The following is a 72,089-nucleotide window of genomic DNA, read 5'->3' as shown; positions in this document are numbered from 1 at the left end:
GTGACTTGCGAGGCTTTGTGGTGAGGTATTTACTTTTTATTTTAAACACTTATTCCTTTTAGCAAAAAAAAAAGTCTCGAGAAGAATTTTTCGAAATAGACTTCCAATATTTGATGCAAGAGATGCGTAGAATGGTGAAATCAAAATTTGATAAGTTGCATGATAGATTGGATCGAGTGGAGGAAAGATTCCGACGAAAGCCAAATTCACCGAATCAAGAGACAGAGACAAGATCATTTCGAAAGCACACATTCCATGATTATTCGAGAAGAGATGAACGAGTTTCTTATGCATCGAGATATTTTCCCACGGAGGGTTATTCACAAAGAGATGTTCGTGACTTGCACGATGAATCTGCCATTTCTTTCGAACGTGAAGCTTGTCGTTATGATTCTTATAAGTTATCATCTTCTTGTAATGGAAGAACAAGACAAAAAGAAAATAGAAGAAAAGAAAGACAAGAGATGTTGATGCAAGAAAATGAACGAATCTTGAATGAAATTGAGAGAAGAAAAAAAGAAAATGAGAGTGAGAAAAAGAAAAAAGAATTTGAGATTGAGATTGATATTGATATTGAGAATAAAATTGAAAAGGAAAAAGATGTTGAAAAAGAAATGAGAGAAAAGGAAGATGGTGAGCGAGAATAAGAAAAAGAGAGGAAAATTTTAACTAACCCCCGAGATGTTTGTTTTTGTTCTGCTCCTTCTTTTCGTGTTTCGACAAATCTCTATGACGAATATCAACTTCAATATCTTCCCGACGAGCGACGCTTTTGCTCGACGAAAAAGGTAAGGATGAAGTTGAAATTGAACCACATGAGCCCAAGGTAAGATAGGTAAGGAACACCTAGCACTTGAATTTCCATTATCTTCCTTGAATGTGGATAAACATAATGTCGACTTCATCTTTGTAAAAGCTCCATGCCAAAAAGTGGTTGATTTTCCTTCATTGATTAGTGTTTTAATCTCAAATGGTGGTGAGACGAGCTTTCCCAAAACAAATTTTTGCGTTGACAAGTTTGGTTTAATGAACTCTTTGCTACTCTTTGGCGTTAATAATCAAAATCAAATTTTAAACCCGTAACTGCTTTTAGTACATTTGTTGGGAAATTCAAGCATGACCAATTGTGTGCGAACAATTTCTATTGTTTTGATGCTTGGTTGTTCAATAAGGAAACGAGGTATGATAAATTTGATTTCAATTCAATCCTTAGTCTATTTCTGTGGTTATACCTGAAGTACGTATTTCATTTAGACAAGGTTAATTCCACCAAGGAGCTTCGATTGCATTACAAGTCCAAGGAGAGAAGATTTGTGATGATCGATTTAAGGTAAAAATGATCCTTGTTTTCCATTCTTCGAGGTGAACAAGGTATGACTCATGAGAACTTTAAAATCATTCTGCCCTATTCGGTTGGAAATAAACATCTCTTTGAAGAATTGGTTTTTGCAAAGTATTTCAATCGTGAAGTGTTTAATTGTTCATCTTTATTTGAAAGTGATTTATCTATTTTGATTGATGCTTAATGCTAATTTTGAAGAACCCATCGCTCAATTTCCATTGCCAAGTTTTATTGTGCGAGATTTCCATTCATTTGTTTGTGATGAAAGGATTATCTTGATGGTATCTTCATTTCGCTTTGAAATATGTTGGTAAGACTATTATTGTTGATAAATTTGTTGGTGAATCAATAGGCAAACGTCCACTACAAGTTTCAATCGAACAAAAGCATGAATCCAATGGTTTTTTTATGTACCTGATAATGTAGAAAATGTGTGGTCGTTGAATTGTTGTGAAAGCTTACTATGTTTGAACGAAGAAATTTGGAAAAGATTCAAGGCAAATGAACGTTTTAACATACCTGATTTTGTGAGCCTATCCATTCCATGCTATCGTAAAGGGTTGTATAAGGACAAACCTTTTATGAGGGACAAGAAGCTCGACTTGAGGACAAGTCGCTCAAGAAGGGGGATGATACGACCCTTGGAAACATTTTTGGTTCAACTCATTCGAGCTCAATTCACTCATTGAGCTCGTTATTAGCTCACTAGCTCATTTAATTTAATTTGTTGGAATAAATTAATTAGTTAAGTTAGTTATTTTAGCTTAAATAATTACTAAGTATTTAATTAAGAAATCGGACATTTTAAATATGTTTTATTGGTTTTAATGCATGCTTTAAATTTGTCTTAAGACTATTTAAATGTGTTCTATTTAGTACAACTTTTAATGTGTTTGGACGGATTTAATGTCGTTGTTTAATGTGTCTTTAGTGCTTTAAAGTGCGAATTTAATATGTCTAATTGTTGACTTAATTCACCAATTAATGAACCACTTTAAGGTGTCTTGTGGTCTTGAATTTAATGTTAACTTAATTCATGTCCAAATTAATTAATATGGCTAATTAATATGTCTTGGTTCAAGCATGAGATTAATTATGTTCAAATAGGGTCACAAAATTAATTGTAATGTGCATGAATTATTTGACCGAATTTATTTTGTGTCTGCAGTCATTGAATTCTGCTAAATGGCAAAGGAAACATGCATTTAAGGAGATGTTCCCATGCATGGAACGGCATTTAAGGGTGCATGGATATGGGGACTAATTTAAAGAACAATTTATTGTGCGTGTTTAATGCTAGTCTTGAATTTAATGTGTCTACAATAGACTTAATTTGTTTGAATCAATGGTTTAATAGCAAAGGAAATACATCCATTTTGTGCATAGCAAAGGACTCATTAAGGGTCTGCTGATTCCTATTTCCTATGAGCCTTTTCGTGAAGATCAATGGCTCTTGAATTTTGATGCATGCTTGGACGACATTAAATTGGTTGTCGATTCTTCTCCCTATGCATGGGACGGCATTAAAATCCCTCTTCCCCATGTGCTATTTCGGTCCCTTCAATAGAGCCATTAATGTGCCGTCTCAATTAAGAGAATGCATGAGCAAAAATTAAAACCCGCATTTAAGCTACGCTTGAGCTCACCTAGGAGCCTTTTTCGGGGAAACAAAGGAGCCTTAAAAGCACCATCCAAATTGAAGGGATGAATGGGCAGATTCTAGAAGTCAAATTTATTACCCATGATGAACAAACATTTGCTTCATGACTAAGGATGCATCTAGGGATGGCAAGGGGGGGACGAATGTGACTTAAATGTCATTCAATGGATGAACATATATCATTAAAATCGGTTCATGGGCTGATTCATGTTACTTATTAATGGCCAGAATTGGCTATTCATGTCCTAGTTTTAGTATAAATAGTTGGCTTGTAAACATGTAAAAGGTTAGACAATATACTTTTGAAACTTATATGAAATCTGATTACTTTGTGAGTTTGTTTTCAACTCTCATTGTTCTCCAAAGACTCGTCTGACTTATCAAGTAACCCTTGTGGCATCAACCCGTCTTTCTATCCGAACTTATCACTTTAATACCGAAAGTGTGGCATTCGATTCGTACTGAGGTTCCTATCATCATTGATAGCGGGTCGAAGTTTCTATCCACTTAACAAACCTTCCATCAACACCCTACCAACCTAAGCATTCTCCTAAGTTACGGGTTAACACACTCATATTGTGTTAGTTCGGCTTTGAATACTTAGCCCAAACTTCATCCATTGATTTATGTTTCATTTCCTAAACCAACAAAACTTTATTGAGCCTAAATAATTCCTTTTCTTCTAGCCTATTTTGTAAAGCTTTCAAATTACTCCAATTCACGATCGGGCACAACAACGACTCGGATTCATCAACGAGGCCGGGGTCGTATCATGGGGTGTATCTTGGGTGGTCGTTATTTAGAGACTCACTTAGGTGGCTAATGTAACGCTTCAAATTTGGGCTAATTCGTCTCGATCGGGTTTGGGGTGTCACAGTATGTCTCAAAAATTTTGGGAAAACAAAGAAGAACCATGACCCACTATCTTTAAATTAGATACGAACCAATGGTATAGGGGTGATCGCTGACGCGAAGCCGTGCTCAGAGCTGATTACGAGTTGCGAATGTTCCCAATCAAAAATTACAAAATATCGCAATTAAAGGCTAAAATCTTAAATGGTTTCAATATGGTTAGTTCTCAAAGGGATGTTTGAATGGATAATTTGGCTAAGTTGGGTTTAAAATAAGGTTGAAGAATGATCCAATATTATAGGTGAGTATTTACCGGATTCCTATGTCAGCACTTAGTGATGGAATGGGTGAAAATAACAAACCGTGACCCACTATCTAAAGAGATAGGAACCAAACGATATATGGGTGAATGCCACACTTGATGGAAGTGATAAGATCAAAATGATTTAGATTGATGCCACTATATTGAGCTAGATAAGTCAATTAAGTCACGAAAGAACAAAGGGAGTTGAATAACTCACAATTTGCTTAAAATTCGTAAAGGGTTCAAAGTTCTGATTACATGCTTTGAAGTAAATATTTATAAGCAATTACAAGGTCCAGCCGAATGGACATGAACTGAAGCAGCTTAATTGAGCTGGCTGCCAATTAAATTGACCAATAATTTTCTTGAATGTTTCTCAGCATGCAAGATGCCACCAGCCATGGTCTTTGCATTTCCCGAATAGTGAACTAGATGAACTTGGAAGTTAGCTGAATCATGCAAGTTTCTTATCAGCTAGGATGTATGAACATGAATTAATCTTCCTTGGGCAGCCGAACAAGCATCATGGATTTATTGCTGGTTGTGGCGCATGAACAACCAGCAAGTGTGAGCAGCCAAAATTGGGTGGACTCTTAGGTGCGAACTGAAATTATTCAGCTATTTAATCAAGTGAGGAAACTCTTGACTATTGGCTTCCACGAAGAGGTGCTTGGGAGAGAGCAAACAACAGCTTCTTGGTGCATGTACGTTCAGGTGCATGTCTTCCCTTAATATCGTCCAATGAATTTGTTGATGAGCAGCCAATGCATTCAGCCTACAAGACAAAATTAATACTTGGTTTAAATATTATGAAAAGACTTAATTTAGACACACTTTAATTTGTCCAAACAATAGACACAATTAAAGTGTCTAAACTAAGACAAATTTAAAACAAATAATAAAGCTGTACGAAATAAGACAAGATTAATGAACTTAAAACATATGTAAAATGTTCAGATTATGACACATTTAAAACTGAAATTATTAATGTTCAAGCCATGACATAATTATGAACCTTCGACTAATTTAATTAGCTAACTATAATAACTATAATCGAATTAATTTCTTTATTCCAGCAATTAAAATTTCAAGCTAAAAAAACTAGAATTGAGCTTGGAGTAGGTTGCATGGCACGCTCGAATTGCAAATCCATGATTAATCGATAAGACCTGGAATAGCCTCCTTGAACCTCTTAGCTCGAGCATGAGTACTCGGTCCCGTTGGTAGCTCCATGGGCTCTTCAACAGCCTTGGTGGAGTCTTGAGCCATGATTGTATCATCCTCTCCCCCTTTAAAGTGATTTGTCCCCAAATCGCCGCCTACATCATAAGGAGACAAGTCAGATACATTAAAACTAACAGTTATGTTGTACTCACCTGGAAGGTTGAGTTTATATGAAGTATCGTTGATCCTTTCCAATACTTGAAAAGGACCATCGCCCCTTGGAAGTAGCTTAGACCTTCATTGGGATGGAAACCTTTCTTTTCTCATATCCACCCATACCCAATCTCCAGGTTTAAAGATGACTCGTTTTCTTCCGCTATTGGCCTTGTGCGCATATTGTTCGGTTCTCTCTTCGATGTTCTTCCTCACCTATTGGTGTAATTGCTTCATGTACTCAGCGTTCCATTTAGCATCTGCATGTACAAGTTGTTCGTTAGGCAAAGGAATCAAATCAAGAGGTGTCAAAGGATGAAAGGCATAAACAATTTCAAAAGGAGAATGCTTGGTTGCCGAATGGATAGATCTATTATAGGCAAACTCAATGTGCGGCAAGCACTCTTCCCATGTTTTAAGATTCTTGCGTATGATGGCCCTCAACAAGGTTGACAAAACTCGATTCACTACTTCCGGTTGTCTGTCCATTTGTGGATGGCATGTCGTAGAAAATAGAAGTTTTATACAAAGCTTTCCCCATAATGCCCACCAAAACTGGCTGCAGAACTTTGCATCTCGATCTGACACTATAGTCCTCAGAATGCCATGTAAATGCATGACTTCTCTAAAAAACAAATTGGCAACAAGTAAAGCATTATCGGTTTTATTACAGGCAATGAAATGTGCCATTTTAGAAAATCAATTAGCCACTACAAATATCGAATTCTTTCCATTTTTAGTCTTAGGGGGACCTAAAACAAAGTGCATTGAAATGCCAATCCATTTTTAGTATTAGGGAGACCTAATACAATCCATGTGGTTTGATCCTCGATTTGGCTTTTGATCCTCGATTTGGCTTTCTTACAAGTGATGCATTGATTGCACACTCTCTCCATGTCTCGTTTCCTTCTTGGCAAAAAGAAATGTTCGTGCAACATGGCCAACATCTTTGTGACTCCAAAATATCAATGAGGCACCCGCTATATGCCTTGTTCACTAACACATCTCGAACAGAACCTTGAGGAATGCAAAGTTTAGCTTCTCGAAAAAGATAGTCATCTTCCATGTTCACAAGCATTATACAATTCAGCAAAATCAGAGTCATTTATATAGAGCTCTTTCAAATGTGCAAAACCAACTAGTTTTGAATCCAAATGGTTAAGAAGGGCATACCTCCTCGACAACGCATCTGCTACAATATTTTATTTACCTTTCTTATACTTGATTACATACGGAAATGATTCAAGGAATTCCATTCACCTGGCGTGTCTCTTGTTTAACTTGTTTTGGCCCTTAAGGTGTTCCAACGCTTCGTGGTTCGTATAGATGACAAATTCTTTAGGCCATAAGTAATGCTGCCACATCTCTAATGTCGGGATTAGTGAATACATTTCCTTCTCGCTGGTTGGATAGTTTAGAGTGTCACCATTCAACTCTTCGCTAAAATAGGCTATGTGACGCCCATCTTGAGTCAGCACAGCCTCAATACCTATACTTGAGGCATCACACTCAATCTCGAACGTTTTATTAAAATCAGGCAAGGAAAGTAATGAGCGTTAGTTAAAAAATCTTTAATTAAATTAAAATATCTCTCTTGTTCCTCACTCCAATGAAAAGTCAAAATTTTCTTCATAACACCCATCAATGGAGCAGCCAAAGTGCTGAAGTTGGGAACAAACCGTCCATAAAAACTCGCCAAGCCATGGAAACTTTGAACTTGGCTGATGCTCGTAGGTCGTGGCCACTCTCGAATCGCCTTTACTTTTTTTGATCAACTTCGAGTCCTTCCGAGCTGACCACAAATCCTAAGAAAACAACCTGATTAGTAAAAAATGTACATTTCTTAAAGTTTGCATACAATGTCTCCTTACGCAAAACTTCCAGAACAGATCTCAAATGAAGCACATGATCTTCTATAGACTTACTATAGACTAGTATGTCATCAAAATATACAACACAAAATTTATTGATATAAGCACGTAGCAATAGTTTATGAAACGCATAAAAGTGATGGGTGCGTTAGTTAAGTCGAAAGGCATAACCAACCACTCATACAAACCGTGCTTAGTCTTAAACGTCGTTTTCCACACGTTTCCTTCTCGCATTCGGATTTGGTGATATCCACTCTTAAGATCTATTTTGAAGAAGAGTTGGGCACTAGTTAGTTCGTCTAACATGTCATCAAGACACAGGATTGGATGCCTATACTTGATTGTAATCTTGTTAACTGCTCGGCAGTCCACACACATGCGCCAAGTTCTGTCCTTTTTGGGCACCAAGAGTACAGGTATGACCCAAGGACTTAAACTCTCTCTTATGTACCCCTTCTCCATCAACTTAGGTACTTGTCTTTGTAGTTCCTTAGTCTGTTCCCAGTTACTATAATATTCTGGACGATTTGGAATCGTAGCTTTGGGAATGAAATCAATTTGATGCTTGATCCCTCGAATAGGTGGTAAGCCACTAGGGATGTCCTCTCGATTTTACCTCTTGTTTTCCTTTTGTTTTTCCACTTTTCTTTTCTCTTTATTTTTCAATCTTTTCTTTTTGCTCTTTTGCTCTCACTTGTTCAATGTAGTCTTTCAATTTCAATTGGTCCTCGTACACTTGCTTAGGAGTCAATGGCGCCAATGTCACATTCTTTCCTAAGTGCTTGAAGGTGTACTGGTTGGTATAACCATCATGGATTGCTCTTCAGTTGAACTGCCAAGGCCTCCCCAAAAGCAGATGGCCATCATGCATCGGCACCACATCATATAGGTCTTCATCACTATATTTTTTGATTGAAAAGGCAAGAACAGCTTGCTTGGTGACTTTTAACTCACCTCTATCGTTAAGCCATTGCAACTTATACGGATACGGATGTTTGGTCGTTGGTAGACCAAGTTTCTCTACTAGCATGCTGCTAGCAACGTTGGTGCAGCTACCTCCATTGATGATCACACTACACACTTTGCCTTGAACATGGCATCGTGTGTGGAAAATATACTCGCGTTCCTGCTCATTTTCGCACTTTGAAGACTCAAACTCTGCTTGACAACAAGAATTTTGCCTTCAACAGCATACTCGAGATCTTTTTCTTCTTAGGTGAGTGATTCAGAATCATCTTCTTTCTCTTTTTCAGACTCGATCTCACCATCGGGTCTCACAACCATGACTTCAGTTTGGGCACTGACTAGTGATATGACCTCGTCCAAGGTAGTTGAAGCATTTGATGTCTCAGGTGTGATTACGCACAACTTCATTTTTGCCTTTACTACTCTCTCCACTCGGCTTGGTTGCCTTTGTGGATACAACAGGTTCTTTCACTCGATTAAAAGTATCCTTCTTGTTGGTTCCTTGGGCCCATTTTGTTGTAGTAGTGCAGTCTAGGTATTTTCGAGCAACACCTTTTCTTTTGAGCTGTTTCTCCACTTTAATAGCCATATGCACCATATCTACTACTTCGACGTAGTGTTGTAGTTCAACATGTTGGCAATGTCTCGGTTCAATCCGGTAAGAAATCTTACCATGGCTGCCTCCCGGTCCTCCTCAACATCAGCTTGGATCATGGCAATCTCCATTTCCTTGTAATAATCTTCAACGCTACGATTACCTTGTGTAAGGTTTTGTAGCTTTTGGAACAACTCACGGTGGTAATACGTAGGAATAAACATCTTTCGCATGATGGCTTTATCTCGGCCCATGTGGACACGGGTCGTTCACCGTTTCTTCTCCGGCTAACAACTAATTTGTCCCACCATATTATGGCATAATCTGAGAACTCGATGGCCACAAGTTTGACTTTCTTGCTCTCCGAGTAGGTGTGGCACTCGAAGACAAGCTCTATCTTTTTTCCCACTCTAGATACGCCTCTGGATGAGTCTTCCCTTGGAATAGGGGAATGGCCATTTTTAATATTCTTTAGGTCATCATCGATTCATTTGATGCTCTATCTATGGCCTCACTGCCTCTCGCTTTGGTTTGACGCTTGATCACTATCCACATCGTTAAGATTATAGGGATCGTCTTGATGGAATCTCGGCTCTCCACATTCTCGCCTCGGAGTTTGTGGAGTTAATTCACATTAGACTCATTCTTCCAATTATTCCAAATGCTCTTGTACGAGCTCTAGTCAATGTTGGAGCATCCGGTCCACCTCATAGATTAAAGCTTGGTATGTTAGATCGGGTACACCACCACCAACAGGTACATTTTGTAGGGGCCGTGCACCACCTCCTTCGGTCACGTTTCTTTCCGGACTACGAGATATAGTATTTTCCTCACAGCAAACCTCACATGTTCACTCAAAAGAAAAATAAACACTCTGCTTATGTTTCACTTCGATTTTGGCTTTTTTATCACTCTTAATGTCCTCACACACTCTTGCATATTTCCATTCAAATTCACCTCCTAAAGTTCGTAGGTGATTACCTTTGCCTTAACAGCAAATCTTACTCGACTCAGCTGTAAAAATGGATGTGAAGGTGGGAGAGATGTTGGGTAGTAAGGTGGGCTAGAAAGAACAAATTCGAAGTGTGGCTGAACAAGTTTTAGGTAAGAAATTTTGTTTTTGGGAAAAACAACGCTTTTCGAGCTAACTTTCTTTCTTCTCTCTTTTTTTTATACAAGTCAAGTCTCCCCTTTAGTATTTTCAAACTTTGTACTTGTAATCACTCTTTTTTTTAATCAAAATATTATTTTTTGATTTTTTTAATCGATCTAAGAGCTATAAAAACGTAAATACTTACTTAATTTGGCTACCTCTAATACCAAATGATGCGAACCCGCTCGAGTTGATTATTAGTTACGAATGTTCTCGATCGCAAATTAAGAAGTATCGTAATGAAGGCTAAAATCTGAAATGGTTTCAATATGGTCGGTTTTCCAAGGAATGTTAGAATGGATAATTTGGCTAATTTGGGTTTAAAATAAGGTTGAAGAATGAACCAATATTATAGGTGAATATTGACCCGATTCCTATGTCAACACTTAGTGATGGAATGGCTAAAAATAACAAACCGTGACCCACTATCTAAAGAGATAGGAACGAAACGGTATACGGGTGAACGCCACACTTGCTGGAAGTGATAAGTTTAAAATGATTCAGATTGATGCCACTAGATTGAGCTAGATAATTGAATTGAGTCACGAAAGAACAAAGGGAGTTGTATAACTCACAATTTGCTTAAAATTCATAAAGGGTTCAAAAGTTCTGATTACATGATTTGGAGCAAATATTTGTAAGGTCCAACCGAATGGACATGAACTGAATCAGCTTAATTGAGCTGACTGCCAATTAAATACAGCAATAATTTTCTTTAATGTTTCTCAGCATGGAAGATGCCACCGGCCATGGTCTTTGCATTTCTCGAACGGTCAGCTAGATGAACTTGGAAGTTAGCTAAATCATGCAAGGTTCTTATTAGCTAGGATGTATGATAATGAATTAATCTTCCCTAGGCAGCCGAACAAGCATTATCAATTTATTTCTTGTTGTGGTGCACAAACAGCCACCAAGTCTGAATAGCAGAAATTGGGTGGACTCTTAGGTGTGAACTGATATTATTTAACTGTTTAATCAAGTGAGGAAACTCTTGACCGTTGGCTTCTACGAAGAGGTGCTTGGGAGAGAGAAAATAGTAGCTTTTTGGTGCATGTACGTCCAGGTACATGTCCTCCCTTAATACCGTCCAATGAATCTGTTGATGAGCAGCCAATGTATTCAGCCTACAAGACAAAATTAATACTCGGTTTAAATACTATCAAAAGACTTAATTTACACACACTTTAATTTGTCCAAACAATAGACACAATTAAAGTGCCTGAACTAAGACCAATTTAAAACAAATAATAAAGCTGTACGAAATAAGACAAGATTAATGAATTTAAGACATATTTAAAATGTTCAGATTATGACACATTTAAAACTCAAATTATTAATGTTCAAGCCATGACATAATTATGAACCTTAGACTAATTTAATTAGCTTACTATAATAACTATTACCAAATTAATTTCTTTATTCCAGCAATTAAACTTTCAAGCTAAAGAAAACTAGAATTGAACTAGAATTGAACTTTGAGTAGGTTGCATGGCACACTCGAATTGCAAATCCATGATTGATCGATAAGTCCAGCAACGACTTCACCTTAAACTCGATCGATAAGACCCACAATAGCCTCCTTGAACCTCTTAGCTCGAGCACGAGTAATCGGTCCCGTTGGTAGCTCCATGGGTTCTTTGGCAGCCTTTGTGGAGTTTTGAGCCATGATCGTATCAATCGCCATACTTAAAAAATAAATGAGAAGGGAAGTAATAAGATTGGATAGGTTTGAATTCCAAAAGAAAACAATCTTGATAATTTTAGGTTTAAGTTCATTAAGACAAATAGATTTAACACTCAAAGATATATTAAAATGTTCATTTATCTCTTATACAACAAATGGACAAATATATATAGGACCCTAACAAACAAATGGTCATTTCAACCATTAATGTGAATACATGAACCTATGTTGTGCATGTATTTCCTCATTCAATGAATGATCGAATGGTCATATTCTTCTCCTCTAGATGTTTATGAGTATTGGGTATGTATGAAGGGTCAAATTCTTCTCCGTTGCAAGTGCATCATTTTCTGACGTGCATGTATCTTGAAGTGCATGTATGGTTATGGGCAACGTACAATTTTAAAGGTCACAAACGTCTCCCATTGGTAATGCATGAATTTGGATGTACATCCCCTTTTCCAATGTATCTACCAAATTTAAAGTACAACAATTAAATTTGTACATGAACATAGCAAGTTCATCCCCCCTTGTAGGTGCATGTGCTTGGATGTTCTTCCCTTTTGTATCATTAATGAAAAATCAAATGCATCGCCCCTTATTGTTCATGCATTATGTTGTCAAACCAAACAACCATATGAGTCTCCCTTGTTGCACCGTCCATTAATGCATGAACTCTTACGACTTAAGTTATATTCCATGCATTAATTTGAAGTACAAGCCGAATGGTTATGCAGACCCATGGTAGCTTAACATTATACCTGAAAATCACTATAACAAGACTGATTAGCAAACTACCAAAACACACAAACAAAGATAAAACATAAGCAATGAAAATTGGAGTAAAAGGCTATGATACTTAGTTAATGAAATGAAAGTAAACATGTTTTGGACACAAAATAAGCATGATAACAATATGAAACAAACAAAAATAAGTTATGAAACATGAAAAAAATATATAAAAAAATCCATAACTAATAACAATGCAACTTGAAGCTCAAATAGCTAAGTGGTTCAATATTATGGCCCAAATAGTAGTGTCTAAGGATGTTTCATCTTGCATTTGGTCCCCTCAATTTTGAGCCAATCTTCATGGTTGGACCCAACTTGTGTTACGGTGCTAAAATCCCAATTTGACCCTTTAATTTGTGGCCCATTACTGAAACTAGATTGGGTCTTGGCCCAATCAAAGGCCCACGTGGTTAGGTTCACATCATCCCCTCCCTCTTTAAGGTGATTCGTCCTCAAATCGTACCATTTTCTAAAAAAACACCTTTACAAGTAAAACTAGTATAAGCTCGTGCAATCTCTTCTTCTCTGAAAGGATCTTCCTTTACATCATTACCTCCACCGGCACAAAACAAATCAGAGATATTGCAAATGAAAACAATACATTTACCTTGATCCCTCTTTAAAACTGCGTATAAAAGAAAACTCCAAGGTCAAAGACATGATTTTCCTTCACCAAATGATCATGGATCAAAAACTTCTTTTTCAAAAACAAAGAATAAACATTGAGCTTAAGAAAATTCTTCACACAATTATTCAAAATGACTTTATGAGGCTTGAATCCCCTCAACAATGATATCGATAAACAATCCCCTAGATGAAACACAATTTTGATCCTCCACATCTTCATGAATCAAATATTTTTCTTCCAAAAACAAACACCCTTGCTAAACAAAGAAAAGTTAGGTATATGAATGTTCAAACAAACAAAACCCTCAAAGTTTATTTGAATAGGCATGTACATCAACAACAATTTCCCACAATGCTTAGTCATGAACTTACATAACCTTGACATGATCCTCGTACACGTTGAAATTATGAGTCACAATTTTTGTTGCTCGATTGTTTCTAAACATGTAAACTCTCAAAATGTGATAAATATGAAAGAAAATAAACAAAGGATTTTTGGATATAACTTACAAATACAAAAAACAATCTCAGAAACAAACCTAAGTTATAATTCAGCTAGACCTAGTTTTTAGAAAGATGTTTAACTCTCGAAAAGTTTGGGAAAACAAAGAAGAACTGTGACCCACTATCTATAAATGAGATAGGAACCAATGGTATAAGGTGATCGCTACTATCTATAAACAAGGTAGGAGCCAACGGTATAGGGGTGACCACCACACTTTTAAAATAAAGTGAGAAGGGAAGTGATGAGATCGAGATAGTATTCAATGCAACAAGAAAACAATCTTGATAATTTCAATTTTAGTTCTTGAAGAACAAAAGAGATTTAACTTAAATTATATAATTGATCATTCATCAGTCCTTACAAAGAAAATGACTAAACTATTTATAGGAAAACAAAATGGTTAAAGTAAATGAAGGGCCAAAACAGGCCATTAAGAATGTACATGCATCCAAAACCATTCATGTATCCAAGTTGGTTCATGTGTTGACCGAATGGTCACTTTCATCCCCTTTACCGAATGTACATTCTACCTTTTGTACAATGTACCCTTCGAATGGTCATTTACATCTCCCCTCACCATCCATACCTTGATATTCATTGAATCAGCTGAATAGTGACATACGTTTCCCCCCTCAATTCATGCATCTTAAGTATTTGTCTTCTTTAGTAATGCATGAATATGGATGTACATGAACATGGCAGGTTCATCCCCCTTGTAAGTGTATGTGCTTGGGCGTTATTCCCCTTTGCATCATTAATGAAAAACCAAATGCATAGCCCCTTGTTGTTCATGCATTATGTTGTCTACCGAACAACCATATGAATCTACCTTGTTGTATCGTCTATTATTGCATGAACCCTTATGACTTAAGTTATCTTCCAGGCATGAATTTGAAGTAGAAGTTAAAGGGTCACATGGTTCCATGATGGATGATTAATTTACCTGATATATCTATAAATAAGACTCATTAGTAAATTTCAAATACGCACTAATAAAGATAAATCATAAGACATATATGTACTAGAAGCTTAGACCAAATATGATACTTAGATATCGTAATGTAAGAACTTGTTGTAGAAACTAATGCAAAACAAACACAAACATATGCAATCACCTAAAATAAGCATGGAAATGATTCATAAGACCCAACGTTTAAAATGTAACATATGTAAAATAAAACATAAGATTGAAAATTAAATGTTTCATTTTAAACTTAGGTTTCCACATTGGGTCTTAATAATTGGATCCATCCAAGGTTGGCTCCTTAAGCCTAATGCTTTTAAAGAGGAATGACCCAATGTGCATGTTAATTTCATTAATTCTTGAACCATTAAAGAAGCGAGATTGGATTTAGGCCTAGTCAAAAGCCTACGTGGTTAGGATTACATTAAACCTTCACATTAAGTAGTTCAAGATTATTATGTGAAATTTCATTATCAATATAACTAAACGTGTAACATCCCAAAATTTAGCCTAATGAGAATGTACAATTATATAAAAAAAATAAGGAGTTAGCGAAGTGTTTAGTTGTTAAGTGTGAAAGCATGGAATTTAATTTGAGGTCCAAAGTTCAAATCCTTTCCTTGCAAAATAATTTAATTTTGCAAAATCCATTTTTAATGTCTATGTCGTCCATACCCTTGTAAATCTAGGTATAAATGTTCATTTTACACACAAAATTAGCCTTTAATTCTTTTCTTCTCCGCCTAGCAGTCCCTCTCTTTCTCTCCCTCTTCTTGATTTTTAATATTTTCTTTCTTCCTCTATTGTTATTGTCGCCTTAATATTTAATTTTATCATATTTTCTTTCTTTTTGCAACAATATTTTGCATCATATCCTCAACCATATTGCTTTCATTTTCTCTAACTAATAAGACCAAAATCTAAAATCTTGAACCTCCAAGATCGATTCCTAACGTTGCTAGGAAGTGCCATTGCACCATAGCATCTAGCTTGTGTAAGATCTCTTTCTATTCGATTTATTGTTAAATCTTGTTAATTAAAACCTAAATTTCTAGATAAAAATTTGGGGTATCCACATGAATTTAGGTTCTTAAACCCTATATAGTCACCTTTTATCAAATGGTAATTAGGGAAATTTGTTCTTGATAAATCAACAATTCGGATCGACAATTCGGAAGTGTAAGTGTAGGTAATCGTAAACTAGTTTGTTGTTTTGACATTAATTTTGGGAAAAGGTTATGGATTGATTAAATTAAGGATTTTAATCAAGATTATCTACTGATTTTACATTATTTAAATGTGTTTGCAAGTGATTATTTGTCATCCCATTTTTAATGATTTCTATGTTTTTGAAGTCGTAGCTTAATCTAGCTAGCTAGGGACTAATTTGCAAAACTGTTAAAAGTATAGGGTTTTACCATGAATGTATATTTGTTTTTATGTTTGATGGATGAAACTGAATATTTGATGATAGTTGAACAACTTTTGTAAAGGAATTTCGATGAATTTGTCATTTAAGTATTTAATTGAAAATTAAAACAATGTTCTTAGTAAAATGTGAAATAAATAAAATATGGGGATTACTAGGGACTAAATTAATATTCGACTAGCATGGGTGTGGATAAATTGCATGAATTTGCATTTTTCTGAGTTAGGGACTAAATTGAAAAAAAATTAAAATTTTAAGGGCAAAAGCATAATTTTGCCAAATTATGATTTTTGGATTTAATTGAATAGAGTGAAAATTGAATGAGCTAAATTTGATTATATAGCTCAAGAAAAGCAATGTACAGATTTAGATTGGGGAAAAAAAAAAGTATTGGATTAATCGATCTTATTTCTTCGTTCGTGTTTGAGGTAAGTTCGTTAATTTTAAATAGCATTGAATTATGTTCGAATTAAAATGCTTTTGTGTTATATATTTTGATATTATGACTCCAAAAATACCCAACAAAGTTACGGGGACTTTCGAATCCTGTTTGAACCTAAGGAATATATAGGATACAAATGTCATGTCATCAGGGGTTACCGTATTTCGGGTGCTAGTCTTGTACGTCCCTATCGGTGGTTGAGTTTCTAGCATGTGTTGTGGTTACTTGATGACTTTTGTGAGCAAAGACCGTGTAGCTACGTCCTAACTAACAGCTTGTGTGAATAGACACATTTATGGCTCAAAAGAGAGAATTGATACGAGATATGAGATAATAATGGTTTCGACCACATGTTGGCACATAGTGTGCTAGATTCCCGCATATCCGATATTATTTTAGTGGTTCAATGGGTATGAAAAAGGGAAGATTCGGTAAATGCTTCAATAAGTGATGTTATGAAAGTATGGAAATGTATGAGTTGATAATGTTTGAAATATGCTTATCCAAATACTTGAAATTATGAAAGTTTATAAGTAGTGCATATAAAAGCTATGATGTTATTGAGATGATTTGCTAAGCTATGAGATTATTTAACTTGTAAGGTTATTGCTGCTTAGGCTAATGCCAAATCATATTGGATTATGTCAAATTGTTTTTGTGCTTATAAACTGAAATGCTAAGCTTTGTTTATGAATTACAAACATACTAAGCATTTCATGCTTACTTTGTGTTAATTTCTTGTGTTTTTAGATAATCGAAAGCTCGTACAGGTTGGAAGTTGTTGAGAATTCCATCACACTATCCATCGGTTATATTGGTATATTTTAAAGATTTTGAGTCATGGTTATAATGACATGTATAGGTGTTTTGTTTAATGAATTTAGCCATTAAATGTGGCTTGTATATATGGTATTTAGTATGGTTGATAATTTAATGTTGTGTTGGTTAAGATGATGATAAGGAAATGTTGGTGGAAATAGAATGATAGCAATTAATGGTTGGTGTAGAATGAATGTAGCATGATGTTGATAAAGGCTAGTTTTGGTAGTTTGGAAGTGAATATATTCTGGTGAAATTGGTGTGGTACATGTTAGTTGTGAAAATGGTCATTTGGTATTGGTTGTGCATGAAATTTTATGTATATGAACATACGGATAAATGTGGCTTGAAATTGTTCAATTGGTACTTCAATTAGTGAATAAATTGGTTAGGTGTTTAGAAAAGTTTGGTTGTTCAAATTTCGGTGCCATTTTGGCAAATTGGTTGAATGGATAGTTTCTATGTTGTGTAAGCTTGAATATGCATATGTAAAGTGTGTCTTAAATGCTTGATTATAGGTTCAAATGGCTTGTGCATGAGGTGTGAGTTTGGGTGAGAAAAATGACTTGCAAATGGCCTATTTTTCATCCACACTAATGGCTACGCTTTGTGTGTCCGAGATTATCGAGATTGCATGGGGTGCCGCTTCTATTATTTCGATAAAGATCTACGATTTACATCACGATTTTGGAGTAACTGCAGAAGCTCTAGGTTCGCGATTACATTTTAATCTCAGATTTCATCCCTGCACAAACGGTTAGTCTGAGCGGGTAATTCAGATACTCGAAGATATGCTTCGTTGTTGTATATTAGAGTTCAAAGACAACTGGGAGGAATATTTACCATTGGTTGAATTCGAGGTACAATAATAGTTATCAGTAAATTATAAAGATGGCACCATATGAAGCTTTGTATGGCCGAAAATGCCGAACTCATTTGTATTTGACCGAGCTTAGTGAGAAAAAGATACACCGCGTTGATTTGATTCGTGAGACTGAAGAAAAAGTAAAAGTAATCTGTGATAGTTTGAAAGTAACTTCAGATCAACAAAAGTCGTATGCAGATTTGAAACGTAAAGATATTGTATTTCAAATTGACAATTGAGTATTTTTAAAAGTGTCACCTTAGAAGACAGTTCTTCGTTTCAGTCGCAGAGGGGAGCTTAGTCTATGATTTGTCGGGCCATATAAGATAATTGAAAGAATAGGACCAGTGGCGTATCGGCTAGCTTTATTGTCAGAGTTAGAAAAGATTCATAATGTGTTTCATGTATCCATGCTTCAACGGTACTGTTCAGACCCTTTGCATATCATTTCACCGATAGATGTTGAAATTCAACCTGATATGTCCTATAATGAAGAACCAATAAAAATTTTGGCACGAGAGCTTAAAAAGTTAAGACATAAAAGCATAGCTTTAGTAAAGGTTCTTTGGAAATGTCACGGGATAGAGGAAGCCACCTGGGAACCTGAAAAATCTATGAGAAAGCAATATCCTAATCTATTATCTGGTAAGATTTTCGGGGAGAAAAATTTCTTAGGGGGGAGAGTTGTAATAGCCCATTTTCAGTGAAATTGAAAAGTGGTTTTGGGACCACAAATCCAACGTTAAAAAAATTATTTTTATATTATTTTAATGTTTATAGCATGTTAGTAGTGTCGTGTAAAAATATCGTGAAGAAATTTTATAGCTTGCATGCTTAATTTGATAAAAGGACTAAATTGCGTAAAGTGCAAAACTTGTGTGCTATTAGTAAAAGGTGTTAAATTGCTATGGAATTTAAATATGAGTGGCCTTAAATGGTAATTAGACCATTGATTGTTTAAGTGGACAAATATGGGCATTAAATTAATTGATTTGAATGTTAATTAAAAAGGTTAAAAGTGTAAATTAATAAAATAATTTATAATAAACTAAAGTAAAGAAAGATATCATCTTTTTTCATCTTCTTTACCAGCCGAAACTAGGGCTTAAGGAAGCCATAACAATCCATCAACATTCAGCTAGCAATAAATCCCTTGCATGTGCGCATTTTTCACTTTGTTTTTAATGATTTCTATATTTTTGAAGTTGTTATAGCTTAATCTAGCTAGCCCGGGGACTAATTTACAAAACTATTAAAAGTTTAGGGTTTTAGCATGACTGTATATTGGTTGTTTATGTTTGATGGATGAAAATGAATATTTGATGATAGTTGAGCAACTTTTGTAAAGGAATTTCTAATGAATTTGTCATTTAAGTATTTAATTAAAAAATAGAAAAATGTTCTTGGTAAAAATGAGAAATAAATAGAATATGGGATTGCTAAGGACTAAATTAATATTCGGCTAGCATGGGTGCACACTAAATTGCATGAATTTTCATTTTTCTGAGTTAAGGACTAAATTGAAATGAATTCAAAATTTCAAGGGAAAAAGTGTAATTTATCCAAATTATGATTTTTGGACTTAATTGAATAGAGTGAAAATGGAATGAGCTAACTTTGATTATATAGATCATGAAAAGCAACATACGTATTTAGATCGGGGAAAAAAGTATTGGATTAATCGATCTTATTTCTCCGTTCGTGTTTGAGGTAAGTTCGTGAATTTTAAATAACATTGAATTATGTTCGAATTAAAATGGTTCTGTGTTATATATTTTGATATTATGACTCTAAGAAAATATCCAATGAAGTTTCGGCGAATTTCGGATCCCATTTGAACCTTAAGAGTATATAGGATACAAATGACATGTCATTAGGAGTTACCACTGGTCTTGTATGTCCTACCGATGGCTGAGGTTTCGGCATGTGTTACAGTAACTTGATAGCTTGTGTGAGCAGCACCATGTAGCTACGTCTTGACTAAAACTTGTGTGAGCAGGCCCATTTATGGCTTGAAAGAGAGCATTGATTCGAGATATGAGGTAGCAGTAGTTTCGACCACATATTGGCACATAGTGATATGAGCTCGCCCATGAAGATAGGTACAGAATCCATGGAGTTGTCTATGGGGCCAATTACTCGAGCACGTGCCAAGAAGTTCCAAGATGCCGTGGCAAGCTATATTGCTCGATTGTGGAGTGATGGGTTGATTGCACCTAGAACGCCCAACTCAACTAGCTTGATTCGCACCATCCTACAAGCTGATTTTAGCTCGTGTCAGCTTAATTCAGCTCAATTCGGCACTTAATTAGTTCAAGGAGCTGATTATATTTATTTTGAATAAATTTAATTAGTTGTGTTAGTTAGAATCACTCAAATCATTTAATTAAATAAATGTGTCTTAATCTGGACATTCTTAATTCAACTTATTAAATATGTTTTATATTAATACATGCCTTTAATATGTCCATATTAAGTCATAAATTAAATGTGTTTAGTTTAATTACAAAGTTTTAATGTGTCTTGACTTAGACAAATTTATTCTTGGGTCGCTAGTTAATTTGTCTTAGTTAAATTAATGTCTTGATTTTAATATGTCCGGTGATGATTTCATGAGTATTAAACTTGTCTTAACCACATTTATTTGATGTTTTCAGCTAGCTTAATGGCAAAGGAAGCTCATAAAGAAGGAGCATGTATTTGGGCACATGCATGGATGGCATTTAAAGTCAGACTACCTTGTGTTTCCATTGATTTTTTGTAGCTCAATGGACTTCAAGTGATATTTTGAGCTTCTCCAAAGGTCAATTTCGTGGAGAGCAATGGCCAAAAGGTGCTTCATAAATTCCAAGAACTAATTCACTTGGTGGCTACTCATATTCTACCAAAGAAGCATAAGTCTTGAAGCTGTCCATTTCTCTTCTCCATAGCGACAATTAAGCTATTTTAAAACATTAGTTGAATGTGAATTATCATCCTTAAAGGGCCAAATTAATCATCTCTTCTAGAAGGTTATTATTGATTTTTTTGTTGTTTATGAATGCATCTAGGAAATTGCTAGGAAGTTTCCTAAAGAAGCTTAAGGCTTAAGAATCTGATTAGACTATTCGGCTACCTTAGTCCATCCTATAAATAGGCCATGTAATTCACATTTTGAGGTTAATGAACAATTTTATAGCTTTGCTAAATTGTGAAGTTGTTTTCAACTCTCGTTATTCTCCAAAAACTTGTGAGACTTATCAAACTTCTTTGTGGCGTCAAATTTGTTTTTGTTTCTACCCGAACTTATCACTTTAATCCCAAAAGTGTGGCGTTCGATTCATACTGAGGTTCCTATCATATTTTGATAGTGGGTCGAAGTCTTTAATCCATTTCACAAACCTTCCATCAACACCTTACCATTCTAAGCATTCTCCTAAGTTACGGGTTAACACACTCCATTGTGTTAGTTCAGTTTTGAATCCTTAGCCACATTGCATTCTCTGACTTTTGTTTCATTTCCTAAATCAACCAAACTCATTTTAGCCTTAATCATCTTTTCTTTCTAGCCTACTTTGTAAAGCTTTGAAATTACTCTTAATTCACGATCGGGCAATTTCTACGACTCAAATCATTAACGAGGCGAGAGCGTATCAAGTTGGTATCAGAGCAAGCTAAATCGGAGTAAGAATCGTCGTATTCGGTATTACGAGATTGTAAAAAAAATCAAAAAAATTCGAAAAAAATATTCAAAAAAAAATTTGTATTCGATTTATTTTTTTTCCTTTGTGTATTCAGTATTGAAAAAAAATTCAGAACTAAAAAAAAGTGATTGAAATTCATTTTGAGCTTGTAAAAGCCTTGCTTCTTTGCCCAAGGACCACATCTATCTGACCACACTAATTTCCTTCTATTTTTTTGTTTGTTAGCCTACCGATCCTAAAATATTACCCTACCAAGCCACATCTATTTTGTAAGCCGACCCAAACGATTTTGATTTGTCAAACTTAGTTTGCGGAGAATTTTGAGAAGTGAAACCGAGTGGTAAAAGGCAAGAGAGATTAGTGAGACTATTAGAGAGTAGAAAAGCCAAAGTGAGTGATTATTCTTTGTGAGTGATTGGTGAGTTCTTGCTGTGAGTCTTTAAAGAATTTGAAAATGTCACGAAGTCCGGAAAGGAATCCAAATGAGGTAGGTGGATTTCGTCCCATAAGAAATGTTGGAGGAGGAGTGCCGGATCTCACTTTGCAAGCCATTATGCGAGAAATGGAGCGATTGTTTGATCGCAAGCTTTAACCAATCGAAGACCGCTTATATCGAGTTGAAATCGAGGACAACGCAGCGACTCCTAAGATGCAAGGCGAGAATGAGAGCAACCAATTGACAACTTTGATGAAGGAGAATCCGAAGGTGACCACTTGTCTGAACAAGAAAACCCTCAACGGTTCCAACGAAATCGAGTCCCAAGAAATCGAGACCGTCCGGATGACAATCTCAAAAATATTAAGATGTCTATTCCACCGTTTCAAGGGAAGAATGATCCCGAATCTTACTTGGAGTGGGAAAAGAAAATGGAACTCGTCTTTGAGTGCCATAACTACTCGGAAAATAAAAAGGTAAAGCTCGCTGCCATTGAATTCTCGGACTATGCGATCGTGTGGTGGGATCAATTGGTGACTAGCCGAAGGAGGAATGGGGAGAGGCCTATCTCTACGTGGGCCGAAATGAAGGCCGTTATGCGCAAGCGTTTTGTTCCCTCCTATTACCATCGGGAGTTGTACCAACGATTGCAAAATCTCACACAAGGCAACCGAAGTGTCGAGGACTACTATAAAGACATGGAAATTGCTATGATAAGAGCCGACGTGGAGGAGGATCGTGAAGCAACAATGGCGAGATTTTTAGCCGGCCTAAATCGGGATATTGCCAATATCGTCGAGCTTCAACACTATGTAGAAGTTATGGACATGGTGCATATGGCAATAAAAGTTGAAAAAGAATTGAAACGGAAAGGACCCACGTGGACATATCCAACGGCTTCTACCAACAAGTGGGCTCAAGGGACTAGCAAAGCCCCCAATCGGCCTAAGGAGCCTTTCGTTGCTGCCAAACCCAATCAAGTAAGTGCCGATGCTAGCAAAAATAAAAACGAGGCTGTCTCGAATCATTCTCGCGATATCAAGTGTTTCAAGTGTCAAGGAAGAGGCCACATTGCGAGTCAATGTCCTAATCGACGAGTGATGGTGGTTCGTTCAAATGGCGAGATTGAGTCCGAAGATGAACAAGAGGAGGAGCCTGAAATTCCCATGGAGGAAGGTGAAGAGCTCGAGCTACCCGTTGAAGGAGAATTACTTGTTGTCAAAAGGAGTTTGAATATCCAAGTAGCCGAGGAAGAACAACAACGAGACAACATCTTTCACACCCGTTACCATGTTCAAGGCAAGGTGTGTAGTTTGATTATTGACGGAGGGAGTTGCACTAATGTCGCAAGCTCTTTGCTTGTTGAAAAACTTGGTTTAGCCACCACAAAGCATCCAACTCCTTACAAGCTACAATGGCTAAATGATGGAGGCGAACTCAAGGTGACGAAGCAAGCAAGGGTGGCGTTTTCCATAGGCAAGTACCAAGATGAGGTGGTTTGTGATGTCGTACCAATGCACGGGGACATTTGCTATTAGGCGTCCTTGGCAATTTGACCATGAGTAGTCCACGACGGCTATACAAACCGATATTCATTTAAGCACCTTGGAAGGAATGTTACATTAGCTCCTCTCACACCGAAGCAAGTGCATGAAGACCAACTCAAAATGAAGCAATCTATTGAGCGAGAAAAAGAAAAAGAGAAAAACAAAAAGAGTGAAACGAAAAAGAAAGAAAAGAATGATGAGAGCGAGATAAAAACAAGAGTGACCAAAGAAAAAGAACAAGAGTGTGAAAATGAAAAAACAAGTGTTTTTGCTAGAAAAAGAGAGATTCGGAAATTGATGTTAGCGAGGCAACCCATCTTTGTACTTATGTACAAAGAGTGTTTATTTGAAACTAACGAACTTGAAAATACTTTGCCTATTCCTATCGTTTCTTTGTTGCAGGAATTTGGAGATATTTTTCCCGAAGAAGTGCCAAATGGCCTACCTCCCATTCGAGGAATCGAGCACCAAATCGACTTTGTGCCCGGTGCTGCAATTCCAAATAGGCCAGCATATAGAAGTAATCTTGAGGAAACGAAGGAATTGGAAAAGCAAGTAGCCGAATTAATGGAGAAGGGCTACATCTGTGAAAGCTTAAGTCCGTGCGCGGTTCCGGTATTGTTGGTTCCTAAAAAGGATGGATCCTGGCGGATGTGCGTTGACTGCCGCGCTATCAACAAAATCACAATAAAATATCGCCATCCTATTCCCCACCTCGACGACATGCTTGATGAACTTAGTGGAGCCCAATTGTTTTCGAAGATCGATTTAAAAAGTGGGTATCATTAAATCAGAATGCGGGAGGGAGACGAATGGAAAACTGCATTCAAAACGAAGTATGGTTTGTATGAATGGTTGGTAATGCCATTCAGACTTACCAACGCTCCTAGTACTTTCATGCGTATCATGAATTATGTTTTACGTTCGTTCATTGGGAGATTTTGTGTTGTGTATTTTGATGATATTTTAGTATATAGCAAAAGTTTAGAAGATCATATTCAACATCTACGTGCGGTGCTTGAAGTGTTGCGAAAAGAGATACTTTATGCCAATTTAAAAAAATGTTCTTTTTGCACTAATGAAGTTGTTTTCCTAGGTTTCGTTGTGAGTGCTCGTGGTTTAGAAGTTGACCAAGAAAAGGTCAAGGCGATCAACGAATGGCCGCGTCCAACAAACATCAGCCAAGTGAGGAGTTTTCACGGGTTGGCAAGCTTCTACCAAGGTTTGTGCCTAATTTTAGTTCTTCTTGCCCCCCTTGATAGGTATAATTAAGAAAAATTCTCCTTTTGTGTGGACTGATGAACAAGAAAATTCTTTTAATAAGCTTAAAGAATGTCTAACTAATGCACCATTGTTGTCTTTACCTGATTTTAACAAAACATTCGAGATAGAGTGTGACGCTTCAGGTATCGGCATTGGCACTGCTTTGATGCAAGATGGACGGCCTATTGCATACTTTAGTGAAAAGCTTAACGGAGCTACATTGAATTATCCAACGTATGATAAGGAACTATATGCGTTGGTCCGAGCTCTCGAAACATGGCAACACTATTTATGGCCGAAGGAATTCGTAATCCATTCGGACCACGAGGCTCTAAAGCATTTGAAGGGACAAACCAAGCTCAATAAACGTCATGCCAAGTGGGTGGAGTATTTGGAGTTGTTTCCGTACGTGATCAAGTATAAAAAGGGTAAGGAAAATGTTGTAGCCGACGCCCTATCACGAAGGTACGCACTTGTCAATTTAATGGATTCTAAATTGCTTGGTTTTGAATTTATCAAAGATCTTTATAAATCTGATGCTGACTTTGGTGAAATTTATGAGTCTTGTTCGCATGGTGCTTGTGAAAAGTACTTTCAGCATGAGGGTTATTTATTTCGTGAAGGCAAACTTTGTGTGCCTCAAAGTTCTGTGCGAAATGTGCTTGTTGAAGAAGCCCATAGTGGTGGACTTATGGGTCACTTTGGGGTTGCCAAAACTCTAGCAATTTTGCTCGAACATTTCTATTGGCCCAAAATGAAACGCGACGTTCAAAGGAAATGTGAACGTTGCATCACTTGTAAGAAGGCGAAGTCACGAATCCAACCGTATGGTTTATACACCCCGTTGCCTATCCCTGATGCTCCGTGGGTAGACATTTCAATGGACTTCGTTCTAGGCCTTCCGAGAACCAAAAGAGGAAAAGATTCAATATTTGTTGTTGTAGATCGTTTTTCGAAAATGGCCCATTTTATACCTTGTAATAAAACTGATGATGCTACTAACGTTGCTACTCTGTTTTTCAAGGAAGTTGTTAGGTTGCATGGAATCCCTCGAACCATTGTCTCCGATCGCGATACAAAGTTTCTAAGCCATTTTTGGAGGACGTTGTGGGGGAAATTGGGCACCAAACTTCTATTTTCGACGACATGCCACCCTCAAACGGATGGCCAAACCGAAGTAGTAAACCGTGTACTATCGACTTTGCTTCGAGCTATTTTGCAAAAGAATTTGAAAATATGGGAAGATTGCTTACCTCATGTGGAGTTCGCCTACAATCAAACCGTTCATTCTGCTACGAAATTTTCTCCTTTTGAGGTAGTATATGGTTTTAACCCCATTACCCCTCTTGATTTGGTTCCTATGCCTGCTAATGAGTTGGTGCATGTAGATGGTAAAAGAAAGGCCGATTTTGTCAAGCAATTGCACAAAAATGTCAAAGATAATATCGAGAGGAGAACTGAACAATATGTTCGAATTGCTAATAAGGGACGCAAACGAGTTGTATTCGAACCCGGTGATTGGGTTTGGATCCACTTGCGCAATGAATGATTTCCCGAGCAAAGGAAATCCAAATTGCAATCAAGGGGTGAAAGTCCATTTCAAGTGTTGGAGCGGATTAATGATAATGTTTACAAAATCGACCTACCGGGTGAGTATGGAGTAAGTGTAAGTTTTAACGTTGCTGATCTCTCTCCCTTTGATGTAGGTGACGATTCGAGGACGAATCGCTTCGAAGAGAGGGAGGATGATATGAGCTCGCCCATGAAGATAGGTGCAGAATCCATGGAGTTGTCTATGGGGCCAATTACTCGAGCACGTACCAAGAAGTTCCAAGATGCCGTGGCAAGCTATATTGCTCGATTGTGGAGTGATGGGTTGATTGCACTTAGAACGCCCAGCTCAACTAGCTTGATTCGCACCATCCTACAAGTCGATTTTAGCTCGTGTCGACAATTCACTCAATTCGACTTAATTAGTTCAAGGAGCTGATTATATTTATTTTGAATAAATTTAATTAGTTGTGTTAGTTAGAATCACTCAAATCATTTAATTAAATAAATGTGTCTTAATCGGACATTCTTAATTCACTTATTAAATATGTTTTATATTAATACATGCCTTTAATATGTCCATATTATGTCATAAATTAAATGTGTTTAGTTTAATTACAAAGTTTTAATGTGTCTTGACTTAGACAAATTTATTACGAGTCGCTAGTTAATTTGTCTTAGTTAAATTAATGTGCGATTTTAATATGTCCATTGATGATTTCATGAGTATTAAACTTGTCTTAACCACATTTATTTGATGTTTTTCAGCTAGCTTAATGGCAAAGGAAGCTCATAAAGAAGGAGCATGTATTTGGGCACATGCATGGACGGCATTTAAAGTCAGACTACCTTGTGTTTCCAGCTAATTTTTTGTAGCTCAATGGACTTCAAGTGATATTTTGAGCTTCTCCAAAGGTCAATTTCGTGGAGAGCAATGGCCAAAAGGTGCTTCATAAATTCCAGCAACTAATTCACTTGGTGGCTACTCATATTCGCCAAAGAAGCATAAGTCTTGAAGCTGTCCATTTCTCTTCTCCATAGCAACAATTAAGCTATTTTAAAACATTAGTTGAATGTGAATTATCATCCTTAAAGGGGCCACCGAATCATCTCTTCTAGAAGATTATTATTGATTTTTTTGTTGTTTATGAATGCATCTAGGAAATTGCTAGGAAGTTTCCTAAAGAAGCTTAAGGCTTAAGAATCTGATTAGACTATTCGGCTACCTTAGTCCATCCTATAAATAGGCCATGTAATTCACATTTTAAGGTTAATGAACAATTTTATAGCTTTGCTAAATTGTGAGGTTGTTTTCAACTCTCGTTATTCTCCAAAAACTTGTGAGACTTATCAAACTTCTTTGTGGCGTCAAACTTGTTTTTGTTTCTACCTGAACTTATCACTTTAATCCCAAAAGTGTGGCGTTCGATTCATACTGAGGTTCCTATCATATTTTGATAGTGGGTCGAAGTCTTTAATCCATTTCACAAACCTTCCATCAACACCTTACCATTCTAAGCATTCTCCTAAGTTACGGGTTAACACACTCCATTGTGTTAGTTCAGCTTTGAATCCTTAGCCACATTGCATTCTCTGACTTTTGTTTCATTTCCTAAATCAACCAAACTCATTTTAGCCTTAATCATCTTTTCTTTCTAGCCTACTTTGTAAAGCTTTCAAATTACTCTTAATTCACGATCGGGCAATTTCTACGACTCAAATCATTAACGAGGCGAGAGCGTATCACATAGTGTGTGAGATTCCTACGTATTCGATATTATTCTAATGGTTCAACGGGTATCAAAAAAGGAAGTTTCGGCAAATGCTTCAATAAGTGATGTTATGAAAGTATGGAAAGGTATGAGTTGGAGATGTTTGAAATATGTTTAGCGATATGCTTGAAAGTACGGAAGTTTATAAGTAGTGTATATCAAAGCTATGATGCTATTGAAATGATTTGCTAAGCTATGAGATTATCTAACTTGAAAGGTTGTTGTTGCTTAGGTTAATGCCAATTGATATTGGATTATCTCAAATTGTTTTTCTGCTTATAAACTGAAATGGTAAGCTTTGTTTATGAATTACGAACTTACTAAGCATTTCATGCTTACTTCATGTTAATTTCTTGTGTTTCTAGATAATCAGAAGCTTGTGCGAGTAGGAAGTTGTCGGGAATTCCATCACACTATCCATCAGTTATATCGGTATATTTTGAAATTTTGAGTCATGGTTATAATGGAATGTATAGGTGTTTTGTTTAATTAATTTAGCCATTATGTGTGGCTTGTATATATGGCATTTTGTGTGGTTGATAATTTAATGCTGTGTTGGTTAAGATGATGATAAGGAAATATTGATGGAAACAGTATGGTAGTAATTAATGGTTGGTGTGGAATGAATGTATCATGATGTTGATAATGGCTAGTTTTGGTAGTTTGGAAGTGAACATCTTTTGGTGAAATTGGTTTGGTACATGTTAGTTTTGAGAATGGTCATTCGGTATTGGTTGTGCATGAAATTTTGGGTATATGAACATAGAGATAAATGTGGCTTGAAATTGTTCAATTGGTAGTTTAATTAGTGAATGAATTGGTTAGGTGTTTAGATAATTTTGGTTGTTGAAATTTAGGTGTCATTTTGGCATATTGGTTGATTGGATAGTTCCTATGTTGTGTAAGCTTGAATATGCATTTGTAAAGTGTCTCTTAAATGCTTGATTATAGGTTTAAATGGCTTGTGCACGAGGTGTGAATTTGGATGAGGAAAATGGCTTGGAAATGGCCTATATTTCATCCACACGGGTAGAGACACAGTCGTGTGTCTTAGCCGTGTGTGACACACGGCCACGCAACATGGTAGTGTCTCCCCTTTGGCTTTCAAAGGGTTGAAAGTCAAGTTGTTACACGGCCTAGCACACGGCCTAGCACACGGGCGTTTCAGGTTATTTTGAAGGGTACACAGCCTGGTATTCGGGCGTGTGGCTTGGACGTGTTGCCCAAGTCAGTGAGTTACACGGGTACTGACACGGGCTGGGACATGGCCAATTTCGAATGCCTACATGGTCTGAAAAATTTCATATATTTTTTATTTAGTCCCGATTCATTTCTAATGTCTTTTTAGGGCCTTGAGGGCTTGTAAAAGGGACCGTATGTATGATCTAAGTTGATATTGCTATGATTTATGTGATGAATTGTTAATGTTAACTAAATGTTTATTGAATGATGTTATGTTCCAGTAACACTTTGTAGCCTTAATTTGGCGATGGATACAGGCTAGGGGTGTTACAGTGAAAGTCTCTTAATTGTTTGTGAGGATTCGCAATTTTGATTTCTTGACTCGATTGCTACCATCATGAGTGACCTCCAATTTGTCCCAAATTTCCTTGGCATTGGAACATGAAGAAAGTCTACTATATTCATCCAGACTAAGTGTAGAAGAAAGAGTGTGCTTGACTTTGGCGTTGAGTTGTATGTTTCTCCTACCTTCCTCATTCTATTTCTTCTTGCTCTTTGGAACTAGCTTCTCTCCTTCTTGCTTTTGAGGAATTGATGGACCATCCCTGATGACATCCCACACAACAAGATCGTTGGCTTGTATGAACAACTTTATTCTAGTCTTCCAATATGAATAATTTTCACCCTTGAAGTAACGAGGTTTATTATTGAATTATGACTCACCAACCATAATGGAGCTGGAAGAAGCTGTCATCTTGTGCAGTTTGAATTGAAGGAAGTTGAGCTACCTCGAGGATCTTCTCTTGGTTGTTAGACCATCTTTTAGAGACTAGCTCTGGTACCAATTGTTAGCTCGATTAATCAAACCAAAATTGCCAAGACAGGGTGAATTGGTCTTTTAAAAAATTAGTGGAAGTAAAGAGGGAAAATGAAACAATAAACACAAAGAATTAGTGTGGTTCGGCCCCAGTTGCCTACTCCACTACCTTAGCTTTCCACAACTAAGGATTTTCCTAAATTCACTAATTTTTTCAATCGTTCAGGACAAGGTTTAACCTTACAACTCTTTTAAGATTTCTACCCGAAATCTTAAGATAAACCCTCTCAAACAATTAAAATAAGAAAACTAATAAATAATCCTAACAAGATTAGAATGTTTGTAAATTAAGCACGAATAGGCAAGAATACACTTGATCAAGAGAAAGACAGTAAGAGCTCACAAGTTTGTTCAAGAGAATTTTGGAAGTATTGAGTACAAAGGTTGTTTGATTGATGATTTTGCTTGAATATGTTTTCTTATTGCTGTAAGAACTTTAGAAGCTGGTATTAATACCCCTAATCGATTTCCAACCGTTGAGGTTGTTGTGGTAGTTAATAGAGCCATTGGGAATGTGAAAGCCATAGCATTTAATACACCTGCAATAATGAGTATGGATACCAGATATAAAGGTATTGATACTTTTTGGCCTGGAACAATTTTGACTTGTTTGAAAGGTATTTGACTTGATAAAATAATAAAGGACTTTCTTACTTAGTCAAAATCATTTTAACTTGATTTTAAAATTGTTATAAAAATTTTCTAATAGTTCAAAATAGGTATTCAAAATTTTATCTCTCAAGCTTCAAATCAAAAATCATTATGTCAAATTTGTTCAATTTTAACTTTTATTCAAAAACACTTTAATATGTTATATTAAAATATTTTTTAAATAAATCTTGGTTTAACGAAAGGCCTTCTAATTAGGTTTAAATGAATCAAAAATCACTTTGAAAACACGAGTTTACTCAAGATAATGAGATTAGACTTTTTTGAATCCAAGCTTTCTTGAAACACATCAAATCTAAATATAATCGTTTAAAAGTCAAATTCAACTAACAACATCTTCATTTAATAATAAAAATTCAGAATATTGCCTTAATTTGATGAAAACGACGATCTACAACTCTAATTCTAGATTTGAACTCATGAAGAACAATGATGAAATTGGGGAAGAAAATGTTATTTTCATTTGAAATTGGGGGTTATTTTGGTGTTTGGAAGGTTAATAAATCTAAAGGAATGAATTGATTTTGAAAGAACTCTCAAATTTTAGATTTTGGAAAACTTGTGAATGATTCAGGGTTTTTGAGAATGGGAAAACGTGAATGGCTCTATGTAAGAGACCAATTTTCAAAAATTGGGCAATTTTCCCTTTAGGTTACTCTTAATTCATCCTTTATCCAAATAGGTCCTAAATTAATTAAAATCCAACTTTTTTCAAATTGACCTCAAAATTGAATTTTGTTTTGAGCTAGTTAATAAAATAAAAATTCAAATATGTAATTTTAATTCTTTAATAACCCACTTACGACCCTAATTTCTGAGACATGACTCAACCCCCAGTTTACTAGCTCAACTCTTCAAATTTGATTTTCAGGATGTGACACAGAGTCTTACCTTAAAGGAGTACCTCACCTTTCTTCTAGTCCTAATATCTCTAGAAAACGAAGAGAGAATATATTTTATTCTTAACCTATCTAAAACACTTAATTAAACCCAAGTCTTTATTGAAACTTGTTAAACGTCACATCAATCATTGGGTGGTCTTATCCATATCTACAATTTCTAAGAAAACTAATCGAGTTCCTGACCACCTCTAAACGTACCAACGACCAGAGTAGAAATCTTACACAAAAGATGTGGGAAAATGGTATCTATAAATATACGGGTCAGGTTGAATATAGTTTACTACAGAGTAGGTGAGTACTCTGAGGATCATACCCAAGGGACGCGAACACTAAATTAATCCTAACTTAAACATAAATAGATCTAATTAGTACTCTAATCAGTTTATAGTATGAAGAATTAAAAGAAGAGTTTTCAATAAACTCTACAAATAACAGGAAAGAACATAAATGAAAATTAAATAAATGAAAAACAAGAAATCAAATAAGGAAATATATCAAATCCGAGCATGGGTGATTAGATCACTTTGGTAATTCTAATCAACTGTTGTCTTGGGCTTTCTTATTCAATCAACTAGTTAATACCCCAGCAGGATCTTTTGATATGTCCACTAAAATATTGAGTCGACAAGGACTACTTATCTTCCGACCTTAAAATCAAAATTGGTTTAGGGTTAAGTTGTTCACAGATAAGTCATACCAATTTTGGGTTAATTCCCACCTTTATATCTTCCTAAAGTTGTCAGGCCTGGGTTTTAAGTTCTTTCTGTCCTGAACAACTAATCCATTAAGATATCCGTACAGAATAGTTAATTATTCATACCTCCACTCACTAATCCCCCACGAGAGGATTAGTTCCTCATGGATCTAATAAACAATAAAAACTTGAATAAAAGAATAAACATAACGAATGATTTTAAGAATAGAGTTTAGAATAAACCTGATTGTATTGAATTTTAACGCAAAATCCTCACAGAGTTTGAGACTAATTTCAATATCTGATTTCTTCCCAAAAGTGAATAACAAGAATGGAAATAAAGTATAAAACCTAAGAGAAAGGAAAAACTAAAGACTAAAACTAAAGAGAAAATTTTACAATAGCAAGAGGTGTCCATAAAATGTATTAGCTGAGCTTATTTGTAGTCTTAAAATGGTCATCGTCCTTAACCCTAGGTCAGCTAACATTCACGAGCTTTAAAGTTGGTTTGTGCAGACCCAGATGTCCCTGGCTCATATTAATTTCCTGTGCAGAGGCGATGTCGCAACACACCATGTCTTATGTCTCAACATCGAGGGCAGTATACTCAGTTTTAGGGTGTCTTCAGGGGTATGTTACGACATCTATAGGCTATGTCATGACATTGAAGGCAGTCTTGGCTTTTCTTATTATGCTCCCTCTGTTCAGACATTTCATGCTCTGTGTTGCAACCTAGAGACCAGTATTGATTTAATACGCTTTCTAATAGTCTCCTGCACACTCACAAAGTATATTAGCTCACCTTTAGGCTGAACCATAAAAGACCCGAATAGCAGATTTTATTACACTGAATTAAACCAGCTAAAATGTAATTAAAGCACAACTAAAATGCTTATATTGAAGCTCCTAAAGTGCGAAAACTAGTTTAATCTACTACACTGAATTACGGTAGATCAAACTCCCCCACACTTAAGTTATTGCTTGTTCTCAAGCAACATAAACAAAAACAATAAATGAAAAGACGACCCTTAAGCAAGCATGATACAAATGTTAGCCTTGGAGCACATGAATAGGTATTTCATACTCACATATAATCTTGGCAACATATAAACTGCCTTACCACTTCTGATATCAAACACGTAAGTTTAGGATATTACAAAGAATATAAGCATTAAGGGCCTTAAATGTAGGAATCCATCAATAAATTATATAAGTAATTTGATTATCCTAGCAGAATACAAATAGTCATAAATGTAATTGTTTAATATAATTTCAAATTGTGAACAAGTCTACCTATATGACATAGGGCTTTTTGGCTTGTAACGTACTGAGGCTTAGGAGAGGTATGGATTTCCAGAATAGTAAGCATCAAATAGAGTTAAGCACAAAAGTAGTTTGACACATCATATTGGTCCCTATTCTTTCCCTTAGTAACCCTTTCCCGCTTACCACCTTATGTCTCTTTCTCTTGCCTTCTTTATTTCTCCCTGTAGGAAGTCACAGCATAATATAACAATCACAGTTAGCTCACAAGTTTTTGTGCACTAATAAATGAGCTTTTCTAGTTTTGTGACTTTGTAACATTTTTTTTCAAAACAACTCACTTACATATGCTTTTACTTTTCAAATACTTTTTCTACTCGTTTTGATTTTCTTCTTGAATTTTCTTTTATTACACATAATGGCTAACCTATAATTACTATATGATACTGGTTCTTCCTATTTCACTCTATTTTTACAAAATCAAACATAATATATCTACTTAACCTTCAATACATATGTCATAAGTCCAAGGCCAACAAAAAAGGATAAGTACAAATTTATATTTTGGCTTGGATTTTGTATAAAGCTTCATCGAGAAGTGTTTTCTGGCTCAAAAATAGGTATTAAAGATAAATAGCAGGATTAGTTTTTTGGCTCGGGGTGTATTCCAAACAATGTCTTAGGTCATCCCTAAGTATATCAATATTCACAATTCTAATAAACCAAACAACAACAAATTCAACAATTTATCATTCATATTAGCATGCTTGTTTCCTTGTGTTCTCTATATCATTTGGTACATTCAATTGCTATAATGCGTATTTACAATGTAACATATAGAACTTAATAGTCTAATAGTCAAAATTTTAAAATCACTTATCCTCATGCCAAATTATTGTAAATACAAGCAACCTATGCAAAGGCTTTTAACCAATAACTTGTATTTTTATAAGCTCAAGCACACAAATGACACGAAAAATCAAAGAAAAGCATAAAATTTTAAAATAAATTTCTTATGTCACCCCCATACTTTAGATAACACATTGCCATCAATGTGTAACCCCTAAAGACATAAGAAAAGAAGTTATTTGATTGATCCTGATAGTTCCATAGGCTATTGGTGGTGCTTCCTCCATTGCTCATTGAAAGTTCATAATTGTTGTGCATTTACTTTGCAAGGGTATTTTATAAATAATTTAAGTCCATTAATTATAATGGATTACAATACCCTAAATTCAAAAAATAATTAAAACACTAAAAAAACTAATTTAATTCTTCTACTGCTATATATAAAAAAGAATACATTAGTTTGATCTATTCATCATCTTCTTGAAGTCCTCTCCTCCTTCTTTCCTCCTTTTGCTTTTTTGGCAATATGAAAAACTGTTTATATACTTCATCTCCGAGCAATTTCTTTGGTGGATTCATTGTTTTATCCATTTGCTCTATAGGTACTCCTACTCTCTTGCACATTTTTGTTATTAGATGGGGAAAAGAACATTCCCTTTTCTAGATTCCTTGTGCATTCAACCATATTCCTATGTACCCATGTGCCAATACATATTTACTTCTTTTGAAATATTTCGTATGTGATAATAGCATGGATTGGCTTCATGTCAGACATGTCAATTAAGGGCCAAATATTTTAACACACAAACTTCATCCAAATTTCTACACCACAAGAATTATTATGCGTTCTTTGTGCGGCAAACAAAACTTGGTCCACTCCTTTTCTATTGCGATTTCCCATATGCCTTTACAATTCCTCATTAAGAGATCAAATCCCTGCTCTTGAATAAAAGTATAGGGTTGTAATTGTTGTAGATATTTATCTATATCGCTCTCCTGGAATTCCATTGATGATTTGAAATGATTGCACAAAAACTTATCATTCTTCAGGTTTAATCTTTTGCTGCAATCTTTTGTTTTAAAAATTAATGAGTTTTTCACTTGTTACAGATGATAAATAATCTATTTAGAAATCAAATAATACATAATGAAGAGTTATAATTTAATCCTACTTAGTAGAGGGTTAAAAGTTATAAACCTAATAGAACTAAACTAAACAAACGCCAATGGGTAGTTTAAATTGAATAACAAAGTTATAAACCTAATAAAACTAACCTAATAGAAATTATATTTAATATTTCTACATTCAACGAGATTACTATGACCAAATGATTTATTTCCATTCTCAAACTTCATTTATTTTGAAAACCATAAATTCATTTCGTGTCATTTTCATTTTAAAAATTTATGAGTTTTTCACTTGTTACAGATGATAAATAATCTATTTAGAAATCAAATAATACATAATGAAGAGTTATAATTTAATCCTACTTAGTAGAGGGTTAAAAGTTATAAACCTAATAGAACTAAACGAAACAAACGCCAAGTGGTTAGTTTAAATTCGAATAAAAAGTTATAAACCTAATAAAACTAACCTAATAGAAATTATATTTAATATTTCTACATTCAACGAGTTTAATATGACCAAATGATTTATTTCCATTCTCAAACTTCATTTATTTTGAAAACCATAAATTCATTTCCGTGCCATTTTCATTTTTAAAATTAATGAGTTTTTCACTTGTTACAGATGATAAATAATCTATTTATAAATAAAATAATACATAATGAAGAGTTATAATTTAATCCTACTTAGTAGAGGGTTAAAAGTTATAAACCTAATAGAACTAAACTAAACAAGCGCCAAAGGTTAGTTTAAATTCGAATAACAAAGTTATAAACCTAATAGAACTAACCTAATAGAAATTATATTTCATATTTCTACACTCAACGAGTTTACTATGACCAAATGATTTATTTCCATCCTCAAACTTCATTTATTTTGAAAACCATAAATTCATTTCCAGGCCATTTTCATTTTTATTTTTGAGAAAACCACATTCATTTCCAAATGTCATTTCTCCATTTTTACCATTTCTATTCATTTGATTCAACATACAATTCATTTTTGGTGTTAGCAAGCTAACGAAGGGACCAATTGGACATGTGCGATTAGACCTTAAATGATTTATAATTAAGTTCCATCTTTTTGCTCATTAATTATATAAAATCATTTAGTCACGAATTCATTCCACTATAGTATCATGACTGAGCTCACCCCAACGACATATCATTATGAAAGCAACTCGATCAATGTTTATCTAATGACCTTGTGATAAGTGTGTTTTTAACATCCCGCCCGACGTAGTCTAGGGTATCTGAGTACTATTTATAGAGATAGGCTTATAGAATAAACTCTATGCAAATAAAATGTTAAGAACTCACTGAGTACTCGAGGACTATTGGAAACACAGAAATTTACACATTTTTACATTCCCTTTTTAACTTAAAATCATACAGTTTCGACAAAATTCTTGTCAAAAAAAAATTAATTTTTACAAAATAATTAAAGCGCACTTAAAATATAAACATGCTAAATTTTAGTTAATTTTATAATTAATTTTGATGAATTTTGCTTATTTTCGACAGATTTGTACAAAGGCCGAAAAATGGCTCGGTGATCACTACTAGAAGAGCAAAACTAAGAAGCAATTTAAAGTATCGAGGTGAACTAAATTTCAGCCTAAGACGGTCCAAAATTATATGTATTAATTCATAATATAATTAATTTTAATTTATATCAAATTTAATTTGGGTTAATAAATTATTATTAATTAATTATGAAAAAGCGGTCTAGTTGAACTAAACCGAGTGAACCGAACCGACCAAGAAATGGATAGCCCAAAAACCATCCCAAGATCTGATCCAAATCAGCTTATCAGATGATTATTTAAGATTGCAAAGAGGCCCTTGAAGACTTCTTCAAGTTGCATTCAAACCCTTCCACAATTGGTGGCTTTATAGATTTGCCTCAAGCCTAAATTGACAAAGTTGAAACTAGCAACCTTGCCACATGTGTGGCCGGCCAAGGGTGGGCTCTTTAGCTGATAATTTTAGCTGGTCATTTTAGAAACACAACTCAAGCATTCACATCTTTCCTCACTTCTGTTCACTTTCTTTCTTTTTTTCCATTCCAAAATTCCCTTGCTCTCTTGCCGATTTCTCTTCTTGGGAAAGGGGCATTCATCATCTATTTGGAGCAGTAATTAAGTGTTCATAGTAGCCTTAGTTGACGAGGACAACAGAGAAGGAAGAATGGAGCAACTAGTCAAGCCACAGAAAAACACCGGATTTGATTCTTGTTCCCTATCTTTTTAATTTTTGTTGTTGTTATGCTGAACATATCTATGAATATTTATGTTGTTGGAATGGTTAATTTAATCAATTTGGCTTCAATTTAATTCGTGTTAGGTTGATTGCGTTTCGTTTGTTAAAATTATTAAAATTGTGTTATGTTGTTATAGGCCTTGGTAAGATGCTTCATTAAGTAAAATCATGAAGTTATTCTTGCATTACAACTGTTCGGTAACTAATGAATTAATTATTTAAATGGACTGAAATTGTAATTAATGGACAGAGTATTTAATCAGTGCATGTTTAATCATCTAATGTAGCTGAGGGTTGATTAGCAATGGTATCTGACGATACATTTGCATTGCATAACTTGCAAGATTATTGCGATTAAACTATTTCAAGGTAAGGATACTTTGTTACCTCACATAGTCTTTTAGGTGCTTATTAAATCGAGTTAATTGTTTGAATTGACATAGGGATATTATAATTATTTCGATTTAATAAGTATGTATGTGCAATAACATATTTTCCTATTAAGATTTGTTTAATCGATTGAATTGACATGGGGATATAGTCAAGAGATAAATGGATTTTGGTAGGTGACTATGTTCATAAGTTTGCAAATTACCGAGTTACCGTGAACTTATTCGTAACAATATAAATATGAGTTTAATAATTCTAAGTTAAGAAATGTAATTAATCTAAGACAATTATGTCATCTTGATTAAAATCATATTTTGAAATCATGCATTTGAGTTTTATTTATTTAGTCCACTTAGTTTAAAATCTTAGTTTTTAATCACCCTCTTCAAACAAAATATTTTTCTTCACCAAAGTGTTTTAAATAGCATTCATAAATAATTCTTTTCACAGTCCCTATGGGTACGATAACTTGACATTTACTTGTCACTTTATTACTTGTTGTGATTTTGTACACTCACACATTTCCGTCGTTCCAAGTTTTTGGCACCGTTGCCGGGGACTGTGTTTTAAAAAAGTCATTATTTGTGAAGTTGTTAGTTTTGCATTTTGGTTTATCTTTCTGTTCAAATTTTAACTTAGTTAATTTTTTTGTGATTATTTAAGGTGTTTATGAGTATTGACCGAATCATTGATTTATTCCCTGTAGACCCTGAGATTGAACGAACTTTTCGATAGCGAAGAAGACAAGCTAGTCAGAAAAGGACTGAAGAGATGAACTTCGAAAATCTGAATCAAGGAAACAGAGCAAACCTTGCTCAAAATCCTATCCTTATTGCTGATGATAGGGATAGACCTTTGAAACTGTATGCCGTGCCAGTATTTCATGATCTTAATTCAGGTATTAGGAGACCCGAAATTGAGGCACAACAGTTCAAGTTGAAGCCAGTCATGTTCCAGATGCTTCAAACAGTGGGCCAATTTAGTGGAATGCCTACCGAATATCCTCACCTACACTTAAGACTGTTTATGGAGGTGAGCGATTCTTTCAGGTTAGTAGGAGTACCCAAATATGCATTACGATTGAAGTTGTTCCCATATTCACTAAGGGACAGAACTCGAGTTTGGTTGAACTCATTACAACCAAACTCAATTTCAACATGTCAAGAGTTAGCAGAAAAATTCCTTATGAAGTATTTCTCGCCTAGCAAGAATGCTAAGTTGAGGAGCGAGATCATTGCTTTCCAACAAATTGATGATGAGTCATTGTATGAGGCATGTGAAAGGTACAAAGAATTATTACGGAAGTGCCCCCATCATGGAATCCCACATTGCAAACAACTTGAGACATTTTATAATGGTCTCAATCCTCACACGAGGATGGTAGTGGATGCTTCTGTTATTGGTGCTCTCCTTTCTAAATCTTATAATGAGGCTAATGAAATCATTGAGAGGATTGCCAGTAACAATTATCAATGGCCAACCAATCGAGCAGCGTAAGAAAGACGAGTCACTGGAATACATGAAGTAGACGCTCTTACTTCACTCGCATCTCAAGTATCATCAATATCCTCAATGTTAAAAAATATTACTACTAATGGGTGTAATAGTTTTGCAGCACAGCCACTGAATCAATTTGAAAATGTAGCATGTGTTTATTGTGGGGAAGGACATTTGTTTGAAGAATGTCCATCGAACCCAGAATCTGTGTATTACATGAGTACCAAAACCAAAATCGAGGAAGGAAAGGGCTGCATTCCAATTTCTATAACCCATCATGGCGAAACCACCTGAATTTTTCCTGGAGTAACCAAGAGGCAGGAACTAGTAACAATTATGTCCAACCTAGATCGACCCAGCCACCTAGTTTTTCCCAACAAGCTTAGAAACCAACTCAAGCTGAACTATCCAATAGCCTAGAGAATCTATTGAAGGCATACATGGTGAAAAATAATGCCTCTCTAAGAAATTTGGAGAATCAAGTGGGCTAGCTTGCAACTTAACTCAGAAATCGACCACAAGGTGCTTTTCCTAGTGATACAGAGAATCCAAGGAATCTAGGGAAGGAGCATTGTAAAGCGTTAACATTGAGGAGCGAAAAGAATTTAGAGCCCAATTCCGTCGAAATTGAGAAGGAGGCAGCTGACGCTCAAGACTCAGAGGAAGTTCAACCGAGTGTTGAAATTCTAGTTTCACCAGAAATTGAATCTGCAAAATCTGACAAGGTAACTTCTGAACCAGCTAATTCTGATCAACTAATAACTCTGTTAGATGTAGATTTGCCACAAAAAATGAATCAACCAATTCTATTAAAGAAACCTCCACCACCCTACCATCAAAGACTTTAGAAGCAGAAGTAGGAAATTCAACTCAAGAAGTTCCTAGACGTACTCAAGCAACTTTATATCAACATCCTGTTTGTTGAAGCACTTGAACAAATGCCGAACTACGTCAAATTCATGAAGGATATCCTATCTAAAAAATGAAGGCTTGGAGAATTTGAGACGGTAGCCCTAACGAAGGAATACAGTGCATATCTTCAAGACAAACTACCCCAAAAATTGAAGGATCCTGGATGTTTTACCATACCTTGCAATATTGGATCAACATATTGTGGTAAGACACTATGTGCCTTGGGTGCGAGTATCAACATGATGCCCATGTCAATATTTCAATTAGCAGATCAATCCTTAGCACATCTAGAAGGAAAAATCAAGGACGTATTGGTACGTGTAGACAAATTTTTCTTTCCTGCTGACTTTGTGACTCTAGACTTTGAAGCAGACAAAGAGGTGCCAATCATCCTAGGAAGACCATTCTTAGCAACTGGAAGGACCCTTATTAATTTGCAGAAGGGCGAGTTTACTGTCTGTATTTAGGATGATCAGGTAACATTTAACATTTTTAAGTCCATACGATTTCTTGACACAATTGATGATTATTCTGCAATGTCCGATTTAGAGGATTTAATCGTAAAGAAGGAACTCAATTATGTCGAGGACCCATTAGAACAAAATTTGACATTAGATCCTCCAAATGATGAAAAGGAGGATGAATACTTAGCTTTGTTAGAAGCTAATCAAAGGGGATTTAATCCGCAATCCCGCTTTGAATCTTTAGAGTTAGAGAAAAAGGTTATGCCCAACCAAAACGTCAATCGAGGAGCCACCTAAATTAGAATTGAAGGTACTTCCCTCACATTTGAAATATGTTTATTTAGGTAACTCTTCTACTCTTCCTGTGATTGTTTCAGTAGAATTAACTACTAAGTAAGAAGAGAAACTGATCATGGTGTTGAAACAATTCAAGAAGGCTATCGGAGGGACCATAGCCGATATTTGCGGAATTAGCCCATCTGTATGCATGCACAACATTATCTTAGAAAATGGCAAAAGGGATGATTGATGGACAACGAAGACTGAAGCCCATCATGAAGGATGTAGTTAAGAAAGAAATCATCAAGTGGTTAGATGCGGGTATAATTTACCGCATCTTAGATAGTTCGTGGGTAAGTCCAGTCCAGTGCATGCCAAAGAAAGGAGGTATCACGGTCATTGAAAATGAGAATAACGAGTTGATACCTACTAGAACGGTTACGATATGGAAATTTACATCGATTACCGGAAGCTGAACATGGCAACTAGGAAAGATCACTTTTCTTTGTCGTTTTTCGACCAGATGCTTGATAGACTAGCAGGGCAAGACTAATACTGTTTTCTCGATGTATACTCGAGGTATAATCAGATTACAGTAGCACCGAAAGATCAACACAAGACAATATTCTCCTGCCTCTACAGTACATTTGCATTTAGGCGCATGCCATTTGGTTTATGTAATGCATCTACTACATTTCAAATATGTATGATGTCTATTTTTACTGACATGGTTGAGAAATATTTGGAAACTTTTCTAGATGATTTTTCAGTATTCAGAGATACATATGATGATTGCCTAGCCAATCTAGCCAATGTACTAAGGCGATGCGAAGAAACAAACCTTGTACTTAACTAGGAAAAGTGTCATTTCATGGTATGATAAGGTATTGTTCTAGGGCATCGAATAACAAGACATAGAATCGAGGTAGATAAAGCAAAGGTAGATGTTACTGAGAAACTCCCACCTCCAATATTTGTAAAAGGTGTTAGGAGCTTTCTGGGCCACGCCGATTTCTATCGAAGATTCATCAATGACTTCTCCAAAGTTGCTAAACCCTTATGCAAATTATTGGAGAATGACACGGCATTTAAATTTGATGAGGAGTGCTTAAGAGCTTTCAACAATTTGAAGAGTCAGTTAGTCTCGGCACCCAGAATAGTCACACTAGACTGGGATTTGCCATTTGAATTGATGTGTGATGCAAGTGACTTCACGATCGGAGCTGTCATGGGTCAACGAAGGAACAAAGTTTTTCATCCCATCTACTATGCGAGCCGGACTTTGACAGGAGCTCAACTAAATTACATGGTAACAAAAACAGAGTTACTTGATATTGTGTTTGCTTTTGACAAGTTTCGATCTTAACTTATAGGTACCAAAGTGACTGTTTGTACGAATCACTCAGCAATTAAGTATTTACTTCCCAAGAAAGATGCTATGCCGAGACTGATCTGATGGGTACTTCTACTTCAATAGTTCGATCTAGAAATTCAAGATCGAAAGGGAGTGGAAAACCAAGTAGCAGACCAGTTGTCCAAATTGGAGTCGCAAGAAGGGAACTCTCCTCTTATACCAATTCGAGAGACGTTTCCAGATGAACACATACTGAAGGTAAATCATGTCCATAATACCCCTTGGTTTGCTGATATTGCTAACTTTTTAGCTTGTGGTTGATGCCGATTGATAAGACGTATCATCAAAAGAAAAAGTTTCTTCACGATGTGAAGTACTATTTCTGGGAAGAACCGTATTTGTTTAAAAAGTGTGCAGATCAAATGATCAAGAGATGCGTGGCAGAAGATGAAGTACATAATATTTTATACCATTGTCACTCAGCTCCGAGTGGGGGACACTTCGGAGGTACACATACTGCAACCAAGGTATTGCAAGTTGGATTCTTTTGGCCAACACTATTCAGATATGCATATGCTTATGTAAAGAGTTGTGATTGATGTCAAAGGGTTGGAAATGTCACCAACAGAAATGAGATGCCTCAAACAAACATCATTAAGGTAGAATTATTCGATGTTTGGGGTATTGACTTTCTCGGTCCTTTCCCTCCCTTTTTTGGTCACAAGTACATATTAGTAGCAGTAGACTATGTGTCTAAGTGGGTTGAGGCAGAGGCATATCCGACAAATGAGGCTAAGGTTTGGAACCCCAAGAGCCATCATCAGTGATGAAGGGTCCCATTTTGTGAACAAGTGGTTGAAATGATTATTAGATAAACATGAAATCAAACACAAGGTCACTACAGCTTACCATCCGCAGACGAATGGGCAAGTTGAATTGGTAGACAAGGAGATCAAAGGCATACTTGAGAAGGTAGTTTGCCCGAACCGATGAGATTGGTCCAAAAGACTGGATGGTGCTTTATGGGATTGTAGGACAGCATACAACACACCTTTAGGGATGTCACCCTATAGGTTAGTATTTGGGAAAGCCTATCATCTACCCTTGGAGTTAGAACACAAAGCTTACTAGGCTCTCCAACGACTCAACTTGGATCTTAAAAGTGCCAAAGAGAAATGGATGCTTCAACTTAAGGAGTTAGAAGAATTCCGAATGTCTTCATACGAGAATGTCAAATTACTTAAGGAGAGACTCAAGAAATGGCATGACAAGCACATTCGAGTTTGAGAATTTGAAGCAGGTCAACAAGTCTTGTTATTCAATTCCAGATTAAGGTTCTTTCTAGGTAAGTTAAAATCAGGTTGGTCTGGTCCATTTATGATTCATCGAGTCTATCCATACGGAGTCGTTGAACTTTAAGGTAAGGGAGGTAATTTTCGAGTTAATGCTCAACGCTTGAAACATTACTGGGGAGATAAAATTGAACGGAATCAAATCTCGTTCATTTTGTCAAATATTTAATTTTTCTTGTTCTTTTCTTTGAATAAATGATTTAGGGTATATTTTCGAAATTACTATGTTTAAATAAATTCTGTCTAGGATATTGGAACTTAAGCAGGATCGCTTGTGACCTTTCCAATCTTTCTTGGGTATTGATTTTAATATAATTTCCCAATAAATTATTCCTAAATAACAAAATAAATTTTATTTTTCAAATAAAATGGTCAATGTTGATCCAAGTTTTATGTTGCAACTCAATTTTGAATTTTCATTAAGTCTAGGAACTTAATTGAATTATTTTAAAAATCTGTTGCTCTTTTGTAAATATTAAAATTAGATGCCTTTTTTGTAAATATTTTCAGGAAGCATCTAGAATAAATGTTTTAGTTCAATCAAAAAAGAAAAAAAAGATGATAATTATTAATATATAATTATATCCATTATAATATATATTAATTATTATCGACTTTATTTAGAGTTAGGATTAGTTTTAATTTAATCATATTTTATTCAATAAGTTTTTATCTTAATAAATTAATAGCAAATAATAATTTAATATGCATTATATTAATTATTAATTGTTATTTACTTTGAGTAGAATTAAAACTTACAATTTTTAAGAATTCTACTTTAGCTCCTACTCCTTTAACTATAAATTCCACCCATCTATTCTTTTTTTTTTTCATTCATACACCATTCCCTCCAAAAACACCAAAACCCTTAAGTGTCGAAACCTCCTAACAATTCCCTAGCCACAACATCGCCCAGCTAATCGGTCAGCAACACCTCGCGCGCGCTCACACTAGGCCTGCTCAACGATCCATACGTTGCTCACATCTATCCCCTGCTATGCGCTACTGCCTTGCATACCCGAGCGGCACACCACCCTTTCACCCATCCTTAGCCAAAAACCCCTCAACCTATTTTAATTTGTCATCTTTTGATTCAAAATTATTTTTCTTAAAAGCTCTTAATTTTTACTAAAAAAGGTGGTAATACCAATTTTTCTCTTAAATTTTAATTTAATTATCTAATTTTTTAATTTTTTAATTTATTAATATTTTATATTAATTAATTTTTTCAGAAAATAATTGTTACCATCTTATGATTAGGTTAATCATACCTCACAAGAGAACTCGGGCATCTGCACAAATTGACGAATCACAAAACAAGTTCCACTGTGAAGAAGTCAAAGCAAGATAAGAGAATATCTTCAAGAATCAATAGATGCAGCCAGAGAAAGGTTTCACATTGAAAGAAAGCAACTATATTAGTTTTATGGCGCGTATTCGCCAGGTTGCTGAAACTCTCAATTGGGAGTTGTTTTGTGAGAAGAGACCTAATGTGGATGAAGAGTTAGTACACGAAATCTATGCGAATTTAACCTCAAGAGAGTTGATGAAAGTTCCAGTTCACGGAATCAAGGTACCAATAACTTCAAACACTATTAATGAGTTCTTTGGATTACCTGATTTCGAAAATGACGAATATTCCTCCTTGATGAGCAATATAGAGTCTGAAAATTTGTAAGAAATTCTCGAGCAACTTACAGTTTCAGGTTCTAAGTGGACTGTGTCAAAGCAAGGAATCTACACTTGTCGAAGAGAATATTTGACACCACTCACAAAGGTATGGTTCTACTTCATCCAATTCAACCTTACGCCTAGCTCACATGGGACTACAATCTCATTAGAGCGAATGGTCTTATTATACTCAATTTTAACTGGGAAGACCATTGATGTGGGAAAAATCATCTTGAGGGAAATGTCAAAATTGTGCCGTTAGACATTCACGTTCTGGCCCAACTTACTTTCCCTTTACGATAACAATTTTATGCTTGAAAGCTAAAATTCTTGCAAACGTAAAGAAGACAAACTATAGCCAGGGCACATCATAGATTGGGACCTCTATCGAATAGTTGGAGACTCTGTTATACAGCAACAAGTTGAAGAAAGTGAGGATCCCGAAAAAGAAGAAGAAGATCATACAGAGATCGAGTCAGTGCAATCGGCTGAAGTCCCTGATAAGGTGGAACCAATGGAACCAGAAGCTGAACCTGATATCAAGACTTCAATGTTCAAAGCTCAACTGCCTCGTCCAGATCTTCGAGATGAGTTGACAAAGTTGATGGACATAATGAAACATATGTAGTGGTAGCAACAAGCTTACTAGAAATACTCAAAAATAAGGGATGACTCGATGAGAAGTGCTCTTACGAAAATTTACAATGACCCATTTATTTTTGTGCCTGAGTTTCCAGATTACATATTTGAACCATGGAGCCCATTATCGAAAACGGAGCGAAGCGATTCATGCAAAAACAATAATGATGGAGCAAAAGATGAGTCGAATTCGGAAGGATCTGCAAATAAATAAAGGGGGGATCTCGACTTTATTTTATTTATGTTCTTAGGTTATTTTAGGATAAAGTTAATTAGGAATTTTTGCATAATAAAACAAGAGATGGAAATCATTAATAAAATTGAACAAGTCGCGAAGTATAAAGTGTGGCAATAGATATATATATGTCTAGGATTGGATTTAGAAAGAGCTTGGTACTTAAGCAGTCAAATTGACTCACCTCCTCTTTTTTAGAATCCTACCTTGTGTATAGTATCTATTTAATTTAAACAATGAGAACATTGTTCATTTTAAGTAGGGGACTAGAAAATTGAAATTATTTCCACTCAAAATAAATAGTTCTTTTAATTATGATTAGGATATATTTTTTCAATAATTTAAAATTTTGTTAAGTATGCTAAACTTCAAAGATAAATAAAGTTCATTATTTCAATAAATTGTTATGTTAGCTGAATAATGACATAAATGTATTTTTAATAAAGCATGCAAATCGTACCATAAAATTTTTAGTTCCTAAAGAAAGGTAGGCATGCATGAAAGTTTAAGTCTCTAGAATTGAATTAGTAGTTTCTTGAGGTGAAATCCTAGGAAGCATGAAATGTTAAAAATGATTTAGGCAACTCTTGTTTGGACCGTTTGAGCCTTTCAAGCCAACCTTGATGAAATTTTATCCTTTGAAACCCAACTTTCAGACTATGTGACCTAATTTTATTTGAACCATTGCAATATTTAGCCATCACTTCTCTGTTAATTATCTTTAAATTGTCCTAAACACTAGACTCAGTACTATTCAGAATATTCTTTGAAAATAAGTTTGGGGGAGTTGAAAGAAGTATCAAATGCTCTAAAAATTATAGTACATATAGTAAAGTGCTCAAAAGAAAAAGAGCACATGTACTTGAAAGAAAATAGATGTACAAAGGAGCATGTGAAAGCAAAGTAAGTTCGTGTATTGAGGGAAATTATTCCAAAGGTCTGGTTGAAGCTGAGTCTAGGATTTAAAAGCCTAAATTTATCTATCTTTTACCTACCTCTAGCCTAGCTATGTTACAACCTTTTTAAAGACCTTTGATTCAAGTTTTCTATGCTACCTACATTAGTGGAGAGAAATTGCTATGTTCAACATATGAAGGCATAAGTTAAACTTAATGATTGCAGCTTAATCTTTAATAAGGAAATAAAATCAAATTGGTAAGGGTTAACATGTCTTGTCAAGGAAGCATTTAGTCTAATTGTGCTATCATAATAGTTGTTGAGATTAATGTGAACGATATGTATACTTAAGTAGCATAACTATAAAATTTCTTATTTTTGAGCATAAGTATATTAAATTCATAATTCTAGGAAGAATGTTATTCTGAAGGAATTTTTCAAAGGTGTTTTCTGAGTAATTATTTTTAATTTGTGCATTACTCGGGACGAGCAATGAATTAAGCTTGGGGGTGTGGAAACACGAAAATTTACACATTTTTACATAGCCTTTTTAACTTAAAATCATACAGTTTCGATAAAATTCTTCTCGAAAAAATAATTAATTTTTACAAAATAATTAAAGTGCACTTAAAATATAAACATGTTGAATTTTAGTTAATTTTATAATTAATTTTGATGAATTTTGGTTATTTTTGATAGATTTGCATAAAGGGCGGAAAATGGCTTAGCACACACTGTTAGAAGTGCGAAATCGAGAAGCAATTTGAAGTATCGAGGAAAACTAAATATCAGCCTAAGACGGTCCAAAATTATATGTATTAATTTGTAATATAATTAATTTTAATTTATATACAATTTAATTTGGGTTAACAAATTATTATTAATTAATTATGAAAAAGTGGTCCAGGTAACTAAACTGAGTTAACCGAACGGACCAAGAAATGGACAGCCCAAAAACCGTCCCAAGAGCTGACCCAAATCAGCTTATTAGATGATTATTTAAGCTTGCAAAGAGGCCCTTGAAGACTTGTTCAAGTTGCATTCAAACCCCTCCACAATTGGTGGCTTTATAGATTTGCCCCAACCCTAAATTAGTAAAGTTAAAACTATCAACCTTGCAACATTTGTGGCCAGCCACGGGAGGGCTCTTTGGCTAATAATTTTAGCTATTTTTATCAGCCCTCTTCAGCTATAAAAACCCCCTTAGGCTAGTCATTTTGAAACACGCCTCAAGCATTCACATCTTTCCTCTCTTCTCTCCATTTTCTCTCTTTTTTTCCATTCCAAAATTCCCTTGCTCTTTTGCCAATTTCTTTCTTGGGAAAGGGGCATTCATCAGCTATTTGGAGCAGCAATTAAATGTTCATAGCAGCCTTGGTCGACGAGGACAACGGAGAAGGAAGAACGGAGCAACTAGTCAAGCCACGAAAAAACACCGGATTTGATTCTTGTTCCCTATCTTTTTAATTTTTGTTGTTGTTATGCTGAACATATCTATGAATATTTAAGTTTTTGGAATGGTTAATTTAATCAATTCAGCTTCAATTTAATTCATGTTAGGTTGATTGCATTTCATTTGTTAAAATTATTAAAATTGTGTTATGTTTTTATAGGCCTCGGTAAGATGCTTGATTAATTAAAATCATGACTAAGTTATTCTTGCATTAAAATTGTTAGGTAACTAATGAATTAATTATTTAAACGGATTAAAATTGTAATTAATGGACACAGTACTTAATCAGTGCATGTTTAATCATCTAAGGTAGCTGAGGGTTATATTAGCAACGGTATCTGACGATACATTTGCCTTGCATAACTTGCAAGATTATTGTGATTAAACTGTTTCAAGGTAAGGATACTTTGTTACCTCACATAGTCTTTATATGCTTATTAAATCGATTTAATTATTTGAATTTACATAGGGATATGTACAAGAGATTATTTCGATTTAATAAGTATGCATGTGCAATATCATATTTGCCTATTAAGATTTGTTTAATCGGTTATATTGACATTGGGATATAGTCAAGAGATAAATGGATTTTGGTAGGTGAGTACGTTCATAAGTTAGCAAATTACAGAGTTGCCGTGAACTTATTTGTAACAATATAAACATGAGTTTAATAATTCTAAGTTAAGAAATGTAATTAATCTAACACAATTATGTCATCTTGATTAAAATCGTATTTTGAATTCGTGCATTTGAGACTTATTTATTTAGTCCACTTAGTTTAAAATATTAGTTTTTAATCACCCTCTTCAAACAAAATATTTTTCTTCACCAATGTGTTTTAAATAGCATTCATAAATAATTCTTTTCACAGTCCCTATGGGTACGATAACTCGACATTTACTTGTCACTTTATTACTTGTTGCGATTATGTACACTTGCACATTTTCATCGTTCCAACTACAAGTACACCCTCGGGAAAAGTCTATGTTAGGGTGAGCTTGGTGGTTGGTGAAGTTTCTTTACAAAGTACATGCCACCCTAGTTGATAGACTATTAGTGCCTATTTCTTCATATGGTTAGTCTTATAATTTTTGTTGAAGTAAATAGTTGGCCTGGAGAAGGTTAGTTAGAATGATACAAGATCTTTGATATTGAGGGGGAAAACATTTAAGAAGAGAGAGAAAGTTATTAGTCATGGTTGTCGAAGGAGGGGTTGTGGGGAGAATGAACTTTGCCACAAAGTTTCTCCCCGTGCATGCCTGTATAAAGCCAGTATTGGCTTCTTGGCTAAGCTTTGTCCTTTCTTTGGCAAACTTTATTTTCTTTCAAAATTCTCCCTGCAACACTTGGAAAGCTCTAGAACTAAGGATAGCTTGAAGGTTTTGGGTTCATTGTATTCAGCAAATTCCATTAACGTTTGATAACTGGTAAGTATCGATGAAACTTAACTTATTATCATGGCTATTGAAAGGGCTTTAAGGTTTCATACTCTTAGATTAGTTTAGAAGCAAACTTCTAGGTTTTGGGTTTCCTAATTTAGTATTCTTGAAAACTTGTTTAGCTTTTCTGAAGGATGTAATTTGATAAGTTGATTATTTAATTCATAGCTCATGAGACTCCTAAAGGCTCTCGAGAAAAAAGCAAGAGACATGCAGTCTAAGCCTTGTTGTATTTTCTGGTGATTTCCCTTTTACCCCATGTATGTGTATCGTGCTCCTATTCATGTCTGGTTCAAGGTAAGTTCACATGTTAGGTGAAAAAGTCTAGTCATGTGTGTCTATGAAAGTGATGAAGAACCTTACTTTATGTTGATTCATTACACCTTTTCACTCTATAAAAGGAACCATATGGTCAAAATAAAGCAAAGTATTCATGGTGTTGCCTTTTATGGAATATCCATTGAACTGGTAGATTGCAGTACATGAAACATGACTTTGTAATGAATTCTTGGCATTTCTTTCAATGCAATGTGCATTGAATTGGCAGATCGTGGTACATGAACAATGGTTATATAGCCTCTAGTAAGGCAGGTACATTGCAAACTAGATCGGCTAGCATGGCAAAGGAAATGAACGGAATGAATAATCTCTAAACACGGACTCGGGTTTAGCCAAGACAAAGAAGGTTGTATTCATAAATACATGGGCGTAATTTATGTGCCAAAAAGCTTAGTATGTTATGAATCTGTGCGATTTTGGTTTTCGTCAGTTGGTTAATTGTGTTTACCACTAAGGAGTAATGGTCTATTTCTTTGCCTATCACATAGTTATCCAAGTGCCCGCCCTAGAACTCACAAAGTTTTATGAACTTACTTCGTTTATCTTTCCTTTTCACGATCTCCCAAGAAGTAGGAAGACTTAAAGGATTATGCTAGAGGATACTATTTACTATGATAATTATGATGTTTATTACTATGCATGATAGACATGAAGAGGGATGAGTTCATCGATTTACTACCCTTTTTAAGAATTCGTAGTTTGTAACTAAACTTTATATGTGCGTAATCGTAATGTTCTTTAGTTTTTTTTGAAAACTTTCATAATTAGAGATGTTCTGGCCCACTAATTGTAAATGTTTAATATTATTACCTTAACATTTCTAGTTGAACAAATGGAACTCGAGTCTCCACTAAATGCTTTTCTAAAAAGAAAATATTTTTTTTAGCTGAACGCGCCAATCCTAGCCCCTTCACGGGGGGTAGGTTTGGGATGCCATAAGCTTTTGGTAGTAAAGCCCCAGTTTAGTCTCTATCAATTTTTGCTAAGATGGTTTTTTTTGTAGCCAAAAAGGGAGAAAGTTTGTAAGTTTGAGAGATGAGATCGGTGAGGATATGGAGAGTCATGTCCCCACCCAAGAACAGGCTACTATAGCCAATAGCAATAATGTTAGGAATGTTGGGAATGCATTCAAGAACATGATCTCTGCTATGATGACTCAATTTTTTGAACAATTCATGGGATGTAAGTCTGGCCAACAGCGACAACCACAACCATAGCCTCAGCTACAACATCGTACTCCACCACACCTTAAAGTGGTACATTCAGCGCCACCTGTCGGTACTTGCTTCTACATTAGTTGTAGCTCCCCCTAAGTCTAATCTAGTCCGAAAGATTCAAAAAAGAGGGGCAAAGGAATTTTTGGGAGACAAGGGAGATGATCCATTGTGGTTGAATAGTGGTTATCTCGATTAGTAAGGTTAATGAAAGAGTTAAGTGTGACCAAGAGGATAGCCTACTATGCACCATATCTTTATTGTAAGGAGAAGTGTATCAATGGTGGGAAATTGTGAATAGTGTTACCCCTAAACATTTGATCAATTGGGAATTCATTTTAGAGAAGTTTTGTAAGAAGTATGTTAACTCAATGTTCGTCGAGCAAATGAAGAAGGACATCTTGTATATGAGTGCGAATTTTTACGGCTCAGTAGGTATTCCAAGAATATGTTCCCAATGAATAAGGACAAGTGCAAAAAATTTGAGTAGGGGCTTAGAGATGAACATTGCGCCTTGGTGGCGGCCTCTTAGTGTAAGACCCTGTTTGAAATAAAAACCACAACTCATAAGATGGAGTCGATTCTCAAAGAGAAGAGTAAGAATTATGAGAAAGAAAAAATGAAGAGAGGAAGATTTAGTCCTCCACCTCCCTTCAGCTTTAAGAAACCAGAGGATCTCTCCTATCCAACTTCGAGAAAATAGTCACACTCCATCAGTTATAACAAGAAGAGTCTTATAGGCCGGCAACATCTATGGCTAGCTCTTGTGGTTTCTAAATAGAGAAAGAGGGATATGAATTTTGTGGAAGAAGTCATGTAGAAGAGTGTAGACAGAAGATAGTAGCCTGTTATAGTTGTGGGTCTAGAGACCACATGATAAAGGATTGGCCCACCAAGTTTGAGTATACTATAGAGCAATTAGTTAGAAGCCTTTAGGGCAAAGCACTATAGTAAACAAGTTGATACGAAATAGCCCTCTAGTTGTGGGCGAGTACGTGTTTTTGGCAGATTTACTCCTCTTGAATTTTCACAAATTTGATGCTATATTGTGATTAGATTGGTTGAGTATGCATAATGCTATAGTAGACTGTCAGTCTAGAAGAGTGCGTCTGGCCAGTTCAGAGGGAAAGGAAATATTATTGATGACAAAAAAGTCAGAATTGGCAGAAAGGATTTATTCCTGCAGTTTCTGCCAGGAAATTGATTGTTCTGGGTGTAGATGCCTACATGACATTGTATACTGTAAAATATATAAGATTTTTCCTATATAATTCATCACCTTTTTTCTTAAATTTGTTGTTAAAACCAAGTAATTATTTGATAAATTAATGAAATATGCGAAAATATGAAATTAGGACATAAAAATTATTAGAATGTGATTTTATACTTTATTATATAGTTTTCATGCATATAATGGCTTATTTTATATTAATTTGAGCATATTATATTTTTAAGCTATAAAGTGGGTCATGTATGATTAAATTAAATAATAAAATATAAAGTTATATTAATGAAATATTAATTATACAATGTCCTTGAAGAGTTAAAGAAATCAGAGATTTTCCCGAAGATTTGCTGATGATCGAGCCTTAGTCCTGAGTTGTTGTAGCACTCAACTTGATCAAAAATGAAAGAAAAAATCAGCCACTTTTCCTCAATTCATGGTCGGCCACTCTTAGAGGAAGTTTCAAAGGATGGACACTCCTATTTTTATCAAACTAGCTCCCTTACCTCACCTATAAATAAGAGCTCATTTCTCACTTTTTCAATCATCCCTCATCCCATCATCTCTCACTCATTCATCATTCTCTCAAATCTTTTACCTATATTTCCCCTTCGTCATCCTTGCATAAGGATTTTAGCAATTAAGCCTCTTAAAGAACCCTTGGTCAGCTACCTTGAAGAGCCATCAGCAAAGGAACAAAGTAAAGAAGTGAAGGAGCCTCGTCAGTCAGAGTCTTGGGTGACAGCCACTCTGAATTGGGTTTAATCTTTCTTTTTTTTTTAAATTTAATTTAAAGATGTTTGCTAGGCATTCTTTGTTCTTGTTTACAACAATGATAGCTTAAATTTATTTAAGCTAAGATGATTATTTTGATTAAATAATATTTATTTGATTCATGCTTATAATGTTTGTCCCTCAATCGATCATGTTTTCAATTAAAATCAAGTATGTATTTCGTTCATACGTGATTGAATTGCACCTGAATTAGCTGAGCGATCCTAACCAGACGACGGTTAATGGACGCATAATTGAAATGTGCATGCTCAATTTAGATCCTAACCCGATTGAATTGTAGGTTGCATAACAACTCGAACCAAGCTTTATTATCTGCATAGTTTTTAGATTTGTGTGATTAAATTATTTCAAACCTAACACGTCCCTGTTTCCTCACACGAATGCTAAGAAACCCTTAGTAAATAAGGATCAGTAAAATGCGTATTTACTAAGTAAAGGATTTCGAGAGGACATAATATGGTTTCCAAACTCATGAAAGATCCAGTTGCCATGGAATGTTTTTCCGAATGTTATTAATCATGTTGATAATAAATTGAATTTAATTAAAGTAATTGTCCTAGTTTATTTATGTTATAAGTTTTTCAAATTGCGTTTAATTTTACTAAAATCTATTTCATTCATATAGTTTGGATACTTAGGACAATTTGCATTAGGGATCGTTGCATTTAGTTTAATATATTTTAATCACCACTTCTCAACTATATTGTGTTTTTATTTACTAAATTGTTAATATAATTTTAAAAATTAAGTGACTTAGCATAAATACAATCCCTGTGGAGACGATAACTCGATACATACTTATTACTAGATAACGATTGTGTACACTTGCACAAACCCTAACATTACAAGTTTTTGGCACCGTTGCCGGGAATTGTCAACTGTTGCCATAGTCATCTTTTTTCATGAAATTATTTATTTTCAATTTGATTTATTTCTAACATTACTAACTTATTCTTTTTAATTTTTGTGGTTTTTTTTCAGGTGTCTATGAGCATAAGGCGAACTATCAATTTACTCTTTGTAGACCCCAAAATTGAGTGAACTTTCAGACAAAGAAGACGTGAACAAATAGCTGAAAGACAAGTCGAGATAGACCGTGGAAATCAAAATCAAGACCAAGGTAAGGAAGCCAATTATGTACGAAATCCTATCCTCATTGCCGATGATAGGGATCGATGCATCTGACAATATGCTATGCCACTTTTCAGTGAGTTAAACCCAAGAATTAGAAGGCCAGATATTGAGGCAACCCAATTTGAATTGAAACCAGTGATGTTTCAAATGCTACAAAAGGTGGGCCAATTTAGTGGTATGCCCACGGAAGATCTACATCTCCACCTTCGATTGTTTATAGAGGTGACTGATTCATTCAAGATAGCTAGTGTGACTGAAGATGCACTGAGGTTGAAGTTTTTTCCGTACTCGTTGCGAGATCGAGCACGAGCATGGCTCAATTCATTGCCACTAAGTTCCATATCTACATGGCAAAAATTAGCAGAGAAATTTTTGGTTAAGTATTTCCCACCTAGCAAGAACGCTAAGTTAAGGAACGAGATCACAACTTTCTAACAATTGGATGATGAGTCTTTGTATGAGGCTTGGGAGCGATTCAAGGAGTTACTTCGTAAGTGTCCTCATCATGTGATTCCTCATTGTATCCAGTTGGAGATATTCTATAATGGTCTCAATGCACATACAAGATTGTTGGTAGATGCTTCCGCGAATGGTGCAATTTTGTCTAAGTCTTATAATGAGGCTTATGAGATCATCAAGAGGATCGTGAGTAATAACTATCAATGGCCAACAAATCGAACAACTTCAGGAAGACGTGTAGTCGGAGTTCACGCAGTTGACTCTCTCACTTCGTTATCAGCTTAGATATCGTTTATTTCCTCCATGTTAAAACAGTTAACCACTAATAGAACTAATAATTTTGCAGCTCAGCAACAAAGTCCGTTTCAAGTAGTTTCTTATGTGTACTGCGGGGAAGGTCATTCTTTTGAGAATTGTCTATCAAATCCCGAGTCAGTTTACTATGTGGGGAACCAATATCAAAATATGAGTGGAAAAGGACCCCAGCCCAGCTTCTACAATCCTTCATGGCGTAATCATCCTAACTTTTCTTAGAGCAACCAAGGAAATGAACTGAACAACAACTTATTGTAGCAAAGACCCAACCAATCTCAAGGGTTTATTTAGCAAGATCCAAAACCACCTCAAGCTGAGGCATCAAACAGTTTGGAGAACTTGTTGAAAGTGTACATGGCAAAGAATGACGCTTTGATCCAAAGCCAAGCAGCAACATTGAAAATTTTGGAAAACCAAATGGGTCAATTGGCTACGAAGCTTCATAATAGACCACAAGGAACCTTACCGAGAAATACTAAGAATCCAAGGAATTTGGGTAAAGAACATATCAAGGTAGTGGCATTGCAAAGTGGTAAGAATCTGGAACCCCAATTGATTAATGTCCAAGATGAGCATGTTGAAAAGGAGGGAAGTTAACTAGATGTTAAACTTCCTACACCAAAGGAATCAGAATCTGCAAAGTCTGAGAAGGTAAACCCTGAATTAGTGAATTTAGATAATTTAACATCTTCTTTGGATACAGATTTACCTACTCAGAAAAGTTGTCCGGTTCAACCAAAAGTTCCATCACCTCCATATCCGCAAAGATTACAACAAGACAAGTAAAAACATGAGGTGCAATTCAAGAAGTTTTTGGAGGCTTTACACATCAATATTCCATCAGTGGAGGCTTTAGAACAAATGGAGACTTATGCAAAGTTTATGAAGGATATATTGTCCAAGAAGAAACGACTGAGTGAGTATGAGACTATTTCCTTGATAAAGGAGTGGAGTGCGTTCTTGCAGAACAAATTGCCACCGAAATTGAAAGACCCAAGAAGCTTTACTATACCCTGTAACATTGGTGAATCTTACTATGGTAAAGCTTTGTGTGACTTAAGAGCGAGTATCAACTTGATGCCTAAGTCTATTTTCAAGATGTTAGGGATAGGTGAAGTAAGTCTTACAACTGTGACGCTTCAGCTAGCAGATCGATCTTTAGCATATCCCGAAGGAAAGATCGAGGATGCTTTGGTAAGAGTCGATAAATTTATTTTTCCTACTGATTTCATTATGTTAGAATTTGAAGCAGATAAGGAAGTGCCAATTATCCTTGGGAGACCTTTCATAGCCACAGGGAGAACGTTAATTGATGTACAAAAAGGAGAACTCACCATGCGAGTTCAAAACGATCAAGTAACTTTTAATATTCTTAAAGCGATGAAATTTCCTGATCCGGCAGAGGACTGTTTAGTTATGGAAGAGATAAAAACATTGGTTTTTATGGAAAACAATTTTGAAGAAGATCCATTGGAGCAAGCCTTAGATCTTAACCCTTTGGAGGATGAAAAAGGTGAAGAAAACATGGCTTTGATGGAAGCTAATCTGGGAAATTTTATTCAGTCCACACAGTTTGAACCATTGGAGTTAGAAGTTAGAGAATTTGTGCAACCCAAGTTGTCAATTGAAGAACCCCCTAAACTCGAACTAAAGGTACTTCCTTCCCATTTGAAATACATTTATTTAGGTGATTGTTCTACTTTTCCTGTGATTATTTAAGCGAAACTGATGAAAGATCAAGAGGAGCAACTAATTGTTAGTCTAAAGAAACTTAAGAAAGAAATTGGTTGGACCATAGCTGATATTCGAGGTATAAGCCCTTCTTTTTGCATAGATAAAATAATTTTAAAATAAGGTGAACGAGCTCGAATTGATGGGCAAAGGAGGCTCAATCCTATTATGAAAGAAGTTGTGAGAAAGGAAGTGATCAAATGGTTAGATGAAAGAATCATCTATCCTATTTTAGATAGTTCGTGGGTAAGTCTGGTGCATTGTGTGCCAAAGAAAGGTGGAATCACGATTGTTGAAAATGAGCGTAACAATTTAATTCCAACGAGAAGTGTTACCGGTTGGAGAATCTGTATTGATTACAGAAAGTTGAACAAAGCCACTCGAAAAGAACCAATTTTCATTGCCCTTTATGGATCAAATGTTAGATCGACTGGTAGGTAATGAATTTTATTGTTTTTTAGATGGCTATTCGGGATATAACCAAATAGTTGTAGCCCCGGAGGACCAACATAAAACAACCTTTACTTGTCCATACGGTACGTTTGCTTTTAGGCGAATGCATTTTGGTTTATGCAATACACCTGTAACTTTTCAACGATGCATGATGGCAATATTTACTGATATGGTTGAAAATTTTGTTGAGGTTTTCATGGATTATTTTTCTATTTTTGGTAACACTAATAATATCTATTTGAGTAATTAGGCTAAGGTACTGAAGAGATGCGAAGAGATGAATCTTGTCCTTAATTGGGAAAAATGCCATTTTATGGTTAAGGAAGGGATTGTCTTAGGCCATAGAATTTCAAAGAAAGGAATTGAAGTCGACAAAGTAAAGGTGGACGTAATTGAAAGATTACTAACCCCAATTAATGTGAAAGGAGTCAGAAGTTTCTTAGGCCATGCCGGTTTTTACCGAAGGTTTATCAAGGATTTCTTGAAAATTTCTAAGCCGCTGTGTTTGTTGTTAGAGAAAGATACAGTGTCCGCTATGTTTATTGTTAGAGAAAGATACAGTGTTCGATTTCAACAAAGCATGTTTGGAAGCTTTTGAAGATCTAAAGAAGCGGTTAATCTCAGCCCCAATAATCATTACATCTAATTGGAACTCACCTTTTGAGTTAATATGCGATGTAAGTGACTATGTCGTTGGAGCTATGATGGGTCAAAGAAAAAATACAGTGTTCCACCCCATTTACTATGCAAGTAGAACCTTGAAGGGAGCCCAACTCAATTATATGGTAACTGAAAAGGAACTATTTGCTATAATTTTTACTTTTGACAAATTCCGCTTATATCTTATAGGTACCAAAGTTACAGTATTTACTGACCATGCGGCCATTAAATACTTGCTCACGAAGAAAGATGCGAAATCGAGGCTAATTTCGTTGGATACTTTTACTCCAAGAATTTGACCTTGAGATCCAAGACAGAAAAGGTGTTGAAAATCAAGTGGCTGACCATCTGTCGAGGTTAGAGCAAGATGAGGTAACTCAATCACATGTGTCTATCAACGAGAATTTCCTAGATAAGCACTTATTTGAGGTGAGTCAAATTCATGAAAGACCTTGGTTTGCTGATTTTTCCAATTATCTTGCATGTAGAATAATTCCTCGAGAAATGACATACCAACAAAGGAAGAAATTCCTTCATGATAGTCCGTATTATCTTTGGGAGGATTTGTTTTTGTTTAAACAGTGTGCAGATAATATAATTCGAAAGTGTGGAGCTGAAAGTGAGATTGCTGAGATTTTGCATTCATCTCCAAGTGGGGGACACTTTGGTGGTTCACGTACTATAGTAAAGATTTTGCAAGCAGGTTTCTTTTGGCCTACACTATTTAAAGATGCTTACGCTTATGTAAAGAACTGCGATAAGTGCCAAAGAACCAGAAATATATCAAGGAGGAATGAGATGCCCTTAACAAATATTTTGGAGATTGAGTTATTCGACGTATGGGGCATTGACTTTTTAGGCCCGTTTCCTTATTCGTATAGGAACAAATATATCTTAGTTACTGTGGACTGTGTATCCAAATGGGTTGAAGCTGAAGCATACCTTACAAATGATGCTAAGTAGTCATGTGATTCCTACATAAGCATGTGTTTACACAATTTGGGAGACCAAGAGCTATTATTTGTGATGAAGGTTCTCACTTTGTGAACAAATGGCTTAAGTGGTTGCTTGACAAATATGATGTGAAGCACAAGATTGTTACTGCCTATCAGCCCCAGTCCAATAGGCAAGTTGAAAGAGTAAACCATGAAATCAAAGGTATCCTTGAAAAGGTAGTACGCCCTAGCAGAATAGATTGGTCTTGAAGGCTCGATGATGCATTATGGGCCTATCGAACAACATTTAAGACTCCGTTAGGAATGACTCCTTATCGGTTAGTCTTTGGAAAGGCATGTCATTTGCCATTAGAATTGGAGAATAAAGCTCACTGGGCTTTCAAGCAGTTAAATTTTGATCTTAAGCAAGTCGTTGAGAGAAGGATGTTACAACTGGATGAGTTGGAAGAGCTGAGGTTATTTTCCTATGAGAATGCCAAAATGTGTAAAGAAAGATCAAAGAGATGGCATGATACTCATATACAATTTCGCGAGTTTAAAGAAGTTTAGAAGGTGTTGTTGTTTAATTCAAGGCTGAAGTTATTTCCTAAGAAGCTGAAATCCCGATGGAAATGACCCTATACCATTTATTGAGTTTATCCTTACGGATCTATTGAATTATACGAAAATTATGGAGGTACGTTTAAAGTTAATAGTCAACGTCTCAAACACTATTGGGATGGTGAAGTTGAGCGAATTGAATCCTCGCTGATCTTAACAGACCCTTAAATTTTCATGAACTCATTGTGTAAATAAATAAATAATTAGAACTTATTTTCTTAATTTATTACAATTAATTAATTCTATCTAAGGAGATTGGAACTTAACCGGGACCACTGTGAACCCTCCAACCTTTCCTGGGAATTAATTTAATGTAATTTGTTACGAAAAAATTTTCTAATTAAAAGTTTTAAGTTTCATTTGTTCAGTTTAAATTTTAAATCGTTATGTTAATAAAGGGGGTCAAATTTGGCCTAAGTACTAATCAGTTTTTTTTAAGATACAGTTTGAGTTTGAGGCCCAAGACAACAAAAAGGAGGGAAAAATCTATGCCTTGCCGTCACACCCATTACTTGCCACCCAAGTAACTTTAATGTACCTAAATTTTTGCTACATGTTGCCCTAACTTTTCCCTATATAAACTCCTCTCCATTCTACTAATTTTTATATCCCTAAAAGTAATTTGCCTACACCCTAAAATCTCTAAATCTCCCTTTTGTGCTGTCAACCTCAAATCTCGAAAGAAACCTAGTTCTTTTCTTCCTTTTGTTGAAATTCCCTACTGCCTCCGCACCATCCTTGCTGTTGTAAGATTTTTGCCGTCGCAAGTTATACCAACTTTGTCGATTCATCTTTTCTCTCTTGTGTAGAAACTCTGCCAAATTTTCGATTAAGTACCATGTCTCACAAAAGAACTAGACCGTTAAAGACTACTCCAGAAAACCCGATTGTGGTTGATGAAAAAGTGAAAGAGTGATTTGATTCAATTTTCAAGCATCAACCTATGATGCCGGAAAATGGTTTTACTCTGAAGAGCAATCGTGTGATGGTTGTTCCTATGCCAATTAGAAAGATAATCAATACTCTCAAGTGGGAACGATTTTGTGATGCTCGTTCACTTCTCGATGATGAACTAGTCCGAGAATTCTATGCTAGTTTGAGTACGCAAGATGCTACTGAAGTCATTGTTTGAAAGAAAAATGTACCTCTTACTTCTAAGTCCATCAATGATTTGTTTAATTTACCTAATGTTGAAGAAGATGAGTACTACGCTATGATGAGAAATATCAATTAGGATTTTCTTCAACAAGTGCTTGATGTTGTGACAAATCTAGGATCCCAATGGATTATAAGAAAGTATGGGAGCCATTCTTGTCGAAGAGAATACTTGAAACCAGTAGCAAAGGTATGGTTTTATTTTGTTCGTTACAGTTTTATGCCTATCTCACACAATCCACCATCTCGATAGAACGGATGCTCTTGTTATATGCAATCTTGATAGAAAAATCCATTAATGTTGGGAAAATTATCCTCAAGAAGATTCATGATTGTGCTAAAAAGAAGGCAGGAAGTGTTTATTTCCCATCATTAATCACTTCACTTTGTTTAAGGGCTCGTGTTAAAGCACAAGCAAATCTGAAGGGGCAGTACGTTAAACGGTGTATTACCAGTCATGATCTTGAAAGGTTGGTAGAAAGAGTGGATGAGTTGAACCAAGGTGAGCAAGAGGAACCAACTGAGCCAGAAACTGAAGAGTTAATGAATAAAACAGAAACTGAAGTTGATTTAGTTACCGACACTGAAGAAGAAGAATCTGATAAGGAACCAAATAGTCCTCAACTAGCTGAAGGAGCTGAAAACCCTAAACCTAGGGTTGAGCCAGAAGAAGAACCAGTCAAGCTAAGTGTTGAATTACAACTTCCATGTCGATTTTTGCAAGTACTTCAAGGAAATCAGAGTTGTCAATTTTGATGGATATGTGCAAGTTCATGCACAATCAACAACAAACTTATTGGAAATATGCAAAAATTAGAGATGATTCAATTCAAAATACTTTTAAGAATATCTCTAATACTTTTGTTCCTGAGTTCCTAGATGCTGTCTTTGAGACATGGATAGGAGAGACTGACGATGCAAGCGAAGATGGAGCTAAAGAAGACAAAGGGAATAAGTTAGAAAAATAAAAGGTGGGATTCTTGTCTTTTTATTTATTTAATTATTTTTAGGTCTTTAGGAATTTATTTCTTTAGTAATTAGAAATTATTTTTGAAAAATAAAACATAGCAAGCATGAATAAATACTTCTTTAGAAAGAAAAAGATTAAGTGATGTGGAAATGGGAATGAACATGTCTAGGATTAGGTTATTAGGAAAGACTTGGTATTTAAGCAGTCTTAATGACTCACCTCTCTTTCTTTACAACCCTACCTGGTGTTTAGTTTTCATTTATTACTTTATTCTCGAAATTAGGACATTGCTTCTTTTTAAAAGGGGTAAGGCAAATAATTGCTCGAAATTTTTCAAATTTTCAAGTATGTTTCAAATCATTTCTTTCATAAGTATGTTTTAAGAAATGAATGTTTAGAGAAATTATTTTTAATAAGATAGCTTGTATGTAAGCATGAATGATGATTCTATCTGAGTGATTGTATGTTATCATGAAGAATGGAATGTTTTTATGATCTTAGTCTTAGGTAATGTTTGCCATGAAAACTTAGTTTCTCTTGAGATTAGACATGCATAAAGGTTTATATATTTAGAATTGACTTAGTAATTTTCTTAAGGCAAAATCCTAAGCGACATAACAATCTAAAATTATATAGGAACCATTTTTCTTTCAATCGCTTGAGCCTTTTCAAGCCCACCTTATGATATTACACCATTGAAACTATAATTTTGAGCTTAAAGGCCTGTTCATTGTAACAAACCTACATTATAAACCAGTACCAACTTTTTAAAATTATCCTAATTTTGTGCACCTATTTTAACTAAAGTTGTCTTGGGAATCAACATTTGAGAAAATTTTCATAAATATATATGTGCTTATGCTTAAAAAAAGACAAAGAAATAATGAAGAAAAGTTTGCTCAGTCTCTAATGCGATCCTGACCGCATCATGTTACGACACAACTCCATGCCACCGAGATTGGCCCAAACTCGAGGATCAGTCTCCAAGAAGAAAATATATGAGTATAAGTTCAAAATAAATTTGAGGGAGTTCCAAAGGTTCATTTGAAGAAAAAGGTTGAATATTGAGAAATCCAAGACAAGATAAAGGTTAAGATTTTGAAACCAAAATGTCTCATCTCTTAAAATCCCTACCTTTAATCAAGTCCCATTACAACCTTATAAAAGACCTATTGATTTGATAATTTTGTCGCCTAGAGTAGTGGAGAGAAAGTATTAAGTTCAACATATGAATATCATAAATAAGCCTTATGATTGTTTTGCTTGATTGATAAGAAATTGTGCTGAATGAAGAATATAATCTATGGCTGTGACATACATGCAAACTATGATTCATGTTGGCATATCTTGAAACTTAGAATAAAATTTTCAAAATGTTTGTATATGAGTTACTTGTTAATAAAGAAGGTCTATGAGAATGAATTTGTTGATGCATGATTATGAGACAAATATTAATGCTACTTACACTCTTAGCAAAATTTGCCTTAGCAAGACTTTGTGCTGTGCATGAACATTACTCGGGACGAGCAATGATTTAAGTTTAGGGGTGTGTAAATTGAAAAATATATAGGATTTTTCCTATATAATTCATCACCGTTTTACTTAAATTTGTTGTTAAAACCAAGTAATTGTTCAATAAATTAATGAAATATCGAAAGTATGAATTAGGACATGGAAATTATTAAAATATGATTTTATACTTTATTATATAGTTTTCATGCATAAAATGGCTTATTTTATATTAATTTGAGCATATTATATTTTTAAGCTATAAAGTGGGCCATTCATGATTAAATTAAATAATAAAATATAAATTTATATTTAATAATTAATTTTAATATTTCATTAATAAATTAGGTTTTAATTAATTAAGTAAATTTATTAATTAAAGTGGTTAAATTATATTATTTGGTCCTCTAAACTATCTACTATTTTTGGACAGGTCTAAGAGTTTTCTTCTAATTGCAAAACCGTCCAAATTAGGGACCAAGTCAACCCAATTTTCGGCTGCACATGGATGTCATAAACCATTTTTTGGTTTAATTATACAAATTCCTTAAAGAGTTAAAGAAATCAGAGATTTTCCTGAAGATTTACTGATGACTGAGTCTTAGTCCTGAGTTGTTGTAGCACTCAAATTGACCAAAAATCAAGGAAAAATTAGCCACATTTTCTCAATTCATGGCCGGCCACTCTTGGAGGAAGTTTCAAAGGATGAACGCTCCTATATTTACCAAACTAGCTCCCTTGCCTCACCTACGAATAAGAGCTCATTTCTCACTTTTTCAATCATCCCTCATCCCATCATCTCTCACTCATTCATCATTCTCTCAACTCTTTTAGTTATCTTTCCCCTTCATAATTCTTGCATAAGGATTTTAGAAATTAAGCCTCTTAAAGAACCCTTGGCTGGCTACCTTGGAGAGCCATCAGCGAAGGAGCAACACAAAGAAGTGAAAGAGCCTCGTCAGTCAGAGTCTTGGGTGACAGCCACTCTGAATTGGATTTAATCTTTCTTTTCTTTAAATTAAATTTAAAGATTTTTGTTATGTGTTCTTTGTTCTTGTTTAAAATAATGATAGCTTAAATTTATTTAAGCTAGGATGATTATTTTGATTAAATAATATTTATTTGATTCATGCTTATAATGTTTGTGCCTCAATCGATCATGTTTTCAATTAAAATCAAGTCTGTATTTCATTCATACGTGATTGAATTACACTTGAATTAGTTGAGCAATCCTAACCAGACGATGTATAATAGACGTATAATTGAAATGTGCATGCTCAATTTAGATCCTAACCCGATTGAATTGTAGGTTGTATAACAACTTTAACCAAGCTCTATTATCTGCATAGTTCTTAGATTTGTGTGATTAAATTATTTCAAACCTAACACGTCCCTGTTACATCACACGAATGCTAAGAAAGCCTTAGTAAATAAGGATCAGTAGAATGCATATTTACTGAGTAAAGGATTTCGAAAGGACCTAATGTGGTTTCCAAACTCATGAAATATTGAGTTGCCATGGAATGTTTTTCCGAATGTTATTAAGCATGTTGATAATAAATTGAGTTTAATTAAAGTAATTGTCCTAGTTTATTTATGTTATAATTGTTGGAAATTGTGTTTAATTTTACTAAAATCTATTTCATTCATATAGTTTGCATACTTAGGATAATTTGCATTAGGGATCATTGCATTTAGTTTAATATATTTTAATCACCACTTCTCAACTATATTGTGTTTTTATTTACCAAATTGTTAATATAATTTTACAAATTAAGTGACTTAACACAAATACAATCCCCGTCGAGATGATAACTCGATACTTACTTATTAGTTGATAACGACTGTGTACACTTGCACAAACCCTAGCATTACAGGTGTATATGATGAACATGCCTAAGCCCAAGAGTGAAGTCAGCCAAGTGCCGATAGTAATAGAATTTACGGACATATTCCCTGAGGAACTACCTAGTATGCCTAAGGACAGGATATAGAGTTTCCAATAGAGTTGGAGCCTGGAATAGCTCCTATATCGTGTAAACCCTATAGGATGGTGCCAGTAGAGCTTAAGGAGTTAAAGGAGCAGTTACAAGACCTGTTGAGTAAGGGCTGCATTAGACCTAGTGTATCTCCTTGGGCTGCACCAATTTTGCTTGTCAAAAAGAAGGATGGATCTATGCGTCTGTGCATAAATTATCGCCAACTGAATAAGGTCACCATTAAGAATAAGTACCCCTTGCCCAGAATCGAAGACTTATTTGATCAATTAAGCGGAGCTATGGTGTTCTCTAAGATTGACTTGAGGTTTGGATATTATCAAATAAAAAATAAGAATGATGATATACCTAAGGAAACGTTTAGATCAAGTTATGGACACAATGAGTTCTTAGTAATGCCATTTGGATTGACCAACACAGCTACAATTTTCACGGATCTAATGAACAGAGTATTTCAACCATACTTGGACCAGTTCAGAGTTGTCTTCGCCGATGATATATTTGTCTATTCTTAGAATGAGTTGGATAATGATGAACACTTAAGAATTGTATTAAGGACCTTACGTGAGCATCAATTGTATGCCAAGTTTAGTAAGTATGAGTTTCGGTTAAAATAAGTGCACTTCCTAGGTTATGTGATTTCAGCGGAAGGCATTAAGGTGGATCCCGCCAAGGTAAAAGCAATCCTTGAATGGAAGCCGCCCAAGAATTATACAGAGGTTCATAGTTTTCTAAGATTTGTTGGGTACTACAAGAGATTTGTGAAAGGGTTATCTATTATAGCCTAACCCCTCACCACACGGTTGACGAAAAAGGAGAAAACTACTTGGAGTGATGAGTGTCAAGAAAGCTTCAAAAGGCTAAAGATGGTTCTAGCTGACACTCCAGTGCTTCCTTAGCCTAAGCCTGGCGTCGAGTATATAGTATATGTAGATACATCCTTGAATGGATTAGGATGTTTCCTTTTGCAAAAGGTAAGGGTTATAGCATGTGCTTCATGCCAATTACAATCGCATGAAAAGAACTACCCCACGCATGATCTAGAGTTTACATATGTAGTTTTGCCACTAAAGCTTCGGAGACAATATCTCTACGGAAAAAGGTGCCACATCTTTTCTAATCACAAAAGTCTCAAGTACCTAATGACCTAGAAGGAATTGAATCTATGCCAAAAGAGTTGGCTAGAACTATTAAAAGATTATGACATGATCATCGAGTATCATCTAGGGAAGGCGAATATGGTTTCTATGAATTAAAGTGACAATGGTTGATAATTGAGCATTAATGGCGAAGTTGGTAGTGAAGCCAACCCACCTTTGACAAATTTTGGAGGAACAAAGAAAGGACATCTAATGTGAAAGATACAAGCAAAAGATGATGTCAAGAAAAGTATCACACTTCAGTGTGGTTAAGGATGGTGAACTCAGATTTAGGAACTGATTATTTGTACCGGCGAGAAATGATTTGAGAAAGGAATTATTGAGGGAAGCTCACCAAGGACCTTTTTCACTTCACTTTGGTGGCCTCAAGATGTATAGATATTTGAAAGACTCTTACTGGTTGCCTAGTATGAAGAAATAAATTTCAAAATATGTTTCCACATGTCTGAAGTGTCAAAGAGTAAAGGCGGAGCATTAAGTTTCTTCAAGAATGTTGTACCCTCTGGCAATCCTCGAATGGAAATGGGATAAGATCACTATTGACTTTTTTTTCTAGATTACCCCTTAGTTCTTCCAACAAGAATTTTGTTTAGGTGGTAGTAGATCGGCTCACAAAGTCAGCGCATTTCCTTCTACTGAACACCACATATTCTATGGAAAAATTTGCTAAATTATATATCACTGAAGTGGTACACCTCTATAGAGTGCCATCATCCATTGTGTCTGATAGAGATATAAGGTTTATTTCGAGATTTTGGAAAAAATTACAACAATCACTAGGGACCAAACTGAGATTTAATACTACATTCCATCCTCAGACAAATGGCCAATCTAAAAGAGTGATTCAAGTAGTAGAAGACATGATGCATTACTGTGTAATTGATTTCAGGACAAACTGGGAAAAGTATGTTCCCCTGATTGAATTCGCCTACAACAATAGATACCATGCCAATTTAAAGGTATCACTCTTTGAAGCCCTATATGGTAAAAGGTGCAAAACACCTACTTGTTGGGAAGAGCTAAGCAAAAGAAAACTTGTGGGACCAAACTTAGTGTGTGAAGCAGAAGAAAAGGATCCTGTCATTCGCAATCACTTGAAGGCTACTCAGTATCGACAAAATTCCTATGCCAATTGGAAAGGAAAGAAACCTCCTTTGAGGTAGAAGATAAGGTATTGATCTATCATGATTCAGTATTACAGATCAAACTAATTTTCTCACTTTAGGAGCTTGAAAACAAGCATTGTTATTAGGTTTTAATTATATTTTTGTAAGTCTTCTTAAAGTCAATAAAATGTGCAAATTGAGTCTTTTATTAACCTTAGTGGCCGAATGTGGCCTAAGGGTGAACTAATGAAATTTGCAAGTGTGTAGGAGATTGACCGCCTCTGGACGTACTAACATCCAAAGTGTGAATACTTTAATAAAATATAGAATTATGAGGTGGTATCTGCAAGTATACAAGTCTAGTTGTAATATAGTTTTACAACGGAGTGGCTGAGTACTCCAAGGATCATACCCAATGGAGGTGAACAGTAGATCAATTCTAACCTAGGCACTAAAAGATTTAATTAGTACTTTAGATTCAGTTATAGTACGAAGAATATAAAATAAAATATTTTTCGGGTTTTATAATGATAAAAATAAACAACATAAAAAGATAAAATTCAAGAGATTAAAAAGGAAGAATAAATAAAACCTGAGTATGGGTGATTAGCTAGCTTCAGTAATCTCCATCAACTGCCACTTCGGGTTCCTCATCAACCAACTAGTCGCTACCCTAGCAGGATCTTCCGATCTTCCACTAACATAATGAGTCTGTAAGAACTACTTATCTTTCGACCTCACAGTCTAGACCGATTTGGGGTTAAGGTGTTCACAGATGGGCAATACCAATTTTGGGTTAATTCCTACCTTGATGACTTCTTGGGGTTGTCAGGCGGTTTGTTTCACATTCTCTCTTTCCAAAACAGCTAATATGTTGAGTAACCCTACAAAATAGTTAACAGATCATACCTGCACTCGCTAATCCCCCAAAGAAGGATTAGTTCTTCATGGCCTTCATAAACAATATAGAATCGATGTAAAGAGAAAGCATGCTAATTAAATCGACAAGATAGAGTAAATGAAAGTGCCTGATTGTATTGATATTAAGCGTAAATACATGAAGTTGAATGATTCTACAATTCAAAACTCTTGAAAGAAAATCATGAACAAATAAACTAAACTATAGAAAACTAAGAAAGAAAACGGAACTAAATATAAAGAAAGATACTAGGTTAATTAAAAAGGTGTCTTTAACATGTGCCAAATGAGCCTATTTATAGCCTTCAAGTGGTCGTCGTCCTTAACCCTAGGTCAACTGACGTTTCAAAGCTTTAAGTTTGATTGTGTGGACCAAAACACCCCTGCTTCATGTCTAATTTTCATCCCAAAGTCGATGTTGTGACACACCAAGACTTGTGTCGCGACATAGCAACCAGTATGCTCCTCTGTAGCCATCTTCAGGGGTATGTTGCGACACCCTCAATCTATGTCGTGACACCGAAGACAAACTTGAGTTTTCTTCATTTTGTTCCCTATGTTGCGACATCAGTCCTCCCATGTTGCGACATAGCATCCAGTATTATTCTAAAATGCCTTCTGATGGTCTCCTGTACACTCACAAACTACATTAGCTCTCCCTTAGGCCTCATTCGGCCCTAAAAGTCTTATTTTTCACATGTAAATAAAACTAAAGAAACTTAACTAAAATGTAATGAAAATGCTTGTATTCAGGCTCCTTAAGTGTGAAAACTAATTTAATCTGCTACACTAAATTTTGGTAGATCAAACTCCCCCACACTTAAGTCATTGCTTGTCCTCAAGTAACATAAACAAAAATGAAAAATAAACATGATGACCTTTGAGCAAGTATGATATAAGTATTGTCTTCGGAGCATATGCCTTAGGCATTTAATGTTTCCTAACTACTTCAACATGATGAATAGTTAACTTACCGCCTTTGACTTCAAACATCTAAGTTTAGTATGTTACAAAATATACAAGTATTCAGGTTCTCTCCTATAGGAATTCATCAACAAATCATACAAGTACTTTGATTATTCGAGCAGAATACAAATAGTCGTTTATCCACATGTCTAGTGTAAACTCTAATTTATATAAGGTTTTATGCTTTTTTTTGGCACCTTTTAACTTAAAAATAATATAAATCCCGAGTATTTGATCACTAATTGAGTGAATTTTGTTTATACTTCAATAATGGGCATCATTTAATGAAGAAAGTGATTTTATGTTATTTTGCATTAAATTTATGCATAATTTAATTATTTTTTCTACTTATTGATCTTGACATTATTTAATGCAGTTGGACGAAGGAAATTATGCATGATTTATTCATAAAATAAAGTTACGTGGACATGCCCAAGTTCACTCTACATGGACGATAAACACATGTAAAATGGGTCATGAAGAGGTTGTTTTTTATCCAATTGAAAATGGATCAATTGATGGACAAGTCTGGTAAGTAATTAGGTCACCAAACTGTCCAAACAAGGGAGAATAAGCCCAAATATGGAAAAGGCATTTGGACTACTCAAAAATTCTTTTTTGGGAGATTTACAAAAAGATCCCTGCACTTGCAAACAAATCAAAAAATGGCCCATGAACTTTGGCCAAGAAAACGTCCACCCCTTGATTCATTCAAGCATGATATCATGCATGAATCAAGCAACCAAACAACTCCCTCTTCCACAATATGTGGCCAGCCAAGTAAAAGAGTAAATGGGATGATTTTTCACACTATTTTTAGTAAACTTATCCACCAACCTTCACTATAAATACCCACCTCCATTCTCTATTTCAAATCATCCTTCATCCCTCATCCCTCACTTAACATTCATCCTTCATTTCCTCTCATCATTCACTAACCTCTCATTTTCTCTTATTCATAAACCCTCCATTTTCACCTTCATTTAGTTAGGAATTCTTTAAGAAAATTCTCTCTTAGTTGGCCACCTTGAGGAACATCTTGGAAAGGAGCAAATACGAGGATTGGAGGAAGCCACCATGACCAATTCCGGAGGATTGCTAGAATTATTCTGAGTGTTTTCTTCCTTAATTTTTATTGTTGTTCTTGTTATTCAACATGTTTGCAATTTGCTTTAATGTTTTTTCATTTATAATGGTAGCTTAATTATTTTTAGCTAGGATGATTGCATCAACTCAATAAAGTTTATTTGAATTATATTATGATGTTTTGTGCCTCAGTCGATCATGTTTTTAATTAAACTCAAGCATGTATTTCATTTATACGTGATTGAGTGCATTAGAATTAGTTGAGTGATCCTAACCAGACGATGACTAATTGATGTAATAATTGAAAAGTTCATGCTTAATTTAGATCCTAACCCAACTAAATTAATGGTTCATAATAACTCAAGAGAGCTCTATTATAATGCATAGTTTTTAGGTTTATGTGATTAAACTGTTTCAACTCTAACCTTTCCTTGTTG

The 72,089-nt window shown here is 35.2% G+C and overlaps 2 non-coding genes across 2 annotated transcripts; both read right to left on the bottom strand.

Moving 5' to 3' along the window:
- Nucleotides 1-39,927: 39,927 nt before the first annotated feature.
- Nucleotides 39,928-40,034, bottom strand: LOC128034342 (small nucleolar RNA R71). Its single transcript, XR_008190469.1, has one exon. It is a non-coding gene; the product is annotated as a small nucleolar RNA R71 (small nucleolar RNA).
- A 15,982-nt stretch (nucleotides 40,035-56,016) lies between these two features.
- Nucleotides 56,017-56,123, bottom strand: LOC128034433 (small nucleolar RNA R71). Its single transcript, XR_008190557.1, has one exon. It is a non-coding gene; the product is annotated as a small nucleolar RNA R71 (small nucleolar RNA).
- Nucleotides 56,124-72,089: the final 15,966 nt, after the last annotated feature.

The sequence above is a fragment of the Gossypium raimondii genome, chromosome 10 (genome assembly GCF_025698545.1).
Source record: "Gossypium raimondii isolate GPD5lz chromosome 10, ASM2569854v1, whole genome shotgun sequence".
NCBI classification, from domain to species: domain Eukaryota; kingdom Viridiplantae; phylum Streptophyta; class Magnoliopsida; order Malvales; family Malvaceae; genus Gossypium; species Gossypium raimondii.
The sequence above is the reverse complement of the archived record's forward strand: the minus strand, read 5'-3'. Positions and strand labels throughout refer to the sequence as shown.